This window comes from Bombina bombina, chromosome 2, assembly GCF_027579735.1.
Source record: "Bombina bombina isolate aBomBom1 chromosome 2, aBomBom1.pri, whole genome shotgun sequence".
In the NCBI taxonomy this organism is placed as follows: Eukaryota; Metazoa; Chordata; class Amphibia; order Anura; family Bombinatoridae; genus Bombina; species Bombina bombina.
This window is the reverse complement of record NC_069500.1, coordinates 553,269,478-553,341,566: the sequence shown is the minus strand read 5'-3', so window position 1 is coordinate 553,341,566 and position 72,089 is coordinate 553,269,478. Positions and strand designations below refer to the sequence as shown.

The following is a 72,089-nucleotide window of genomic DNA, read 5'->3' as shown; positions in this document are numbered from 1 at the left end:
GTAACATAACTTTTATGTCTGTAGATTCAAATTCATAAGGGGATGGATGTAGCTTTCTAAAATATGTATTTTATTATTAGGTCAATAGAAACAAGTAATGAGCAAAACCATTTTGCGTACTTTACCCAAAAGCCTCTTAAAAATTAGTCAGTTTTCTAGCAGTGAAAAATCCGTTATTCAGTAGCATAGATTAAGTGTAATCCAGTGAAGCATCTATGATAATATCTGCCTTTGAGCACAGTTTAATTCTACAATGATATAGCTACAGAGTTATTTACTGCTCAAGCAGCTATTTACATATGGTGGGGGTGGGGGACAACATTGATAAAAATACACACAATTTTCCTGTGTGTCTCATCCAAAAGAGGCTTTTTTCAAGGGAAAAAACAAGCAATTTATGAGGGATCTTATGCAGCTGTATATTTGTCTGTATGTATTCTAATGTTTATAAAAGATAATGAAGCTATGATAAACATTTGGATCTGTAACCGAGTACTGTATATAAACACAGGGTGGGTAGAACTGTCTAAAATTAAACTGCAACAAATATTTTCAAACATTTCTGCTAAAGTAAGCACATGAAACCTGGTAAATGTGACCATACAGGTTTCTAACACAACTATGTCTTATTTTTCAGTTTCCTATATAGGTCTGAAATGAGCCCAAGTTCTATGATACAATTCTCCTTCATAAATTGTATTCCAAAAAATGTTTTTCAGTATATACATCTTGAGGTCCACTCATGGAGAGACAGCTTGGCCTAGATGACAACCAAATGCTATTTTATATGTCTAGCCTATTCTGGCTACACTGTACCAGGAAGCTGCATAAGCAGTGTAAGGATGACATTTCCATGTGCAATTATACATGTTTGCTAACAATTTTTAATTTAGGACCCTTATTCAATTTCTGGAAGTTTGGTTGCAATGATAGACCTAGATTACAAGTTTTGCGGTATGGTGCAGTACGGCTAAAAGATTAACCTTTGTGCACGGAATATGCAGGTCATCCGTATTACAAGTCGCTGCGTTACAGCTATACTGCAAGCGCTTTAGCCTTTACGCAACTCTCCATTCCGCACTCAAAAAGTGGCTTTTGAGTGCAGGATTTTCATAGCGCCCCTATTACAGGTTGTGCGGTCCGGCTAAAATGCTTGCATTATAGTCTATAACGCCGCAATCGATTCCGCTATCCGAGACCAGTAGTTATGGATTTTGCGAAACATAAATTTTTCACAAAACTCATAACTAAAATGTTACAAAGTACACTAACACCCATAAACTACCTATTAACCCCTAAACTGCCGCCCCCTCCACATCGCAAAGACTAAACTAAACCTATTAACCCCTAAACTGCCCCCCCCACATTGCAACACATTAAACTATTAACCCCTAAACATAACTATCCCCTATACTTTAAATTAAATTTACAATAAAACTATCTTAAAATAAATAAAAACTTACCTGTGAAATAATAAAAACCTAAGATTAAACTATAAATTAACCTAATATAACTATTTTAATAAAATAAACGAAAAAAAAAAAATTTTTTTTTACAAGATTAAAAAACAGAATTTATGCTTACCTGATAAATTACTTTCTCTTGCGGTGTATCCAGTGTATCCACGGATTCATCCTTTACTTGTGGGATATTCTCATTCCTTACAGGAAGTAGCAAAGAGAGCACACAGCAAAGCTGTCCATATAGCTCCCCCTCTAGCTCCACCCCCCAGTCATTCGACCAAAGGTTAGGAAGAAAAAGGAGAAACCATAGGGTGCAGTGGTGACTGTAGTTTAAACAAAATTTTTTTTACCTGACTTAAATGCCAGGGCGGGCCGTGGACTAGATACACCGCAAGAGAAAGTAATTTATCAGGTAAGCATAAATTCTGTTTTCTCTTGCAAGGTGTATCCAGTCCACGTATTCATCCTTTACTTGTGGGATACCAATACCAAAGCTTTAGGACACGGATGAAGGGAGGGAACAAGACAGGTACCTTAAACGGAAGGCACCACTGCTTGCAAAACCTTTCTCCCAAAAATAGCCTCCGAAGAAGCAAAAGTATCGAATTTGTAAAATTTGGCAAAAGTATGCAGTGAAGACCAAGTCGCTGCCTTACAAATCTGTTCAACAGAAGCCTCATTTTTGAAAGCCCATGTGGAAGCCACTGCTCTGGTAGAATGAGCAGTAATTCTTTCAGGAGGCTGCTGGCCAGTAGTCTCATAGGCCAAACGGATGATCCTTTTCAGCCAAAAGGAAAGAGAGGTAGCAGTCGCTTTCTGACCTCTCCTCTTACCAGAATAGATAACAAACAAGGAAGATGTTTGTCTGAAATCCTTAGTTGCTTGTAAATAGAACTTTAAAGCACGAACTACATCAAGATTGTGTAATAGATGTTCCTTCTTCGAAGATGGATTAGGACACAGAGAAGGAACAACTATTTCCTGGTTAATATTGTTAGAAACAACTTTAGGAAGAAAACCAGGCTTGGTACGCAAAACTACCTTATCTGCGTGGAACACCAGGTAAGGTGAATCACACTGTAAGGCAGATAATTCTGAAACTCTTCGAGCAGAAGAGATAGCTATCAAAAACAAAACTTTCCAAGATAACAACTTAATGTCTATGGAATGTAAAGGTTCAAACGGAAGCCCTTGAAGAACTGAAAGAACTAGATTCAAACTCCATGGCGGAGCCACAGGTTTATAGACAGGCTTGATTCTGACTAAAGCCTGAGCAAATGCTTGAACGTCTGGTACCTCTGCCAGACGCTTGTGTAAAAGGATAGACAAAGCAGATATTTGTCCATTTAAGGAACTAGCTGACAATCCTTTCTCCAGTCCTTCTTGGAGAAAGGACAATATCCTGGGAATCCTAATCTTACTCCATGAGTAACCCTTGGATTCACACCAACAAAGATATTTCCGCCATATCTTATGGTAGATTTTCCTGGTGACAGGCTTTCTAGCCTGAATCAGAGTATCTATAACTGACTAAGAGAACCCACGCTTTAATAGAATTAAGCGTTCAATCTCCAAGCAGTCAGACGTAGGGAAACTAAATTTGGATGCTTGTATTAGAAGATCCTGCTTCATTGGCAGTGTCCATGGTGGGACAGATGACATGTCCACTAGTCATGTACTGAGAGGAGAAGGTTGGAACCTATATGATAATAGAATGTGTAATATTACTACTTGAGTGTTATACAATGTTGTAAATATAATATATCAATTTTTATTATTCAACACCCAAGGAGCAGTGCGTAAGCATGTCACATACAATAAGTACAGTTTGTGACTACACCTTGCTGGGTAAGCAGGTTAGTCACCCAAGAGGAAAGATGCTTATATGCACTGAGATAATATTAAGTAAGTTATGAATTATAGATTACTTATGACGTCAAGAATACGAATGTAATATTGTTTAAAATATAACTTTTATTAGTATCTTATATTAAAAAAGACAGCTTATGTGGATGATGATGCTGCCCTCAAAAATTAAAAGCACACTCACTGTGTTAGTGCAATTAACAGCTTATGCTTTTGTCTAGGAAAATTGTAACAGAACTTAGTATAGCTAATCGCGGTAAATTTCAAAGGATCAGTATACTAAAGAGTATTACTGAGTGATCAAATCTTCTTTGGGATTTATTGGCTCTTTAGTAATTCCTTAATTATTGTACCCAACTATATAGAAATCATCTTACGCTAAGTGAGCACCTGCTTGACAGATAATAGTCTAAAACTACTGAATTATCTTAGGTTATAGGGATAGTGCTAGTAATATTTAATAAGTGATTGCTTGGTAGGTATTTTGAATACTACTCGGTATACATAGAATTGCCTTGGATATATTGAAGTTACAAATCTCAATCTATTATGTTACAAGCTTACTAAATTATTGTTGCCCCCTGGATTATATTGTTCCATCAAGTAAAGGGCTAGTAAATTGTAGCATATAACATATGATTCGTGAGAGAATGTGAAAATATGTCGAGCGCTATTTGGCTTAGTTCAATCTAAGCTCAAGTTAGAGGCAAATCCTTTATTACATATGTATTAGCTTGTGCTAATTGTTGATATTCTAATACCCCCTAAAGTTGTAACACACAACCACTACGAGATACACAGAGCCTTTGTCTGTATTTAACACTAACCACCACCGGACTATAGCTAGTTGGTATTACTATGTCTGGCTAGATTCGGTTTAAGTATTTATAGTAGTTAGGTATTTGGCGTAAGTACATGTATCTAGGCATAAGAGCCTTAAGCAACTGAGTCTATATAGTTGTTAATATTCTAATACCAACTACAATTGTAACACACAATTACTTCGAGATAAACAGAGCCTTGCTCTATATTAAACATTAACAACCACCGTACTGAAGCTAGATTGTATTACTGTGTCTGGCTAGACTCGGTTTGAGTATTTTTAGTGGTTTAGGTATTTAGCGTAAATAAATGTATCTAGGCATAAGAGCCTTTAGCGGCTAAGTCCATATACTTGTTAATATTCTAATACCACTTGAAATTGTAACACACAATCACTTCGAGATAAACAAAGTCTAGCTCTGTATAAACACTAACAACCACCGTACTGAAGCTAGATTGTATTGCCGTGACCGGCTAGACTCGGTTTTAGTATTTTTGTAGTTTAGGTATTTAGCTTAAGTACTTATATCTAAGCATAAGAGCCTGTAGCGACTAAGTCTAGATTTTTTTCTATTAATTCAGCATGCTGTTATTTCTAATAGTTATTCCACAAGTGAGGCTAATTTAAAAAAAGAAGACCCCTGACGCGGCGTTTCACTAACGCTTCCTCAGAGGGGTTACGCGGGCCGACTAACATCCGGTCTTATATACCCGTATGTTGTGCATGAGTCATGATTGGGCTATTGATCCAATTGCCTATTGGTTGGAGTACATGTCAATCCACCTTAGTGACGTGAAATGTCTTGAGCAGTTGTCTGACGATAAGGAAACGTAGTTGCAAATGGTAAACTTTGTGATATTTTGTATCAGTTTATATAAGTTTATATTGTTTATGAATTGTGTTAAACGATCGTGCTTAGAAATTAAAGGTATGCCCGATTAGATTGATTAGGTTGATTTGGTTGAAAAGTTGTATTACCTACGATCCAAGTTTACCTAAGATGCGACAGGAGGAGAAGAAGAAGGAGGAAAGAAGAGAAAAAGATATACCGAAGGATGTTAATACCGGACGAGTATATACTGTCCGGCTATTGAGAATTTTGGGTACAGAATTACTTTGAGTTAGAATTATATTAATGGACTAATGGTGATACATGACAGTGCAATAAAACAATGAAATCGTGTGTGTTTATTAAATAGATTTATAAATAATAATAAAATATTGTATGAATTGTTTTTTTGTGAAAAATAAAACTTACTCATGTGTGGTGCCACTTGGTGTTAGTGTTTTTAATTACAATGAATTGTGTGTTAGAAAATATATTTAAAAAGGGGAGTGAAATACACATAACGTGTAAAAATAAGCATATTTTTTATGGCAATGTGAACAATACCTATGTGCCCTATATACCTACAGATATATAGCTATCTTAGTATATCTTTAAGGGTTCAGTTAACTTAAGCTCAAACATTAAAAAATATGTGCCATGTGCATTCCTAAAAATAATATAAGTGACTTACAGTCTGTTTGAGTGACTTACAGTCTGAGTGATTTAATATAAATTTAACCCCAGAAATAAAGGATGATATATTGAATGTGGGAAATATGTTATATCTCCCTTGATGGTTGAAAAGAATTTATGTATTATTTTTATTGAGTCTTATTGTGTTTTATTCTAATCTGTTAGGGTAATTTTAATGTGTAGGATACTAGGACTGATTTACAAATATACATGATAGTTGTTATGATCATTAAGTCCATATGGTTTTACACTATTAAGTAAGTGTATCCACCTACACTCCATTTTCAACAGTGTTTGCTCTAAGTTTCCTCCTCTTATTCCAAGAGTGGCCTTTTGTAATACTGAGAATTTGAGTAGGGAATCATTACTATTATGTTTGTGATAAAAATGTTTGGCAACACTGGTTATCTGTCTGTTTTTTTCCAGGTCCTTTTTAGCATTTTTTATGTTTCTGCTGTGTTCCATTATTCTAGTTCTGGCCTGGCGTGTCGTCATCCCAACATAGAATAGTTTACATGGACACTGGAGGACATACACAACTCCTGCTGTGGTGCAGGAGAAATGTGCCAATAGTGCATGTTGGATTCCATATTTATCAGTTATTTCCTTTATTTTCCACACTTTTGGACATGTACTGCATGTTCCACATGGGAACATGCCTTTGGATTGACATGCTCTCTTTGGCATGTGAGTGTAGTGGCTTGAAACTAGAGTATCTTTCAGATTTCTGGGTCTTTTATAACCTATGGATACTCTGTCCCCAATCTGACTTGAAAGTAGCGGATCATTTTGTAGTATATGCCAATGTTCATTTATAATTTTGGTTATTTGTTTGATTTGTGGATTATATGATGTTATCAGTCTGGGTTTATTATCTGTCTTTTTCTGCCTCGGTTGTAATAGCGCTTGACGATCTGTACACATAGCTAACGTTTTTGCTTTTTTGATGGAGCGTTTACTATAGCCCCGATCCTGGAGTCTAGTTGATAATTTTGTTGCTTCTAGCCTGAATGTACCTAGGTCAGAACAGTTTCTACGTAACCTAATAAATTCCCCTTTGGGAATGGCTTTCAGGGTGCAGGGTGCATGGGCACTTGTGTGATGTAATAAAGTGTTGGTGGCAGTTTTTTTCCTGAATATGGTCGTGCTTACTGTTCCTTGTGGGTCTACAAATATTTGTAAATCTAGGAAGTTTACACTGTGCTGACTGTACTCATAAGTGAGTTTTATATTCAGCTTGTTGTTGTTCAAAGTGTTCATGAATTCCTTCAATTCACTTTCTGGTCCTTCCCAGATGAACAGGATGTCATCTATGTAGCGCATCCAACAGGGAATGTACTGCATGTATTTGTCATTGTCACTTGTAAAGACTGTTAAATTCTCCCACCATCCTAAAAACAAATTAGCATATGTGGGTGCACATGCTGTGCCCATGGCAGTGCCCTGTGTTTGCAGATAGAATCTGTCTTTGAATGTGAAATAATTATGGTGTAGCACAAAATGTAGCAGATCTTTAATGAATTGATTATGGTCATGATTGTCTGTAACATTAGTACCTAGAAAGTGGGAGATAGCTTTTTCTCCTAGGTGGTGTTTAATATTTGTATACAGTGACTCAACGTCAGCTGTAACAATAAAAGAATTTGGTGTTAATATCATGTTGTTTAATTTTTGAAGCACTTCCATCGTATCTTTTACATATGAAGGTAAGGTATATAGATATTCCCTGAGTCTCTGATCAATGTATTGACTGGGTTTTTCAGTGAGACTCCCATTGCCTGACACAATGGGGCGGCCTGGAGGTTTATGAATGTCTTTGTGTATTTTAGGAATTAAATAGAATGTTGCAGTAGTGGGATGTGATTGGGATAGAAACTGTTTTTCTGTAGCATTGATAATTTGATCCTTATAGGCCTTTTCTATGATTTTGTTGTATTTCTCACTGTACATATAAGTTGGATTTCCTAGTAGTTTTTTGTAACATTGATCATTATCAAGTTGTTTGGTGGCTTCTTCAAGATACATATTTCTGTCCCAAAGGACTATATTCCCACCTTTATCCGATGATTTTATTATGGTATCATGCCATGTATTAATTTCTTGTAGTGCTAATTGTTCTTGTTTTGACAGATTAGAATTGGTTTTGTACACTGGTAATTTTTCAATTTCTGTTCTCTTATGCCTAGATACATTTATTTACGCTAAATACCTAAACCACTAAAAATACTCAAACCGAGTCTAGCCAGACACAGTAATACAATCTAGCTTCAGTACGGTGGTTGTTAATGTTTAATATAGAGCAAGGCTCTGTTTATCTCGAAGTAATTGTGTGTTACAATTGTAGTTGGTATTAGAATATTAACAACTATATAGACTCAGTTGCTTAAGGCTCTTATGCCTAGATACATGTACTTACGCCAAATACCTAACTACTATAAATACTTAAACCGAATCTAGCCAGACATAGTAATACCAACTAGCTATAGTCCGGTGGTGGTTAGTGTTAAATACAGACAAAGGCTCTGTGTATCTCGTAGTGGTTGTGTGTTACAACTTTAGGGGGTATTAGAATATCAACAATTAGCACAAGCTAATACATATGTAATAAAGGATTTGCCTCTAACTTGAGCTTAGATTGAACTAAGCCAAATAGCGCTCGACATATTTTCACATTCTCTCACGAATCATATGTTATATGCTACAATTTACTAGCCCTTTACTTGATGGAACAATATAATCCAGGGGGCAACAATAATTTAGTAAGCTTGTAACATAATAGATTGAGATTTGTAACTTCAATATATCCAAGGCAATTCTATGTATACCGAGTAGTATTCAAAATACCTACCAAGCAATCACTTATTAAATATTACTAGCACTATCCCTATAACCTAAGATAATTCAGTAGTTTTAGACTATTATCTGTCAAGCAGGTGCTCACTTAGCGTAAGATGATTTCTATATAGTTGGGTACAATAATTAAGGAATTACTAAAGAGCCAATAAATCCCAAAGAAGATTTGATCACTCAGTAATACTCTTTAGTATACTGATCCTTTGAAATTTACCGCGATTAGCTATACTAAGTTCTGTTACAATTTTCCTAGACAAAAGCATAAGCTGTTAATTGCACTAACACAGTGAGTGTGCTTTTAATTTTTGAGGGCAGCATCATCATCCACATAAGCTGTCTTTTTTAATATAAGATACTAATAAAAGTTATATTTTAAACACTATTACATTCGTATTCTTGACGTCATAAGTAATCTATAATTCATAACTTACTTAATATTATCTCAGTGCATATAAGCATCTTTCCTCTTGGGTGACTAACCTGCTTACCCAGCAAGGTGTAGTCACAAACTGTACTTATTGACATGTCCACTAGGTCTGCATACCAAGTCCTGCGTGGCCACGCAGGCGCTATCAGAATCACCAAAGCCTTCTCCTGCTTGATTCTGGCAACCAGACGCGGGAGGAGAGGAAACGGTGGAAAAACATAAGCCAGATTGAAGGACCAAGGCGCTGCTAGAGCATCTATCAATACCGCCTTGGGATCCCGGGACCTGGACCCGTAGAGAGGAAGTTTGGTGTTCTGACGGGATGCCATCAGATCCAACTCTGGGGTGCCCCATAGCTGAGTCAGCTGGGCAAATACCTCCGGGTGGAGTTCCCACTCCCCCGGGTGAAATGTCTGACGACTTAGAAAATCTGCCTCCCAGTTGTCTACTCCTGGGATGTGAATTGCTGAGAGATGGCAGGAGTGATCCTCCGCCCACCTGATTATTTTGGTTACTTCCGTCATCGCTAGGGAACTCTTTGTTCCCCCCTGATGATTGACGTAAGCTACAGTCATGAGGTTGTCCGACTGAAATCTGATGAATTTGGCCGCCGCTAGTTGAGGCCATGCCTGAAGAGCTTTGAATATCGCCCTCAGTTCCAGAATGTTTATCAGGAGAAGAGTTTCTTCCCGAGACCATAAGCCCTGAGCTTTCAGGGAGTCCCAGACCGCACCCCAGCCTAACAGACTGGCGTCGGTCGTTACGATGATCCACTCTGGCCTGCGGAAACATATTCCTTGAGACAGGTGATCCTGAGACAACCACCAGAGAAGAGAATCTCTGGTCTCCTGGTCCAACTGAATTTGAGGAGACAAATCTGCATAATCCCCATTCCACTGTTTGAGCATGCATAGTTGCAGTGGTCTGAGGGACTATGTCCATTGCCGCAACCATTAGTCCGATTGTCTCCATGCACTGAGCCACAGATGGCCGAGGAATGGAATAAAGAGCTCAGCAAGTAGTTAAGAGTTTTAGCTTTCTGACCTCCGTCAGAAATATTTTAATTTCTACCGAGTCTATCAGGGTTCCTAGGAATGGAACTCTTGTGAGGGGGGAGAGAGAACTCTTTTTGATGTTCACCTTCCACCCGTGAGACCTCAGAAAGGCCAATACAATCTCTGTGTGAGACTTGGTTCTTTGGAAAGTTGACGCCTGAATTAAGATGTTGTCTAGGTAAGGCGCCACTACTATGCCCCGCGGTCTTAGAACCGCCAGGAGGGACCCTAGCACCTTTGTGAAAATTCTGGGAGCAGTTGCCAACCCAAAAGGAAGAGCCACAAACTGAAAATGCTTGTCCAGAAAGGCGAACCTGAGAAACTGGTGATGATCTTTGTGGATAGGAATGTGCAGATACGCATCCTTTAGATCCACGGTAGTCATATATTGACCCTCCTGGTCATAGGTAAGATTGTCCGAATGGTCTCCATCTTGAATGATGGGACTCTGAGGAATTTGTTTAGAATTTTGAGATCCAGGATTGGTCTGAAAGTTCCTTCTTTTTTTGGGAACCACAAACAGGTTTGAGTAAAACCCCAGTCCTTGTTCTGCAATTGGAACTGGGTGGATCACTCCCATTGTATGTAGATCTTCTACACACCTTAAAAACGCCTCTTTCTTTGTCTGATCTGTAGACAGACGAGAAATATGGAACCTTCCCCTTGGAGGAGAGTCCTTGAATTCTAGAAGGTATCCCTGGGCTACAATCTCTAATGCCCAAGGATCGTGTACATCTCTTGCCCAGGCCTGAGCGAAGAGAGAGAGTCTGCCCCCTACTAGATCCGGTCCCGGATCGGGGGCTACCCCTTCATGCTGTCTTGGTGGCAGCTGCAGGATTTTTGGCCTGTTTACCCTTATTCCAGCCCTGGTAAGGTTTCCAGTTTGCCTTGGGCTGTGAAGCGTTACCCTCTTGCTTTGCAGCCGGAGAGGATGAAGCGGGGCCGTTCCTGAAATTGTGAAAGGAATGAAAAACAGAATTTATGCTTACCTGATAAATTACTTTCTCCAACATTGGTGTGTCCGGTCCACGGCGTCATCCTTACTTTGTTCTTTGTTTTAAAGGCTTTGTCCTGAGGGAGAGCATGGCCTTTTCCCCCGGTGATATCTGAAATAATCTCTTTCAATTCAGGCCCGAATAGGGTCTTCCCTTTGAAAGGAATGTTCAAAAGCTTGGATTTAGACGACACATCGGCCGACCAGGACTTTAGCCATAGTGCCCTGCGCGCCAAAATGGCGAAACCTGAATTTTTCGCCGCTAACTTAGCTCTTTGGAAAGCGGCGTCAGTGATAAAAGAATTAGCTAGCTTTAGAGCCTTAATTCTATCCATAATTTCCTCATATGAGGTCTCCGTCTGGAGCGAGTCTTCCAGCGCCTCAAACCAGAAAGCAGCTGCAGTAGTTACAGGAATAATGCAGGCAATAGGTTGGAGAAGAAAGCCTTGTTGAACAAAAATTTTCTTAAGTAAACCCTCTAATTTTTTATCCATAGGGTCTTTAAAAGCACAACTGTCTTCAATTGGTATGGTTGTGCGTTTAGCTAGTGTAGAAACAGCCCCCTCCACCTTAGGGACCGTCTGCCACGAGTACCGCATGGGGTCAGATATGGGGAACATTTTCTTAAAAACAGGAGGGGGGGACAAAAGGGACACCTGGCCTATCCCTCTCCCTAGTAACGATATCCGCAATCCTCTTAGGGACCGGAAACGCATCCGTGTAAACAGGGACCTCTAGGTACTTGTCCATTTTACACAATTTCTCTGGGATCACCAAAGGGTCACAGTCATCCAGAGTAGCTAATACCTCCCTAAGTAAAACACGGAGGTGTTCTAGTTTAAATTTAAAAGCCAATGTATCTGAATCTGTCTGGGGAGGAACCCTTCCTGAATCAGAGACTTCTCCCTCAGACATCAAATCCCTCGTTCCCACTTCAGAGCGTTGTGAGGGTATATCGGATATGGCTACCAAAGCGTCAGAATGCTCATAATCTGTTCTTAAAACGGAGCTATCACACTTTGCAGGTAACACGGGCAGTTTAGATAAGAAGGTTGTAAGAGAATTATCCATGACTGCCGCTAAGTCTTGTAATGTAAAAGGGTTAGACGCACTAGAGGTACTAGGCGTCGCTTGCGCGGGCGTAACTGGTTGTGACACTTGGGGAGAGGCAGACGGGCTACCCTCGTTACCTTCAGTCTGAGAATCATCTTGGGCCACATTCTTAAATGCAACAATATGATCTTTAAAGTGTATAGACATATCAGTACAAGTGGGACACATTCTGAGAGGGGGTTCCACCTAGGCTTCTAAACACATTGAACAAGGATCTTCCTTAGTGTCAGACATGTTTAACAGACTAGTAGAGTACACAAACAGGCTTGGAATCACTTTAATCAATTAAAAAACACAATTTGAAAAAAACGTTACTGTGCCTTTAAGAGATAAAAAGGGCACACAATTTTACAAAACGGTGAACAATGCAGCAATCTTTCAGTATGTAATCTACAGTATGTAGCTAAAGCCTTAATAAGATTGCACCCCAAGTTTCAAAACGATTAACCCCTTAATTCCCAAACCGGAGCAGCCTAAAGCCAACACCTGGTTAAATCACTAAAGCACCTTGTCACAGCCTTGCTGTGGCCCTACCTTCCCTTAGGGATCAGATTTGGGGGAATATAGCTTCTTTTAGGCCCTCAAACATCAGCAGGACCCTCCATGTGAAACAGCATGAACTTATCTGCAATTCTAAGTGCGCATCTGAGGCGCGAAATTAGGCCCCTCCCACTCTACTCTGGAGCTGTGAGGCCTAGTAAATCACTCCTAAGTGACTAAAAAACAGCCATGTGGTAATAACCCCAGAAAAAACCCAAAAGGGCTTTCAAAGTGTCTTGCAAAACGATTTTTCCTTAGCCAAACAATCGATTGCCCTGAATAAGTGTCAACCAGTATATTAGCCCTATTATGTAAGCATTCAATTCCTTACTAAGTCTTTGAACAAAGCTTACCCTCCCCTCATGGGGATATTGTCAGTCTCTTCTAGCATTATCTCAGTCTTGTCTAGAAATAAATGACTGAACATACCTTATTGCAGATCACCCTGCAAACTGTTCCCCCCAACTGAAGTTTTCTGTAACTCCTCAGTCCTGTGTGGGAACAGCAGTGGATTTTAGTTACAACATGCTAAAATCATATTCCTCTCAGCAGAAATCTTCATCACTTTTCTGCTAGAGAGTAAATAGTACAAACCGGTATCATTTAAAATAACAAACTTTTGATTGAAGATAGTAAAACTACAATTCTAACACCACATTCACTTTACACTCCCGAGAGAGACCCTAGTGCTTAGAGCCAGCAAAGAGAATGACTGGGGGGTGGAGCTAGAGGGGGAGCTATATGGACAGCTTTGCTGTGTGCTCTCTTTGCTACTTCCTGTAGGGAATGAGAATATCCCACAAGTAAAGGATGAATCCGTGGACTGGATACACCTTGCAAGAGAAAAATCTAACATTACTAAAAAAAAAAACTAACATTACGAAAAATAAAAAAAATCTAAGATTACAAAAAATAAACGAAATTATCCAAAATAATAAAAATTAAACCTAATCTAATAGCCCAATAAAAACAAAAAAGCCAACCCAAAATAAAAACACCCCCTAACCTATGAATAAACTACCAATAGCCCTTTAAAAGGGCATTTTGTAGGGTATTGCCCTAATTTATAAACAGCTCTTTTACCTAAAATAATTACAAAGTCCCCCCTAAAAGTAAACCCCCCACCCAACTAACCCCCCAAAATAAAAAACCTAAGTCTAAAACAAAAAAACCTAAGCTACCCATAAAGGGGTATTTATATGGGCATTGCCCTTAAAAGGGCATTCAGCCCTTTTTTCGCCCATAAAAATCAAAAAACCCTAATTAAAAAAATACACCCAAAAAACCCCCCAAAAAAACATAATTTATGCTTACCTGATAAATTTATTTCTCTTGTAGTGTATTCAGTCCACGGATCATCCATTACTTATGGGATATATTCCCTTCCCAACAGGAAGTTGCAAAAGGATCACCCAAAGCAGAGCTGCTATATAGCTCCTCCCCTCACATGTCATATCCAGTCATTCGACCGAAACAAAACAAGAAAGGAGAAACCATAGGGTGCAGTGGTGACTGGAGTTTTTCTCTTGTTAAGTGTATTCAGTCCACGGATCATCCATTACTTATGGGATACCAATACCAAAGCTAAAGTACACGGATGATGGGAGGGACAAGGCAGGAACTTAAATGGAAGGAACCACTGCCTGTAGAACCTTTCTCCCAAAAACAGCCTCCAAAGAAGCAAAAGTGTCAAATTTGTAAAATTTTGAAAAGGTGTGAAGCGAAGACCAAGTCGCAGCCTTGCAAATCTGTTCAACAGAGGCCTCATTCTTAAAGGCCCAGGTGGAAGCCACAGCTCTAGTGGAATGAGCTGTAATTCTTTCAGGGGGCTGCTGTCCAGCAATCTCATAGGCTAAACGTATTATGCTACGAAGCCAAAAGGAGAGAGAGGTTGCCGAAGCTTTTTGACCTCTCCTCTGTCCAGAGTAAACGACAAACAGGGAAGAAGTTTGACGAAAATCTTTAGTTGCCTGTAAATAGAACTTCAGGGCACGGACTACGTCCAGATTATGCAAAAGTCGTTCCTTCTTTGAAGAAGGATTAGGACATAATGATGGAACAACAATCTCCTGATTGATATTCCTGTTAGAAACTACCTTAGGTAAAAACCCAGGTTTAGTACGCAGAACTACCTTGTCTGAATGGAAAATCAGATAAGGAGAATCACAATGTAAGGCAGATAACTCAGAGACTCTTCAAGCCGAGGAAATAGCCATCAAAAACAGAACTTTCCAAGATAAAAGCTTAATATCAATGGAATGAAGGGGTTCAAACGGAACACCTTGAAGAACTTTAAGAACCAAGTTTAAGCTCCACGGAGGAGCAACAGTCTTAAACACAGGCTTAATCCTAGCCAAAGCCTGACAAAAAGCCTGGACGTCTGGAACTTCTGCCAGACGTTTGTGTAAAAGAATAGACAGAGCAGAAATCTGTCCCTTTAACGAACTAGCAGATAAGCCCTTTTCTAAACCCTCTTGTAGAAAGGACAATATCCTAGGAATCCTAACCTTACTCCATGAGTAACTCTTGGATTCGCACCAATATAAATATTTACGCCATATCTTATGGTAAATTTTTTCTGGTAACAGGCTTCCGTGCCTGTATTAAGGTATCAATAACTGACTCAGAGAAGCCACGCTTTGATAGGATCAAGCGTTCAATCTCCATGCAGTCAGCCTCAGAGAAATTAGATTTGGATGGTTGAAAGGACCTTGTATTAGAAGGTCCTGCCTCAGAGGCAGAGACCATGGTGGACAGGACGACATGTCCACTAGGTCTGCATACCAGGTCCTGCGTGGCCACGCAGGCGCTATCAGAATCACTGATGCTCTCTCCTGTTTGATCTTGGCAATCAGTCGAGGCAGCAGCGGAAACGGTGGAAACACATAAGCCATGTTGAAAACCCAAGGGGCTGCTAGAGCATCTATCAGCGCCGCTCCCGGGTCCCTGGACCTGGATCCGTAACGAGGAAGCTTGGCGTTCTGGCGAGACGCCATGAGATCCAGTTCTGGTTTGCCCCAACGATGAACCAGCTGAACGAACACCTCCGGATGAAGTTCCCACTCCCCCGGATGAAAAGTCTGGCGACTTAGAAAGTCCGCCTCCCAGTTCTCCACGCCTGGGATGTAAATCGCTGACAGGTGGCAAGAGTGAGACTCTGCCCAGCGAATTATCTTTGAGACTTCTAACATCGCTAGGGAACTCCTGGTTCCCCCTTGATGGTTGATGTAAGCCACAGTCGTGATGTTGTCCGACTGAAATCTGATGAACCTCAGTGTTGCTAACTGAGGCCAAGCTAGAAGAGCATTGAATATTGCTCTTAACTCCAGAATATTTATTGGGAGGAGTTTCTCCTCCTGAGTCCACGATCCCTGAGCCTTCAGGGAGTTCCAGACTGCGCCCCAACCTAGAAGGCTGGCATCTGTTGTTACAATCGTCCAATCTGGCCTGCGAAAGGTCATACCCTTGGACAGATGGACCCGAGAAAGCCACCAGAGAAGAGAATCTCTGGTCTCTTGATCCAGATTTAGTAGAGGGGACAAATCTGAGTAATCCCCATTCCACTGACTTAGCATGCATAATTGCAGCGGTCTGAGATGCAGGCGCGCAAAAGGCACTATGTCCATTGCCGCTACCATTAAGCCAATTACTTCCATGCACTGAGCCACTGACGGGCGTGGAATGGAATGAAGGACACGGCAAGCATTTAGAAGTTTTGATAACCTGGACTCCGTCAGGTAAATTTTCATCTCTACAGAATCTATAAGAGTCCCTAGGAAGGAGACTCTTGTGAGTGGTAATAGAGAACTCTTTTCCACGTTCACCTTCCACCCATGCGACCTCAGAAATGCCAGAACCATCTCTGTATGAGACTTGGCAATTTGAAAACTTGACGCTTGTATCAGAATGTCGTCTAGATACGGAGCCACCGCTATGCCTCGCGGTCTTAGAACCGCCAGAAGTGAGCCCAGAACCTTTGTAAAAATTCTCGGGGCCGTAGCTATCCCGAAGGGAAGAGCTACAAACTGGTAATGCCTATCTATAAAGGCAAATCTTAGGTACCGATAATGATCTTTGTGAATCGGTATGTGAAGGTAGGCATCCTTTAAGTCCACTGTGGTCATGTACTGACCCTCTTGGATCATGGGTAGGATGGTTCGAATAGTTTCCATTTTGAATGATGGAACTCTTAGGAATTTGTTTAAGATCTTTAGGTCCAAGATTGGTCTGAAGGTTCACTCTTTCTTGGGAACCACAAACAGATTTGAGTAAAATCCTTGCCCTTGTTCCGTCCGCGGAACAGGGTGGATCACCCCCATTACTAGGAGGTCTTGTACACAGCGTAGAAATGCCTCTTTCTTTATTTGGTTTGCTGATAACCTTGAAAGATGAAATCTCCCTTGTGGAGGAGAAGCTTTGAAGTCCAGAAGATATCCCTGAGATATGATTTCCAACGCCCAGGGATCCTGGACATCTCTTGCCCACGCCTGGGCGAAGAGAGAAAGTCTGCCCCCCACTAGATCCGTTTCTGGATAGGGGGCCATCCCTTCATGCTGTCTTAGGGGCAGTAGTAGGTTTTCTGGCCTGCTTGCCCTTGTTCCAGGACTGGTTAGTTTTCCAGGCCTGTCTGTAACAAGCAACAGTTCCTTCCTGTTTTGGAGCGGAGGAAGTTGATGCTGCTCCTGCCTTGAAGTTTCGAAAGGCACGAAAATTAGACTGTTTGGCCTTTGATTTGGCCCTGTCCCCCCTCCCACTCATTATTACAACAATGGGAAGCCTCAGTTAACTGTTTCTATGCAGAAATATAAGTCAGCCATGTGGAAAAAATCATGCCCCAATAAGTTTTATCACCAATGTACCTCAAAAAACGATTAAACATGCCAGCAAACGTTTTAAACATCCTTTTTTAAAGAGTATGTATCTCTATTGATAAGCCTGATACCAGTCGCTTCTACTGCATTTAAGGCTTATTACATTACTTCAGTATTAGCAGCATTTTCTTAGTCAAATTCCATTCCTTAGAAAATTACTTTACTGCACATACATTAATCAGCCTGATACCAGTCGCTTTCACTGCATTTAAGGCTTTACTTACATTACGTCGGTATCAGCAGTATTTTCTTAGTCAATTCCATTCCTTAGAAAAATATTTGACTGCACATACCTTATTTGCAGGAGACCCCGCACGCTATTCCCTTTCTGAAGTTACCCCACTCCTCAGAATGTGCGAGAACAGCCAGTGGATCTTAGTTACTTCTGCTAAGATCATAGAAAACGCAGGCAGATTCTTCTTCCAAATACTGCCTGAGAAAAAAACAGCACACTCCGGTGCCATTTAAAAATAACAAACTTTTGATTGAAGAAATAATTAAGTATAAAACACCACACTCCTCTCACGACCTCCATCTATCTTGAGGGTTGCAAGAGAATGACTGGATATGACATGTGAGGGGAGGAGCTATATAGCAGCTCTGCTTTGGGTGATCCTCTTGCAACTTCCTGTTGGGAAGGGAATATATCCCATAAGTAATGGATGATCCGTGGACTGAATACACTTAACAAGAGAAAACCTAAGTCTAACCCCCAAATATGTACTCACCGTTCCTGAAGTCCAGCGGCGACATCTTCATCCAGCACAGGGACCTCTTCTATTTTCATCCAGGGCGAAGAAGCAGCGGAGGTGACCGCGGAACAGGACCGGTGACCACAGAGCCACCCAGTGTGGAGGATCCTCTTCATACAATTGTCACCGCACACTGAGGATTGAATGCAAGGTACCCCTTTTATATTGGAGTACTGTTGCATTCCTATTGGATGAGAGCTGCTTAAATCATATTGGCTGTTCAAATCAGGATAGGATTTAAGCAGCTCTCATCCTATTGGCTGATTTAAGAACTGTGTCTTTGGAGCTTAAAGCTAGTCAAAGCAGAAACATGTTGAAAATGCAGGAAAGTGAAACTTTCTGAGGTACATGTAATGGTGTCATTAAATCAGACTATATAGACACACCCCACAATTGTTATGACTTACCCTCCTCACTTGCATAAAATAAGAAAAAAATTAAGTTTAAAAAAAAATACATTAAGTAGAGAAGCTAAGACTTCTATGTACAGCAAGCTAACATTCTGACTCCTGCTCTCTCGAATCATGGGGTTGCTGATCCCTGCCTGTCATTTTTTTTTTTTTTTATTGGCTGTTTGGGAGCTTGCCATATTGTATTTGGTCCCTCAGGAAAGTGCACTCCTAAAGTATTATGGGGTCGTTTTTATCAACCCCTTCGCCTGCCTACGACTGCAGGTTCTCACAAGAGAACCTGCAGTCCGTATTTATGAAGCAGCGGCCATCAGATGTTTCCCTAACCTTTTTCCAAGTATGTGCGCCCCTGTATGACACAGCTTCATAAATCGACCCTTATGTCCCGGTTAGTTTCTCTTAACAAGGATCCATCATTAGATTTGCATAAGTCATCTGTAGACTACTGTTTTACTAGAGGTTAGAGGTGGCAAGACATTGCAGATATGTGTGATACTGTGGTAAACCATTCATGCAGAAAATAGGTATTAACAGAAACATTATCTAATCAAACATCTTTGAAATGTTGGTATAGGTCTCCTTGAAATCTAGGTAAGCATCAAGTTTTCAGTGTTTTAATATAATGTGTTAGTTCTTGTATGTATTTTTAATGGTATTACTTGAACCTCCATTTTCAGTGCATTGCTGTTCACCAAAACTCTGCAGGACCAACCAACTCATTTCTTAGAGGCTGGTGCATCAAACCCTTTTGACGAATTATGTAAATACTTTATTTTGTGCTATTTCTGTGTTAAGCTACATGGATAGTTGGAACTACACATGGTAACATATCTGCTGACAATACTACGTCAACAAAACCAGCCTTTATAAAATTAAAGTCAGATAACAACCAAAAGGCTGATCAAGTCTTTTTTATGAAGTATTAGCATAATTTATGCTTAACGTAGCTTTATGCATATCTCAGGCATTTCTGAATTTCCTCTGTCTTTGTCCTTACCATATCTAATGAAAGTATACTCAATGATTAAATCCCCCTTAGAAAACAACATTGTGGTTAAAGGGGGTCAAAGCTCCCCACTCTGGAGAGATTTTCTAACATGTCTCTACAGTAATGTGAGCTCCCTAAAATAATTTTAGAAAGGTAAATTTAAGCTTGAAAACTGTTTATCTCGCTATGTAGAGTTCTGGTGGTGAAAGCGTGACACATGCATCGCAATATCATGCTCAAAAAACCCAAAAACTAAGATTTTCTGAGATTTCTCTCCATGCCAACAAGTTTTTAAATATCAGAACCCAAGAGAGAAGTTAGCTGAGATCACTGGAAGTTAGGGAATGGAATTTACATGTATTGCTACATTAACAGATTTGCATCTGGAGTTTGATTCTGTTCTGTCATAGAATGCCACAGCTGTTAACAGAATATGTCACGGAAAACGGAGACTAAAAAAGAAAATTGCCAACTTACTCATGGCATCTATGAGCAATAATTATGTTATTTGTTAAAGGTTTTTAGTGACAAACTTTGAATAATTGTGCATGCATAGAATAATTAAAGGGACAGTATACACCAATTTTAATTTAACTGCATGTAATAGACACTATAAAGAATAATATGCACAGCTACTGATCTAAAAATCCAGTATAAAACCGTTTAAAAACATAATTAGAAGTTTACCAGTTTAGCACTGTTAAAAAGATTGTCTGGAACACCCACTGCAAGTGGTTCTATAGCAAAAAACAAATTATGCTTACCTGATAATTTTCTTTTCTTCAGATGGAAAGAGTCCACAGCTGCATTCATTACTTTTGGGAATTCAGAACCTGGCCACCAGGAGGAGGCAAAGACACCCCAGCCAAAGGCTTAAATACTCCTGCCACTCCCCTCATCACCCAGTCATTCTGCAGAGGAACAAGAAACAGTAGAAGAAATATCAGGGTGAAAAGGTGCCAGAAGAACAAAAATTACAGCCGCTCTGCATAAAACACGGACGGGGAGCTGTGGACTCTTTCCATCTGAAGAAAAGAAAATTATCAGGTAAGCATAATTTATGTTTTTCTTCATAAATGGAAAGAGTCCACAGCTGCATTAATTACTTTCGGGAAAACAATACCCAAGCTATAGAGGACACTGAATGAAAAAACTGGAGGGTACAAGAGGCGGCCCATTCCGAGGGCACCAGGCCTGAAAACCTCTACCCAACAAAATCCCGCTTTGTCCGAAGCTAAGAACAACTTTGAAAAAGAGGAAAAGGCCCAAGGACACTGACCCGCAGATAGTCCACAGCCTTGCTAGAGACTGCAGAAACTAGACTCCAGGAGACACCGTCGCCCAGCAGTCTCCAAACAACACACCCCTTACTAAAGAAAGGGAAGAAGCTACCGTATTCTTCCACAGAGAAGAAAAAACACGGAGAAAACATGAATGTACTCGTAGAGTGCGACTAATCCCTCTTAAGGAACTCAAGACGCTGCTCATCTTATCAATCCTGAAAGGAGGAAGGTTGAGTAGACCTCGTCTGGGATCAACTTGCAACCCTTGGTTTGCTACAGTGCAGAGTAGCCACAGTGCATTAGGATGCTGAGCTAGCTGTCCAACTAGCATAAGGAACTCCAGACCAACAGAGACCCACCAGTCTCATAGAAACAAGGGGAGGCAACGCCCAGTCCCCAGAAATACAGAAACCACTGGATAGGGCCGGGAGTCTGAAACGGAGAGGATCTTCCCCTAACACAGTGCAACCGCACTCTAAAAAGCAACTGAAGACGAAGGTCCCCAAGTTGTAAAAAGGTAGCACAGAATACCGAAATATTCAGAAACGAAACCTCGTGCAGCAAGCTCAGATAGGTCTAACGAACAACACCTTGTTGTTGTTTTCTCTGACACAAATATCCACAGTCAAGGAACACACAGGTTCTTTGTTGAGATTTTGTTTATTGATCACGTACCAAGTTGATCAACATGGGAGAATTGCGCAGACAGCAAATTCTGAAGCCGGGCAGTCCAACATTCAGTTTTAACAGAGTACAACAGGTTACGTAATCATCATGTATCCACCAGTTATATTCTATTTAAAGATCCCTTCATCTGGTTGCTGGGCAAAATACCTATTCTAATACATCTGTTTTTGTTTTCCTATACTTGTTACAGTTTACAAGAATAAGGAACAATTCAACAAGTTAGTTTCCATTTGAACCATCTGTCAGCAAAATAGCATACACTCTGTTTGACCTAGCCTAGTTTCCTGTGCACTGGCCTAGTGCACAGAAAACCATTCATGTGACTTTTCTAATTTTGGACAGGGAGAGAAATACAGCAATTAAGGGCGCGATCCGATATACGGCGCAGGTTTCGGCGCAAGCGTGAAAATCTGTGTCGCCCGTAGTTTCAGCTCGCACAGAGAGCTATCTCATATACGGCGCCGGCAGTTGCTAAAGTGCCGTAAGTCTGACAAACCAGCGATGTCCAGAAATCAGCGTAAGTAAAACTTACTAAAATACTAAATCTCCCGTTACTGTCTAACACGCCTCCCAAACATAGCCCGACACGTATACCCCTCTATCTGCAATCCTCCCTCTCACTCCTAATAATAAATGTATGTAGATAATTGTAGGTATTGTATTTAATTAATTTATTGATAGTGTAGTGTTAGGTCTAATTGTAACTTAGGTTAGGATTTATTTTACAGGTAATTCTTTTAATTATTTTAACTAGGTAACTATTAAATAGTTATTAACTATTTAATAGCTATTGTACCTGGTTAATATAAATACAAAGTTGCCTGTAAAATAAATATTAATCCTAAAATAGCTACAATATAATTATAATTTATATTGTAGCTATATTAGGGTTTATTTTACAGGTAAGTATTTAGCTTTAAATAGGAATAATTTATTTAATAATAGTTAATTTATTTAGTTAGATTTAAATTATATTTAAGTTAGGGGGGTGTTAGGGTTAGAGTTAGACTTAGCTTTAGGGGTTAATACATTTATTATAGTAGCGGTGTGGTCCGGTCAGCAGATTAGGGGTTAATAATTGTAGGTAGGTGGAGGCGACGCTGGGGGCGGCAGATTAGGGGTTAATAAATATAATATAGGGGGCGGCTGTGTTAGGGGAAGCAGATTAGGGGTACATAGGGATAATGTAGGTTGCGGCGGTGTACGGAGCGGCAGATTAGGGATTAAAAATTTTTAATAGAGTGGTGGCGATGTGGGGGGACCTTGGTTTAGGGGTACATAGGTAGTTTATGGGTGTTAGTGTACTTTAGAGCACAGTAGTTAAGAGCTTTATGAACCGGCGTTAGCCCAGAAAGCTCTTAACTCCTGGCTTTTTTCTGCGGCTGGAGTTTTGTCGGTAGAGTTCTAATGCTCACTTCAGCCAAGACTCTAAATACCAGCGTTAGAAAGATCCCATTGAAAAGATAGGATACGCAAATGGCGTAGGGGGATCTGCGGTATGGAAAAGTCGCGGCTGCAAAGTGAGCGTTAGACCCTTTCCTGACTGACTCCAAATACCAGCGGGCGGTAAAAACCAGCGTTAGGAGCCTCTAACGCTGGTTTTGACGGCTAACGCCCAACTCTAAATCTAGGCCTAAGATAGCTACAATATAATTAATAATTACATTGTAGCTATTTTAGGGTTTATATTTATTTTACAGGTAACTTGGTATTTATTTTAACTAGGCACAATAGCTATTAAATAGTTAATAACTATTTAATAGCTACCTAATTAAAATAATTACCAAATTACCTGTAAAATAAATCCTAACCTAAGTTACAAATACACCTACACACTTAATTAAATAAACTACAATTATCTTAACTAAAATATAATTAAATACACTAAACTATATTACAAAAACAAACACTAAATTACTAAATTACAAAAAATAAAAAAAGATTACAAGAATTTTAAGCTAATTACACCTAATCTAAGCCCCCTAATAAAATAACAAAGCCCCCCAAAATAAAAAAAAGTCCCTACCCTAAACTACAAAAGTAATCAGCTCTATTACCAGCCCTTAAAAGGGCCTTTTGTGGGGCATTGCCCCAAAGTAATCAGCTCTTTTACCTGTTAAAAAAAAAATTCTATTGGCTGTAATTCTATTGGCTGATTAGAATAGCCAATAGAATTACAGTAGCTCTTATTCTATTGGCTATTCAAATCAGCCAAAAGAATTAAAGTAGCTCTCATCCGATTGGCTGATTTGAATTTGAAGGCTCAAATCAGCCAATAGGAATTCAAGGGACGCCATTTTTAATCGCGTACCTTGAATTCCTATTCAGTGTACGGCGGCGATCGTATGAAGAGGATCCTCCACGCTCCATTGCTCCGCGGTCTTCAGTTCCAGCGTCGCCGATCTTCAGTTCCTGCATCGCCGGTCTTCAGTTCCAGAGAGGACGGTCTTCAACTCCTCCGCTCCGCACCGGCTGGTTCCTGGAAGAAGAAGAGGTTGCCACCTGGAAGAAGACTTCTCTGCCTGGAACAGGACCTTCTCCGCCAGTTTTCAGGACAGGTAAGGACCACTTGGGGGTTAAACTTAGGTTATTTAAGGGGGTATAGGGTGGGTTTTAGAGTAGGGGTGTGTGGGTTGTAATGGGGGGGTTGTTCTTTTTTTTTACAGGTAAAAGAGCTGATTACCTTGGGGCAATGCCCCACAAAAGGCCCTTTTAAGGGCTGGTAAAGGAGCTGATTACTTTTGTAATTTAGTTTAGGGTAGGGACATTTTTTTTATTTTGGGGGGCTTTGTTATTTTATTAGGGGGCTTAGATTAGGTGTAATTACCTTAAACTTCTTGTAATCTTTTTTTATTTTTTGTAATTTAGTGTTTTTTTTTGTAATATAGTTTAGTGTAATTAATTATATTTTAGTTTAGATAATTGTAGTTTATTTAATTAATGTATTGATAGTGTAAGTGTATTTGTAACTTAGGTTAGTTTATTTTACAGGTAATTTTGTAATTATTTTAACTAGGTAGCTATTAAATAGTTATTAACTATTTAATAGCTATTGTACCTAGTTAAAATAAATACCAAGTTACCTGTAAAATAAATATAAACCCTAAAATAGCTATAATGTAATTATTAATTATATTGTAGCTATCTTAGGGTTTATTTTATAGGTAAGTATTTAGATTTAAATAGGAATAAATTAGTTAATATTATTGATATTATTTAGATTTATTTTAATAATAATTACGTTAGGGGGTCTTCGGGTTAGACTTAGGTTTAGTGGTTAATATATTTAATATAGGTGGCGGCGGTGTAGGGGGATTAGATTAGGGGTTAATAAATTTAATATAGGTGGCGGCGGTGTAGGGGGATTAGATTAGGGGTTAATAATTTTAATATAGGTGGCGGCGGGGTAGGGGGCTCACATTAGGGGGTTATCACTTTAATGTAGGTGGCGGCGGTGTAGGGGGCTCACATTAGGGGGTTATCACTTTAATATAGGTGGCAGCGGTCTAGGGGGGTCACATTAGGAGGTTATCACTTTAATGTAGGTGGCGGCGGGGTAGGGGCTCACATTAGGGGTTATCACTTTAATATAGGTGGCGGTGGTGTAGGGGGCTCACATTAGGGGGTTATCACTTTAATGTAGGTGGCGGTGGTGTAGGGGATCACATTAGGGGGTTATCAGTTTAATGTAGGTGGCGGCGGGGTAGGGGCTCACATTAGGGGGTAATAATTTTAATATAGGTGGCGGCGGTGTAGGGGGATTAGATTAGGGGTTAATAATTTTAATATAGGTGGCGGCGGTGTAGGGGGATCACATTAGGGGGTTAGACATTTAATGTAGGTGGCGGCGGGGTCCGGGAGCGGCGGTTTAGGGGTTAAACACTTTATTAGGGATTGCCGCGGGGGATTGCGGTTGACAGGTAGATAGACATTGCGCATGCGTTAGGTGTGGTAGGTGTTTTATTTTGCAGGCAGTTTAGGGAGTTACGGGCTCCAATACTCAGCGTAAGGCTTACTACGCCTGCAATTTGTGGCGAGGTGAAAATGGAGTAAGATTTCTCCATTTTCGCCACGTAAGTCCTTACGCTGTATATTGGATACCAAACTGCGCGGGTTTGGTATACCTGTCTATGGGCCAAAAAACTAAAAAACTAAAAGGACACTTACAAAGAGACCATGAAAGGCAAATCCATACGAACGGTGGTATGAAGGACCTAAATCCTCCAACCCACAACGGGAAGGAACACTCTAGTTCCCGGAAAAAATCGGAAATGACTGAGCATGTCGCTGTGGATCTCAATGGAGTCCCGGCCAACTAGATTGAAAGGCGAATGAGGACTGAATCAATCCCCCATGACCCTAAGCAACCACGGACCCTCAAGTCCGCTCAGGATGCAAGTGTAAGCTTGTAAAATAAAACAAGAAAACAACACAAATCACATTGTGATCACTAGGTGCCCTCAGCGGACCAACCAGACATAAAAAGGCGCCACGTGTCTGAACTAGGCCTCAAAGACAGAATAATTTGTACCCAGTCTGGACCAGTCGGAAACCAAGGGCCCCAGCACTGTCAAGGCCACATAGAGTCTCCCCCGATGGAGGAAAAAAGAACAGTCAGACAGACTCTTATAAACAGGGTGACAACAAAATTGTGAGTATCAATTCAAGAGTAGAAATTTCCCGAAGGAAACATCACACCACAACATGAGCTTTAGGCTAAATAAAAATCATCCTCACCGGATGAAAATAAAAGATAAGGCAACCCGTAGGTTATCGCCCAGGAAGAACGGACAGACCCGCAGGACCAGCCCAACAGGGGTCCGAGATTTCCAAGCTCAGAACTGGAAAAGGATACATAAATAACAAAGACTATAAGATTACTTCATCCCCTTATGTCTATGCATGCAAGCCAGTCGAAGATTAAGACTGAGAATCCCCAGACCCATTAAGAGTGGGATCCTCCAGCAATGCCAAAAACCTGCCTTAGTAGAACACGAAGGCGCACCAGTCTATAATGAAAGGCGCAACATACCTCCGCCGGAACAAAAGAAAACACCGGCCCCGAAGGTTGACCCCCTGAGGCCTCAGGGGCAGTCACTCCCCCGGAGGGCTAAACTGGACCAGGCGATCCCTCCCCTGACGAGCCCCGGTTAACTGAACATGGACAATATCGTAAGCACACTCCCGGGAGGGGCAGATGCTCTAGCGCCAAAGATATGGCCATGTGGAATAATGTCGTAACCTCCGGTGGGAACAGGCCACACTCCATAGAAGGATAAGTAGTGTTTGGGTTACCTGCATGCGTAGTAAGAGTTGGTGGTAGGGAACTCAACTTGTGTGAAATAGAATCCCCAGAGGCGGATGGCTCAATGGGCACCTGATTCCCTGATCCCGAGGTACAGAGCACTCTAAAATGGCATTCGGAACATAACTTATGGGCATGTATCACCCGGGCCAATTCATATTCTTCGCAAGAAGTAGAGTCTGAATCAGAGACATCAATCTCAAAAAAAAAAATCAGAATCCTCCATAACTGGAACACTTAATAAAAATCTAAATGGCACCTTACACCCCCAATGACTGGGGCACTCGCCACCTCCATAGAACCAGACACCAGCGGACCAGGATTTCTCCATCACCACATGGTCAGGAATGTGGAAATGGAGTCACAAGGTAAATTGCGCAGTCCATGCAAAAGCGTGCCTGACCGTAAAGGCAGCGTCACTAGACATAGGCCGTTATGTTCCAAAATAACCATGAGCCGAAGCAGCACTACACAGTAGCAGACAGAATCACATAACAAACATGATTATAAACCCCCCTGTTCAATAACCCCCATCAGGAGATATTAACCCTTGATTCCTAGATACAAAAAGCCTCACTGAGACCCTATGTTAAAGTTATCCCCGAAAAGGTTGCAGCCCCTCTCAGATAAACAGTTGTAATTACAATGCATCCATGATGAAAGTAAAATGAAACTATCTTACCGGAATCTACGCCATGGAACAGGAACACGGCCCTTTAAGTGTGACAGATAGTAGCGTTGCTTCTGCCATGGACTTGAGAGAAAAAAGCAGGCAGCGAAACTCGTCAACGCTGAATGCTTGTGGAGCTGTTAATATGAGTTGGGATGGTTTCGCAGAGAGACTCTTCTTGCATCTCCGGACTCTAACTTAAACCCATGCTCTCACTGAGAGGCTAACAGGACTACTTAAAACTCCAGTCCCATGCCGAAAAGTACTACCCTCCATAAGAGACTATCGAAAACTACTGACACTTCTCTGCCAACCTCCTGAGACGAAAGGCAAAGATTGACTGGGGGATGAGGGGAGTGGGAGGAGTATTTAAGCCTTTGGCTGAGGTGTCTGCCTCCTCCTGGTGGCCAGGTTCTGAATTCCCAAAAGTAATGAATGCAGCTGTGGACTCTTTCCATTTATAAAGAAAAACAGACCCTCCCCCTCCCCTCTGCATATGAAAAAACTCTTTACACAAACAGGAGCAAGCTGGGTAGACATCAGTATACTCCTAAAACTTTGGGGCTTGGTTAAGAGTCTTAAAATCAGCGCAATGTTATTTAAAATAAAAAATTAAAAGCTGTATAGGCTATATAAATGGATCATCTACAAAACATTTATGCAAAGAAAAATCTAGTGTATAATGTCCCTTTAACATAAAGAGAGAATGAAAGAGGCAAGGGCGAGAACATCAGAATATTATTTGGCTGAAGAGTTGCTGTGTGCAATTATAATAAACATAATGGTCACTTCCAGTGATAAACCTAAATATTTATAGTAAGAAAAGACACATGTAAAGTAAAATAAAGTGCCCACTGTATAATGCTGCTTTAAACAGTGGATATGTATTTGTCTTGAGAATTGCAAGTAAGAAGACACTGTATATTTTTTAAACTTTGCAGTCATGGTGTTTAAGAATAAAAATAATAAATAAAAAATAAGTAAAGACTCAGCAGAATAATAAAGGACAGCTTTTTCATTCATTCCTTTGGGACTCATTTGCTTGCTGCTCATAGTATGCACAAATAAAACCAGAACTGCTGCCATTATATTTTTTTTGTTAAAATATTTTTATACACAGGCATAAAAAGTTTCATACAATTATGGATTGCATTCAAGATCAGTACTATAATGGTCTGTAGAAAAAAGGTAAATATATATATATATATATATATATTAAAAAAAAAAATAGAAATGGATTTCTAGAAATATATAAATTCAGGCTTTTTTTGCATTCAGTGACATAACATGAACTAGCTACAAAAATATGAATTCTTTATACTTCTAATATTTTAGGCTTAGAACCAAAATGAACTGGTTGCACTCCTGCGTGTTGTAGAAGAGAAGTGATTGACGCTTGATCAAGTCTGTTCATGTCGCGGTGCAAAAAGTGGACTTTGTTACCTGAAATGAGAGATTTAAAGAGAAATTAAACTTAAAATTGAAATGTCCTTAACATGTTTAATCTAAGTAAAACAATACTTTTATGCACGTTCATTATCTTTGCCTGCTTCTGCTCTAAAATACTTCTGACAATTGTGCTTGCACTGCTCCCAAAGAAAGGCAATATGGTGAAATCTTATGTTACCCAGGTCAGAGTACCGGTTACATCTGTTCATAATTAATATGAAATGCTAATGCAAAAGGTACAAATCTCTAATTAATTAAATAATGTAATTTTTGCTACACTGACCAAAGATCACTGTGTTTAACTCTTTCAAAGTGGTTAAACACAATGGTAAAGTCCTGCTTGGAGTAGTTAACTAGATGTGTTCTGCTCAGTAGCTGCAATGTTTGAGACTTCCAAGCAAGACTTTGCCTGTGTGTTTAATCACTGAATTCTACCAAGCTTTTCAAGAGTTGTATCCCTGAACTGTTTTTGAGTTGAAAAACCTTGTAAATTGTACAATGAAAATGACTGTTAAATGTTTTATAAGCAATTCTCGTGTATGCAGATTATTTTACTTATTTGCTGAAATATGCCATGTATAAAAATACTTTATACCCCACTAAGAGACCAAATGCACTGAAGTAACAGCCTAAGAAGAAATCAGTACACAACACAAATATTGTTGATTACATTGTCAAACCCCATTGTTAAAGGAATAGTAAAGTCCAAATTAAACTTTCATGATTTAGATAGGACATGTAATTTTAAGCAACTTTCTAATTTTCTTTTATCATCAAATTTGCTTTGTTCTCTTGTTATTCTTAGTTAAAAGCTAAACCTAGGTAGGATCATATGCTAATTTCTATGCCGTTGAAGGCTGTCACTTAGCTGAATGCATCTGACAGTTTTTCACAGCTAGAGGCTGTTAGTTCATGTGTTCCATATAGATAATATTGTGCTCACGCACGTGAAATTTAAGAGTCTGCACTAATTGCCAGAAATGTAAGTCTGTCAAATGATCTGAAATAAGTGGGAAGTCAGCAGAAGCTTACAGGTGAAACGCGAAAAATTAGAATATCGTGCAAAAGTTAATTCATTTCACTAATGCAACTTAAAAGGTGAAACTAATATATGAGATAGACTCATTACATGCAAAGCAAGATAGTTCAAGCCGTGATTTGTCATAATTGTGATGATTATGGCTTACAGCTCATGAAAACCCCAAATCCACAATCTCAGAAAATTAGAATATTACATGCAATCAATAAAACAAGGATTGTACAAAGAACAATATCGGACCTCTGAAAAGTATAAGCATGCATACTGTATGTACTCAGTACTTGGTTTGGGCCCCTTTTGCAGCAATTACTGCCTCAATGCGGTGTGGCATGGAAGCTATCAGCCTGTAACACTGCTGAGGTGTTATGGAAGGCCAGGATGCTTCAATAGCAGCCTTCAGCTCTTCTGCATTGTTCGGTCTCATGTCTCTCATCTTTCTCTTGGCAATGCCCTAAAGATTCTCTATTGGGTTCAGGTCAGGCAAGTTTGCTGGCCAATCAAGCACAGTAATCCCACGGTCATTTAACCAAGTTTTGGTGCTTTTAACAGTGTGGGCAGGAGCCAAGTCCTGCTGGAAAATGAAGTCAGCATCCCCATAGAGCTCGTCTGTGGAAGGAAGCATGAGGTGCTCCAAAATCTCCTGTTAGACGGCTGCGTTGACCAGGTGTTACGGTTGCCTCCAAGCTGGCTGGAAGTTGGACCGTAGAAAAGGATGCTCCTAGCGCTCACCAAAGGATCATCAGCACCGCAGACACCATAACTACTGCGTAGCCACCATAAGTAATGCAGACTCTACGAACCACCGCTGCTGGGCTGGTATCTCGCCGTCTGCTCTGCGCCCTGGACCTACGACCAGGCTCCAGTAGGTGAACCTCTTCCTTCTGTAGAGCGAAGCAGGATCAGGAACAAGAGCTCTTACAAGAGCTCAGTAGCTAAGGGAGTATGAAGAGCATAGCAATCCCTGTAGTGATTATAGCTGTCCCCTACAAACATGAGTCAAGGCTGCAAGTTAGAGGGTCAGAAGAGGTCTGAGGTGCTGAAACACCCAGCCTGGTTTTTATTGAGGTTACATGCAAAAAGGACACTCTCAGGGGGAGGCATAAAATCCCCAATCACACATTTGGTACATTTAGATAGAGAGACAACGCCCTTTGACAGGCCACAATAGAATTACATTACTTCAGCAGATAACAAGTTACACACAAGAAAACAATGCAGTCCATCTTATCAACTAGCAGTCTGACTCTGGAGGTGATTAGACAATGGGAATGTTTATCACTAACTTTAATTAGAGCTGATGCCAACAAACTTGTATTTAGAAAATAGCTTCTTGAAGCCGAACAAAGTTAACTCCTTCAGTTCTGACCGAAGGGTCTGTCACATAGCACTTAATGGTACACAATGAAAACTAATGCTTTTGTAACAACACTTTAACTTCTGGGTGGTCTGCCTGTGTGGTACTTGGTTCAGTAAGCCCTATTTACTGAACCAAGTGGGAGAAAGCCAGGGACAAGTTATTTTACAGGTCTGGGGACATAGTCTTAAAGGGGCATTGTTCACCAAAGTCACAATATGTCCCCAGACGGTTCTTAAAGGGCCATACACACCCAATAAAAGTTAATACGTTTTCAGGGGCACAATCTTCCAGGGGCCATAGTCATGAGGAAGGAGGCTGGCAAATAGGCTTCTCCACAATCCAGGGAAGCAGGGCAATTTTCCATTTAAAGGGCCAGTTACAAATAGCAGTTTGTAACACCAGGGACTTAATGAAGCACAGTGGACCAACACCAGCAGATGACATGGCTCCCCATATAAACACAGACTGTGGAAACTTCACACTGGACTTCAAGCATCTTGCAGTGTCTGCCTCTCCATACTCTTCCTCCATACTCTGGGTCCTTGGTTTCCAAATGAGATGCAAAATTTGCTCTCATCAGAAAAGAGGACTTTGGACCACTGAGCAACAGACCATGTCTGTTTTTCTTTAGCCCAGGTAAGACGCTTCTGACGTTGTTTGTTGTTCAGGAGTGGCTTGACAAGAGGAATACGACATTTGAAGCCCAGGATCTGTCTGTGTATGGTGGCTCTTGATGCAACAGACCATGTCTGTTTTTCTTTAGCCCAGGTAAGACGCTTCTGACGTTGTTTGTTGTTCAGGAGTGGCTTGACAAGAGGAATACGACATTTGAAGCCCAGGATCTGTCTGTGTATGGTAGCTCTTGATGCACAGACTTCAGCCTCAGTCCACTCCTTGTGAAAGTCCCCAACACTTTCGAATGGCCTTTTCCGGACAATCCTCTCCAGGCTGCGGTCATCCCTGCTGCTTGTGCACCTTTTTCTTCCACACTTTTCCCTTCCACATAACTTTCTATTAATGTGCTTTGATACAGAACTTTGGGAACATACAACTTCTTTTGCAATGACCTTTTGAGGCTTTCCCTCCTTATGGAGGGTGTCAATGATGGTTTTCTGTACAACTGTCAGGTCAGCAGTCTTTCCCATGATTGTGTTTCCTACTAAACCAGACTGAGAGACCATTTAAAGGCTCAGGAACCCTTTGCAGGTGTTATGGCTTAATTAGCTGATTAGAGTGGGACACTTTGAGCCTAGAATATTGCACCTTTTCACAATATTCTAATTTTCTGAGATTGTGGATTTGGGGTTTTCATGAGCTGTAAACCATAATCATCACAATTATGACAAATCACGGCTTGAACTATCTTGCATTGCATGTAATTAGTCTCATATATTAGTTTCACCTTTTAAGTTGCATTAGTGAAATAAATTAACTTTTGCACGATATTCTAATTTTTCGAGTTTCACCTGTAGATACAAGGTAATTACAGAGGTAAAAAGTATATTTCTATAACAGTGTTAGTTATGCAAAACTGGGGAATGGGTACTAAAAAGATTATCTATCTTTTAAAATAATAACATTTTTGGTGTTTACTATCCCTTAAACTGTTTCCTACCAATATAAGCATGCCCCATAATAGATACGGGGTTAAATATAACATAACCCCATTAGGCATCATTTAGCATGTCACTGAAATAATAGTGACATTCTATATACTGTGATATTTTGATTGTGACACTCCAGAAAGGTATGATCTTGCTTCAAGTATGATAAACATTTATGACAGTAGGTTATGATAGAGTATAGCTCTGTAATAAACATGAGATGAATTGACAAAACTATAGTTTCATGATTCAGATAGAACATGCAATAAATTTAAAATCCATTTCACTTCCATTAGGAATTTTGATTTGCTTTGTTCTTTTAATATCCTTTGTTGAAAACCATTCCTAGGTAGGCTCAGACGCAACAATGCATGCTACTCCTTCAACAAAGGATACCAAGAGAATGAAGCAAATTTGATAATAGATCTAAACTGGAAAGTTGTTTAAAATTGTATTCTCTACAATACAACGTACTTTATTCCTGATTGTAGTCAGAACTGAAAGTTTTGTAAAAGGTAATAACATACACACACTCTCTCATACAACACACACACCAAATACACTCTCATTCAACACACAGGGACCGATGTATTAAGCCCGGTATTCACCCGTTTTCACGCAAGCCTTAACTCGATTGCCACCTCTGAGGCGGCGGACAGCAATCCGCCCGATCGCATGCGATCCATTGATTAACACCACCTGCTAGCGGCCGATTGGCTGCGAATGTGCAGGGGGCGGCATTGCACAAGCATTTCTAGTGAAATGCTTGTGCAATGATAAATGCCGACAGCGTATGCTGTCGGCATTTATCGATGTGTGGCGGACATTGATAATTCGGCCCCACACACTCTCATACAACACACACACACCATACACAATCATATAACACACACCATACACAATCATATAACACACAATCTCATATAACAGACACACACAAGTCGCGACCCAGTAAACATAGCGTTGCGACCCAGTAATAGGTCCCGACCCGTGGTTTGAAGAACCCTGCTCTATATGAATCATGAAAGAAACATTTTGGGTTTCATATACCTTTAAGCTGCTGTCTAGAAAGTAAGGTAACTACCAACGAGAATAAATAAACAACTAGCTATGTATTACTCAAAATTATAAAGGGTAATGATAATTATTTAATAGTAAAGAATACACAGTAAATTACAAAACTTTTTTAGGTTTTGTATATCTATTAAAATGATGTATTACTGTTTGAATGCATATGGTCAATATATCAAACTGAATGTAACAAAATTGCAAAATTATACCACAGAAAGCCAGGCAGAGGTTCTCATTTATCTAAATGAGTGTCCAGATTGGAACAATGATTTATGTAATGAGATAGATCTTGATACAATATAAGAAGAAAGGAGTTGTTGCCAATAATCTATGATAAAGATATATGGTACAAAATAAATTGTGCTTTGAGTAAATTAAAAAATAATGTCTAATAAACTTAATTAGATTATGCTGTCCCAGCAGCATCCTACTGTAGGATACCTCCACCCACAGTGATTTATTGATGTGTTTATTCATATGAGTTATTTTCAAAAGTTCTTCACATGAGAGCTATCTCTTCTGTAATGCAGGCAGCACATTTCTACTGAAACTGAATGTCCCTAAGAGGAGAAGAAACGCTGCAGAGTAGCAAATTCATTTGGTTTGAGACCTGCTATACCATTTGCTAATTGGCCTATAAAAACACAGACGTAGAAAAGAAAAAGAAAATGCTTCTATTATAAAATTTGCATCAATGTCTTGTTTTTTTTTTGTTAAAGAGTAAACCTAGGTATACTCAGGAGCATGCATGTGTCTTTAGCACTCTTAAAGGGACATTCCAGCCAAAATTGGAATCTACATGGATGCATTTCAGTTTTTAATAAAAACATTCTTGAATATACATGTATTATCGAAAATCTTTCTAATTAAAACAATAGCTGTTGCAAATGTGTATTTAAGTATGCACCGTGCACCAGCATTTTAAACACAGCACTTGCTCAGAGAGCCTAAGGTGCTTGTACCATCTGGTAATGACTCAATTTGTTAATTGCTGACATGTGACAAGCCCCACTGACTGAGCAGCTGCAGTATTTAAAATGCTGCAGTACTGAAAATATCTAGCTATGCTTCACATGCACGTGCAGAGAAAAAATGCTAACACTAAAACAGAGATTACTTTTTTACTAGAAGCATTTTTGCCAATATATGTATATAGCATATCTATATAGTCTGTATCCAAAAGGTGCATTTCAGTTATGACCAGAATGTCGCTTAAAAGGGACAATCAAGTCCAATCACAAAAGACTCACTAGTTGGATTCAACAGACTGTCAATGCTATTAAGCAGAGTGCCTAGATCCTGGTTTCTCAACAGCCTGGCCATGGCCCAGTACTGGGCTTTGATAGCCCTCCTGGTGGGCCACAACCTAAAAGCCCCCACTGCGAGCTGTGACAGCACAGTAGTGGCAGTTCAGAGGGGGAACAGCGTGGGAAAGGACCTCGACACTGCAGTTAAGTGATAGCAGCCCACTGACATAAATGAATGTATATATTTTCTTCCCCCACTTACACTAATGCATTATAATATATATATATATACATAGACATACATATATAAATATATATATACGGTATATATATATATATATATATATATATATATATATATATATACACACACACACATATATATATATACATATACTACAGGCCCCTGGACATTTCCGGCTAAAATTACCCGGTGCTTGAGGTCACTTAGTTTAAGAACCACTGGCCTAGATGCAGCCCAGATCGTGATGTCATCAGTGAGCGGAGCTTGGCAGACATTTCAAAGTGGCCAGAAACAATATTAATTTTAAAATAACATTTTTAGCATTCCTACTGCATGATATAGAAAAGGTGCAGGAGGCTATTTGCAGTTTAATCTAAGGTAAAACTTTAAGATGACTAAGGTGTAGACTGAAAGGAGTATAGTTTAAATTCTAAATAGGGACTGTACTGGAACAGATTCACAAGCCTTCTATGTATATATGTGTATATTTATCTATGTGTGCTGCACATACCTGGGCCCACAATTACAGCCCCACCTTGCTGAGCAGGATCTCCTTGAAAATCAAAAGCTGGACTCATCATTGCCCTCCACATACTTTTGATGCTTCCAGTAATGAGGTTTGATTTCACATGTGGGTTTCCAGCTGAAAAGTACATACATTTAAATCACAAAGAGACCGTGTACCAATATTAAAAAACACAAACATAGGAGAGAGAAAAACCAACAGCTCTTACTAACCTTAGCTAAGTGTTTTGTTTGTTTTGTTACTACTAATTGCTAAATTGATGTTGTGATGCCTATGAAACAGAAGCAATTAGATGCGTTTTACATTAAAAATAAAACATTTTAAAATACAAATTTAAACTAAAAGGAAATGTATGTTAGTCAACAACTGATATTCCCTTTTCAATAGCAGATAGGGATATTTCCTAAAGTTCTACTGGTGGAGAATGGCAGCTTGTGAATACATCTGGCAAGAAAATATGAAATAGTAAAATGGTTCACAAAGTCAAAATTAAAATATCATGATTCAGATAGAACTTGCTTTCGATTGGCTGATGGCAGTCACATGATACAATGGCAGGGGAAAAGGAAGTAGCTTTGCTAATATAAATAAAATGTAATAAAAAAAAAGGACTACTCATTTGAAATTCGCATTAAAGGAACAGTACACTCAATGAAAAAGCACTCATTATCAGTAATAGTGCAGTATCAAGTAAATGATAAACGAACAGTGAATAATATTTTGTTTTAAAATATGTAATATTTTTACCTTTTTAATGTGTTTCTTTGCTTTGCAGCTAGACGACCCTGGGACATTCAAATAAAAGGGCTGTACTTCCAAGCTCTCTTACCCCACCTCAAATTCTTTAAGTTAATTTTATTCTAAGTAGTTTCTTTTTGCAAAAGGCATGCGCAATTGTCAGAGGTGCGCGCCCTCTAAGTCAATGGTGCCTGTGCACGCTTGTCAGATATAGTGAGGGGCCTCCATCACATTTATACAGATTTATCTAATCCACCAACCTCCAAGTAGCCACCACCCTCCTCATGAAGTGCTGGATGTCCTTCTGGACACACTTAAAGTAAGAGCACGGGGTAAATAGCGCTCCTCCAAGGTAAGCAGATTTTAAAGGACTCGGTCATCAAAGAGCAGAGCTGGGTCAGTCTGAGCCCAGCGGACAGTGTCCACCTCGTAACACAGCAGCTCCATGCTGCCCCTGTTGCCCGCTGAGGCTACTCTTTTTATCCCCCACTAGTAGCGGTTCGTCATCATCTGACCTGTAGTAGCGGTTCGCCATCATCTGACCGGCCATAATAATATCTTGAAGGCAGGTCAGATGATGACGAACCGCTACTACAAGCGTGCATCAGCAGTGAAAATAAAACAAGATCTACCTGCTGAACACGGACAAGCTTTTTATTAAGAGCATGTCCGTATTCACACAAGCGGTGACGTCACCATGGGGGCTGGAGCATGTGCCCTGTACAGAAAGGATTGTGCTTGTGTGGCCACACTGCAAAAAAATATCCAAAATGGGTATTGTTATTAGCCCATAAAAATGGAATTTTACAAAAAATTTATATGTATATATATATATATATATATATATATATATATATATATATATATATATATATATATATATATATATATATATAGCCAAGAACAAGAGGGGGTATATGCACTCTCACCAAATACCATCAGCTGCCAGGGTGCTCTGTAGGGAAATTCATCAGCAAAATCAAAGAAAGCACTCACTGGTCTTCAGATAACTTATCCAAATAGAATTTATTAGTGACGTTTCGGGACAAATAGCGTCCCTTCCTCTGACCAACAGAAACTACAAACAAACAAACTAATAAAGGCCTGTTAAACCCTCCCCTAGAGAGGCCACCAATGAATGGAGGCCGTGTGCAAACACCTCAGGACTGTACCAATCGACAGAAAAATGTGCTATAGAATAAATATCTAATATCAAATCTAAAACTCGTGTGGCAAGTGTATATCAATCATAAATATATGACTAAGTGAACAATAGTGTATCAAACTATAAGTGTACAAAAATTACATATGTATCCCTCACATATAGTCCATAAAAATATATCCCTGGCAAAGTGGGAGCCCACAAATGGAACGTTCCAAATTCAGGAGACACACGCCCTCATGGGAGTAAATAATACAAAACAAAACCGGTATTGGATCTGAGCGATCAAATTAATAAATCAATCACCTAAATAAATATAACTAAAACAAATGTGGAGCAAATACATCCCTAGTCTGCGGCGCAAAACTGTCTCTATCACGGCCAAGACCTATCTATACTTGCATGATCTGACAGTTCACAGAGCCTTTCACAGTGAAGTTCAGCCACTCCTACCTAACTCCCATTGATTGGGTGCCGAAACAACAACAAACCCCTGATAGGCTCACAGCGGTAGTGGGAGTGCGCTGATAAACTCACCATGCTAATCGCAATGACAGATAACCTATAGCACACAAATACTGTGCGGGCATACTAGTGTCCCCTCCATACCCTCGATAACGGAAATATGCCAACCGTTTCAGCCACAACAAAAGAGATAAAAGTCTACACCTAACCCAAAAAAATACTTAAAGAAAGAGACCGCTATCTGCATAATCGGGCCGATCGCAATGACCCTCAGTCACATCCGGATTTTCCAGCGAAGTAACCACAGGCATTAGAATGTCTCAATCGCCGTGACAACCTACCTGCGCTTGTATGATCTGACAATATGCAGAGCCGGTCACAGTGAAGTTCAGCCCCACCCACCGACATCTCATTGGTTGGGGACCAAACAACAACAAATCACTGATAGGCTCACAGCGGTAATGGGAGTGCACTAGTGTGCTCTCCATACATATTGCAATAACACACAACCTCCTCACGCTATGAAGACCCATCAGATCCGTATGTGATCATGTATATTCACCCAAGTCAGCTATGTATATCATACATCTTTTTATTATAGCACACAAAGTATGGGCGGGCATCAAAAACTAATGTCATCTCAATACAAAAACACAAAATTATCCAGTTCAATGTGCCAACTGTTTCTGCCACAACAGCCACCCCTGCAAAGATAAATATAATAATAATAAACATAAAGATTATCAAAGATTATATAAAAATAAAAATGTGAAAACATAAATGAAAAGGAGCTGCATAACCACTATTTACATATTAATATCATAGGGTATTCATGACATGCTTAGAATGACACCCAGTCACACCTACTCCTATCTGAAACCAACTACCGATAGGCTTAAGCAATCATAAAAAAAAAATCATAAAAAAATTAAACAACCAATGCCCATCTATCTCTGAAAAACCATAGGGCGACATGTGTGCAATATTGTTCCCAAAATCATTAATCTAATAGTTAAATCATCAAATCTATAGTCAAACTCTAAGTAGCATCGTGTCTCCATTCACGCGTTGCTGTAGGCATCACAGACCTACATACCACTAACCTACATATCACTGTCGTTGGACGCATCTATAAATACACAATCAATTATATCCTTCATTCACAATGTGAGAAACCAAACAAAGTGAAATATAAATAAAAATTTAACTATTGTTGTGCTATAGCATAACATACACCAATCGAACAGGAGGTACCCACCCCAATCCACAGGATCACAACAACATATTTTCTATCAATACCGTGTCAGTACCGAACATAGAGGGCATAATATCCATCGTAAACAATTTGGATAGCCCCCAATTATAAAAACTCACCAACACACCATAGGGGCTCAACCACCGCCAGGCGAAAATAGAGTCAGGACAAAATAAGCAAATAGTTATTGTGAAATAGTGATGTGTGCACACAAAACAACAATATAACAATAAACATAGATAATCATATAAAATGACCCCAAAGTAGAGCCAAAAATTAAAAACAATTGGTCCTATACAAATCAATATAATGTAAAACACATTTCAACAGTTCTTATGGACAAACAGTCCAAGGTCAATGTTAGACTGATGTAAGAAGATGAATAAAAAGGAAAAAAATAATAAAGAAATGAAAAAAAGGGGGAAAGAAAAGAAAGGAAAAAAGGAAGAAGAAGAAAGAAGTTTTTGATGCCCGCCCATACTTTGTGTGCTATAATAAAAAGATGTATGATATACATAGCTGACTTGGGTGAATATACATGATCACATACGGATCTGATGGGTCTTCATAGCGTGAGGAGGTTGTGTGTTATTGCGATATGTATGGAGAGCAAACTAGTGCACTCCCATTACCGCTGTGAGCCTATCAGTGATTTGTTGTTGTTTGGTCCCCAACCAATGAGATGTCGTGGGTGGGGCTGAACTTCACTGTGACCGGCTCTGCATATTGTCAGATCATACAAGCGCAGGTAGGTTGTCACGGCGATTGAGACATTCTAATGCCTGTGGTTACTTCGCTGGAAAATCTGGATGTGACTGAGGGTCATTGCGATCGGCCCGATTATGCAGATAGCGGTCTCTTTCTTTAAGTATTTTTTTGGGTTAGGTGTAGACTTTTATCTCTTTTGTTGTGGCTGAAACGGTTGGCATATTTCCGTTATCGAGGGTATGGAGGGGACACTAGTATGCCCGCACAGTATTTGTGTGCTATAGGTTATCTGTCATTGCGATTAGCATGGTGAGTTTATCAGCGCACTCCCACTACCGCTGTGAGCCTATCAGGGGTTTGTTGTTGTTTTGGCACCCAATCAATGGGAGTTAGGTAGGAGTGGCTGAACTTCACTGCGAACGGCTCTGTGAACTGTCAGATCATGCAAGTATAGATAGGTCTTGGCCGTGATAGAGACAGTTTTGCGCCGCAGACTAGGGATGTACAGGGAGTGCAGAATTATTAGGCAAGTTGTATTTTTGAGGATTAATTTTATTATTGAACAACAACCATGTTCTCAATGAACCCAAAAAACTCATGAATATCAAAGCTGAATAGTTTTGGAAGTAGTTTTTAGTTTGTTTTTAGTTATAGCTATTTTAGGGGGATATCTGTGTGTGCAGGTGACTATTACTGTGCATAATTATTAGGCAACTTAACAAAAAACAAATATATACCCATTTCAATTATTTATTTTTACCAGTGAAACCAATATAACATCTCAACATTCACAAATATACATTTCTGACATTCAAAAACAAAACAAAAACAAATCAGTGACCAATATAGCCACCTTTCTTTGCAAGGACACTCAAAAGCCTGCCATCCATGGATTCTGTCAGTGTTTTGATCTGTTCACCATCAACATTGCGTGCAGCAGCAACCACAGCCTCCCAGACACTGTTCAGAGAGGTGTACTGTTTTCCCTCCTTGTAAATCTCACATTTGATGATGGACCACAGGCTCTCAATGGGGTTCAGATCAGGTGAACAAGGAGGCCATGTCATTAGATTTTCTTCTTTTATACCCTTTCTTGCCAGCCACGCTGTGGAGTACTTGGACGCGTGTGATGGAGCATTGTCCTGCATGAAAATCATGTTTTTCTTGAAGGATGCAGACTTCTTCCTGTACCACTGCTTGAAGAAGGTGTCTTCCAGAAACTGGCAGTAGGACTGGGAGTTGAGCTTGACTCCATCCTCAACCCGAAAAGGCCCCACAAGCTCATCTTTGATGATACCAGCCCAAACCAGTACTCCACCTCCACCTTGCTGGCGTCTGAGTCGGACTGGAGCTCTCTGCCCTTTACCAATCCAGCCACGGGCCCATCCATCTGGCCCATCAAGACTCACTCTCATTTCATCAGTCCATAAAACCTTAGAAAAATCAGTCTTGAGATATTTCTTGGCCCAGTCTTGACGTTTCAGCTTGTGTGTCTTGTTCAGTGGTGGTCGTCTTTCAACCTTTCTTACCTTGGCCATGTCTCTGAGTATTGCACACCTTGTGCTTTTGGGCACTCCAGTGATGTTGCAGCTCTGAAATATGGCCAAACTGGTGGCAAGTGGCATCTTGGCAGCTGCAAGCTTGACTTTTCTCAGTTCATGGGCAGTTATTTTGCGCCTTGGTTTTTCCACACGCTTCTTGCGACCCTGTTGACTATTTTGAATGAAACGCTTGATTGTTCGATGATCACGCTTCAGAAGCTTTGCAATTTTAAGAGTGCTGCATCCCTCTGCAAGATATCTCACTATTTTTGACTTTTCTGAGCCTGTCAAGTCCTTCTTTTGACCCATTTTGCCAAAGGAAAGGAAGTTGCCTAATAATTATGCACACCTGATATAGGGTGTTGATGTCATTAGACCACATCCCTTCTCATTACAGAGATGCACATCACCTAATATGCTTAATTGGTAGTAGACTTTCGAGCCTATACAGCTTGGAGTAAGACAACATGCATAAAGAGGATGATGTGGTCAAAATACTCATTTGCCTAATAATTCTGCACTCCCTGTATTTGCTCCACATTTGTTTTAGTTATATTTATTTAGGTGATTGATTTATTAATTTGATCGCTCAGATCCAATACCGGTTTTGTTTTGTATTATTTACTCCCATGAGGGCGTGTGTCTCCTGAATTTGGAACGTTCCATTTGTGGGCTCCCACTTTGCCAGGGATATATTTTTATGGACTATATGTGAGGGATACATATGTAATTTTTGTACACTTATAGTTTGATACACTATTGTTCACTTAGTCATATATTTATGATTGATATACACTTGCCACACGAGTTTTAGATTTGATATTAGATATTTATTCTATAGCACATTTTTCTGTCGATTGGTACAGTCCTGAGGTGTTTGCACACGGCCTCCATTCATTGGTGGCCTCTCTAGGGGAGGGTTTAACAGGCCTTTATTAGTTTGTTTGTTTGTAGTTTCTGTTGGTCAGAGGAAGGGACGCTATTTGTCCCGAAACGTCACTAATAAATTCTATTTGGATAAGTTATCTGAAGACCAGTGAGTGCTTTCTTTGATTTTGCTGATATATATATATATATATATATATATATATATAGTTACAAAAAACATATTATTAAAAAAGCCACACGTACATGTTTAATTTTGATTGATAAGTAAATTAAAAAAAGGTCTTGATTTTGCAGTGTCTTTTAATTATGCATTTGTTGCTTATGTAGTTCTACTGTATTTAACGGTCCTTTAAATAGTATGCTGGTACTGTACATTTCACTTCAATAACTGATAGCACCAAAAAAAATCAGACACGTTAAAGGGACAGTCTACAATAGAATGTTTATTGTTTTAAAAAAGATAGATAATCCCTTTATTACTCATTCCCCAGTTTTGCACAACCCACACAGTTATACTTTTTACCTCTGTCATTACCTTGTATCTAAGCATCTTCTGATCACATGACTTTTTATTTATTATCTAGTGACTTGCATTTAGTACTGTGTTGTGCTAAATCTTAAATCACTCCTCGGGGTGAGCACAATGTTATCTATATGGCCCACATGAACTATCAGTCTCCTGTTGTGAAAAGCAAATACAAAAGCATGCGATTAAGAGGCAGATATTTAGAGGTTTAAATGTTATAAAGTATATTAATCTAACAATTTTGGTTGTGCAAAGTTGGGGAATGGGTAGTAAAGGCTTTATCTATCCTTTCTGTGTAGACTGTCCCTATAACAGAGACATTTGATATTACTACAAATTAAAACTACAACCAGAATGTGATTTAGCCCACTGTGCTTAAAGGTATTTGTTAGAGCATTTCATTTTTGCACTCACTCGCCTAGATTACGAGTTTTGCGTTAACAGGGGTGCGGTGCTAACGAGCAGTTTATGCTCACCGCTCACTTACAGACAGCGCTGGTATTACGGGTTTTTACAAACCCGGCGTTAGCCGCAAAAAAGTGAAAGAGCAAAATTTTGCTCCACATCTCACCTCAATACCAGCGCTGCTTACGTTAGCGGTGAGCTGGCTGAACGTGCTTGTGCACGATTTCCCCATAGGAATCAATGGGGGAGAGCCGGCTGAAAAAACCCTAACACCTGCAAAAAAGCAGCGTAAAGCTCCTAACGAAGCCTCATTGATTCCTATGAGGAAATACATTTATGTCTACACCTAACACCCTAACATGAACCCCGAGTCTAAACACCCCTAATCTTACACTTATTAACCCCTAATCTGCCGCCCCGACATCGCCGACACCATCATTATATTATTAACCACTAATCTGCCGCCCCGGACACCGCCGCCACCTACATTATACTTATGAACCCCTTATCTGCCGCCCCCAACATCGCAGCCACCTACATTTTATTTATTAACCCCTACTCTGCCGCCCCCAATGTCGCCGCAACCTACCTACATTTATTAACCCCTAATCTGCCGCCCCCAACGTCGCCGCCACTATATTAAAGTTATTAACCCCTAAACCTAAGTCTAACCCTTACACCCCCTAACTTAAATATAATGTAAATAAATCTAAATAAAATTACTACAATTAACTAAATTATTCCTATTTATAACTAAATACTTACCTATAAAATAAACCCTAAGATAGCTACAATATAACTAATAGTTACATTGGATCTATCTTAGGGTTTATTTTTATTTTACAGGCAACTTTGTATTTATTTTAACTAGGTACAATAGTTATTAAATAATTATTAACTATTTAATAACTACCTAGTTAAAATAAATACAAATTTACCTGTAAAATAAAACCTAACCTAAGTTACAATTACACCTAACACTACACTATAATTAAATAAATTAAATACAATTACAAAAAAGTTTTTAAGTACAAAAACAAACATACACTAAATTACAGAAAATAATAAAATAATTACAAGATTTTTAAACTAATTACACCTAATCTAATCCCCCTAACAAAATAATAAAGCCCCCCCAAAATAAAAAAGCCCTACTCTACACTAAATTACAAATAGCCCTTAAAAGGGCCTTTTGCGGGGCATTGACCCAAAGTAATCAGCTCTTTTACCTGTAAAAAAAGTACAAATCCCCCCCCAACATTAAAACCCACCACCCACACAACCAACCCTACTCTAAAACCCACCCAATTCACCCTTAAAAAAAACTAACACTAACCCCCTGAAGATCACCCTACCGTGAGACGTCTTCACCCAACCGGGCCAAAGTCCTCAACGAAGCCGGGAGAAGTCTTCATCCAACCGGGCAGAAGTCTTCATCCAGACAGCATCTTCTATCTTCATCCATCCGGCACGGAGCGGGTCCATCTTCAAGACATCCGACGCAGAGCATCCTTCTCGGCCGACGACTACCTGACGAATGAAGGTTCCTTTAAGTGACGTCATCCAAGATGGTGTCCCTTCAATTCCGATTGGCTGATAGAATTCAGCCAATAGGATTTTTCCTACCTTAATTCCGATTGGCTGATAGAATTCTATCAGCCAATCGGAATTGAAGGGACGCCATCTTGGAACCTACATTCGTCGGGTAGTCATCGGCCGAGAAGGATGCTCCGCGTCGGATGTCTTGAAGATGGATACGCTCTGCACCGGATGGATGAAGATAGAAGATGCCGTCTGGATGAAGACTTCTGCCCGGTTGTATGAAGACTTCTCCCAGCTTCGTTGAGGACTTCGGCCCGGTTGGGTGAAGACGTCTCACGGTAGGGTGATCTTCAGGGGGTTAGTGTTAGTTTTTTTTAAGGGGGGATTGTGTGGGTTTTAGAGTAGGGTTGGTTGTGTGGGTTTCAATGTTGGGGGGGGGGATTTGTACTTTTTTTTTTACAGGTAAAAGAGCTGATTACTTTGGGGCAATGCCCAGCAAAAGGCCCTTTTAAGGGCTATTTTTAATTTAGTGTAGGGTAGGGCTTTATTATTTGTTAGGGGGATTAGATTAGGAGTAATTAGTTTAAAAATCTTGTAATTATTTTATTATTTTCTATAATTTAGTGTGTTTTTTTTGTACTTTAGATAATTTTATTTAATTGTAATTAATTGTATTTAATTATAGTGTAGTGTTAGGTGTAATTGTAATTTAGGTTAGGTTTTATTTTACAGGTAAATTTGTATTTATTTTAACTAGGTAGTTATTAAATAGTTAATAACTATTTAATAACTATTGTACCTAGTTAAAATACATACAAAGTTGCCTGTGAAATAAAAATAAACCCTAAGATAGATACAATGTAACTATTAGTTATATTGCAGCTATCTTAGGGTTTATTTTACAGGTAAGTATTTAGTTTTAAATAGGAATAATTTAGTTAATTGTAGTAATTTTATTTAGATTTATTTAAATTATATTTAAGTTAGGGGGTGTTAGGGTTAGGGTTAGACTTAGGTTTACGGGTTAATAAATTTATTATAGTGGCGTCGATGTTAGGGCCGGCAGATTAGGGATTAATAATATTTAACTAATGTTTGCGATGCGGGAGTGCTGCGGTTTAGGGGTTAATATATTTATTATAGTGGCGGCGATGTCCGGTTCGACAGATTAGGGGTTAAAAAATGTATTTTAGTGTTTGCGATGTGGGGGGGGCCTCGGTTTAGGGGTTAATAGGTAGTTTATGGGTGTTAGTGTACTTTTTAGCACTTTAGTTAAGAGTTTTATTCTACGGCATTGTAGTGTAAAACTCTTAACTACTGACTTTTAAATACGGTACCAGGCTTGACAGGAGAGGGTGTACCGCTCACTTTTGGTCAGACTCGTAATACCGGCGCTATGCAAGTCCCATTGAAAAAAAGAGGATACGCAATTGACGTAAGTGGATTTGCGGTATTTCCGAGTCTGGCCAAAAAAGTGAGCGGTACACCTGTAACTGCAAGGCTCGTAATACCAGCGGGCGTTAAAAAGCAGCGTTAAGACCTCTTAACGCTGCTTTTTAAGGCTAACGCCAAACTCGTAATCTAGTTGACTGTTTCTGTGGAACTCCTGTAAAAGGGTTAACACAAAGGTAAAGTCTCACTCAGAAGCCGCAAGCTTAGCAGCTTGAGTTGAACACAAGTGATTGGCAGGGTCAAGCGATCGCCTCTGCCAAATAGATCACCAGTTTCTTCCTGCTGAGGACCAGAAGTTCTCTGCATCTCACCAGTGGGACTTCTATCTATGTGTTTAACCCATTTGCTGGGGATAAACACAGAGAGTTCAACGGTGAATACTGGAAAAATTACATCCTCTAACAAATTAAGAGCATGTAATTGTTCTACTAATACTGTCATTTTGTTTCATATCATATAATGATTGCAGTCTTAACTTGTAGTAAGATGAGAATGTAAAATTTCTGTTAATGTCTAGGAATTTTGTTTGTTACTACTAGTTGTTAAATTATAATATTCCATATGACTGAACTATAAAAATATATTTAAAAGTTGTGCAAAAAAGTTCATACCTGAAGAAGTAGAATTTTCCCCTTTCTTCAAACCTAGCTTACTATAGATAGCTCTATCTGGATCAACGTATATTTCATGGGGATACCCAGTTAAGGAGCAAAATGCCTAGAAAACAAACAGAAAACCACATTTGTTATTCATATAGTGGATACAGATAATGTATGTGGTCATTATATCATTTTTATAAAATAGTGTCGTTAAAGTGAGGGAACAGAAAAAATATCTAAAGCAAAACAATATTTCATGTGACCACCCTTTGCCTTCAAAACAGGTTAAATTCTTCTAGGTACACTTGCGCAAAGTCATGGATATTGTAGGTATATATAGTCAGGTGCATGACTGAACAATTATACCAAAACAGGTATAATTAATTTGTAGATTGAAACACAATAATAAACTGAAACATAAACAGCTGTGTAGGATGATACAACTGGGCGAGGAGCATCCAAATTCTGCTAACAAGGTGAGATTGCTGAACGCAGTTTAATGTCAAAAGTTATACACCTTGGCAAAACTGAGTACAGTAACAAGACACAAGTAGTTATACTGTATCAGCAAGGTATCTCCCAGGCAGAAATTTCAAAGTAGATAGGGTATTCCAGATGAGCTGCCCAAGCTCTTTTTATGAAGCACAAAGAACCAGGCAATGTTGTAGACCATAGATGCAGTGGTCGGCCAAGGAAACAGTGCAGCAGATGAAAGACACATCATGCTTACTTCCCTTCACAATTGAAAAATGTTAAGAAGTGCCATCAGTTCAATATTGGTAGAAACCAGAGGGAACCTGGTACACCCATCTACTTTCTGAAGAAGTCTGGTCAGAAGACTTGTGGCCTAAAAACAAATCTTCAATGGGGAAACAAGGCCATGCAACTCAACTATGCATTAAAAAAGAACAAAAATGGCAGCAGGTACCCTGGACTGATGAGTCAAATTTTGAAATATTTGGCTATAGCAGAAAGCAATTTGTTTGCTGAAGGGTTGGCAGCAGTACAATAATAAGTGTCTGCAGGCAACAGTGAAGCATGATGGAGGTTCCTTGCAAATTAGGGGCTGCACTTGCAATGCTGAGAAGTATAGGCAGATACTTATCCATCATGAAATACTATTAGGGAGACATTTGATTGGCCCCAAATCACATGCCCCATACACACAACATCTCCCATATGAAAGAGAACCTTATGCTCTTTCAAATTAGGTCTTGTGCCCATGCAGATGATTGCTATAAGAATGCCAATCACTTGTCTACAATGTGACCAGGGTTCTCAAGGTTCTAAGCAACAGTGGAAAGTCTTTTGAAATAAGATAGTCCCCTCTTGCAACTGGGTCACATACAATTATTACCATGGCAACAACAATCTAACCCCCAACAAATACACAGAGGGATATGAGACTTCTTATTTAAGAGCTAAACCTCTTAAATGGGTAGTCTTGTGGCCATCCAGCTGTCAAATTATTTTCACAATAATGGCAAAATGCCTATATTTTTAGGGGTTAAGCAACACAAAACAAGTCTATTCCAACCACATAAATATATTACAAGTCCTCTTATTTGAAAGAGAGGGTTCCGCCTTTCAAATACCGGTTTTGCCCTCCCTTAAAAGGGACATTATACACTAGATTTTTCTTTGCATAAATAGTTTTGCTTATTTTTTTTCCAGAAAAGTTTTTTTATTGAGGTGTGCAACAAATACAAGAATAAACAACAGAGCATTACAGGCATTAAGGTACTATAGACACGTTACTCTTAGGCAGCTATATGGGATGATACTTCCACATCTATAAGGGCTGACGACCTGTGCTAGGTTAGTTATGTACCCAAAACTATCTAGGTCCTGCTTTGAAACATAATAACATCAGTTAATAGGGTGGAAGATACAAAATAGATTATGTGGTAATACAGTAGATAACAGTGTATAATAATGTGGAGCCTGTGTGTGTAGGACCTCATTTTTTTTTATAATTTGTGTTGCGTTGGGATAACTACTATGTAGGTCACACATGGACCAGTTGAGTGTAAGCAGTGATGTTGAATATTAGTTACATAAGCAAAGTGGGGGTACCCTGGGGTGAGTACAGCGGGCAACAGCCGCTCTAGTGTAAATTTCTGGTATCTAGGTTTAGAAGAAAATAAAAAAATAAAAGAATAAATAAGTAGAGGATTGGGGGCGAGAAGGTAGATTGTGATATGTTAAAGGGACACTGTACCCAACATTTTTCTTTTGTGATTCAGATTGAGCATGAAATTTTAAGCAACTTTCTAATTTACTCCTATTATCAAATTTTCTTCATTCTCTTGGTATCTTTATTTGAAATGCAAGAATGTAAGTTTAGATGCCGGCCCATTTTTGGTGAACAACCTGGTTTGTCCTTGCTGATTGGTGGATAAATTCATCCACCAATAAAAAAGTGCTGTCCAGAGTACTGAAACCAAAAAAAAGCTTAGATGCCTTCTTTTTCAAATAATGATAGCAAGAGAAAAATTGATAATAGGAGAAAATTAGAAAGTTGCTTAAAATTGCATGCTCTTTCTGAATTACAAAAGAAAAAATTTGGGTTCAGTGTCCCTTTAATTAGAGCTATATGTGAGCTAGACCCCTATATGGACTTTCAACCTTCGGTAGAAAACATTCTATGGCTGTTCTAAGATAAAATGGTCTCAGAGTAAATCAGTGCTGGTTAGTAACCAGATATTTAAACCAATAAAATTGTAGGCATGGATGTAAATTGTAGGAGGAGATAAATAGAAGATTAGAACTTATGTAACACAGATGAAGGAAGCTCTGAAGAAGTCAATAATCTTTAGGGTGATAGATGGTGCCCCAATATTTACTGATCTAGACTTTATGGCTTAGTGTTTGTATGGTGCCCGTTAACTAACCCATCTCTCAAAGCCCCCATTACATATAGCGCTACCTCGGCCCCCGGCAGCACCCATACATGAAAGCATTGTAGAGATATGATGGTACGGGGTTAAAGCGACTCTTGTCCCTCATAGATACTAAGGGTTCCATAGGATTTAGAAAGTCAAGTCATAAACCTTTAGGGTCCATTTCTAGAGGAAAGTGGGGGCTTTAACTATCGCTGTTATTTCAGCTGGCACTCTGGGTTCTCTTCATTTAATATGCAATTTCTTAATGTAAAAGTATGGTGTTACTAATGCTAAAAGAGCTCTATGGATCCTACTTATAGAACTTAAACATCCCCCTCCAATATTAACAAGGAACATGTAAAGGAAACAGTGATAGAACATTCTGTCAGAACTACAGCATGTTGAATAAGACATAACCACATGGTATAACTTGACTAGTCTTCTGTCCTCAAAAGACTAGGAGTGTAACAGTTAAAGGGAAAAGGATCATGCAAACTAAGGAGGAGTCATTAGTGTCCAGGACAACACCTAAAGGCATATGTGGATATGATTTTGAGCGGACAAAACAAAATAGGACAAGAATATAAATGTGGCTCAATGGCTGTCTTAAGTCCCGTATCTGTACTGACAGAAGGGCGGTAAAGTCTCAAATGACATAGCAATGTGACCTGCATTCCTCCCCAGGTAAAGTTAAGTCCTGCACAGGTATTTTCTCCCACCCGCAGCTGGAGACCACTTGAGGGAAGGAAGTATGTGGCCTAGCGTTAGTTGCGTCTGTGAAGAGCATGTTTTCAGACCGGTAGTGAGAAAATGTCCCAGTGCCTAAGATCTTAGTGTGGAGCGGTATACATACCACCCCTAAGGTGTTTTGATCAATAGGTGCTTCATCGTCTATTGTAGCTCGCATTCTAGCCATCACGGAGGGGGGATCTCCATACTTCCATGTTGCAGCGTTGTCTGTGAGGCTTGAGGTAACTGTTTAGTTAGTTCCATTACTGCTAGCAAGCTTTGCTTAAGATCGGCAAAATGTTCCTCTAAATTATGTAGTATCATGTCCTCCCCCTTGTCCGCACGCTCCATATCCTTGTTAGGTTAGTATAATTGTATATAAACAGCCACTAGAGAGTGTTGCAGGGACAGTTATCTATTATTTCTATGAATAAGGCTTCGGCCTAGATACCAGTAGAGAAGGGGGGGGGGGGTTCAGCAGCTCTGAACGTGAAGTGTACGATTTTCTTATTGAGCAAGGCAGGTATGGTAAAAATAGAAAAAGGAGAAGTCCGGTTGCAGGTCCAGATCTTTTCCCACTAGCTTGTCAATCTGCAGCTTGCTATGTGGCGTTATGATGGAATATTCCACTTTACTAGGCTGGAAGAAGAGGCCTATAATGGCGGCTTAGTCTTTCAGTAATTCAGAGCTGCTTCATGCAGGAGCGTTGTGTCGGAGCTTCCTCTCTTTAGTCTCCATCAAATGAGCTGGCATAGGTACCAAATAATGAGACGTTAAGATAGAACAAAAGTTGGTTATTTTCCCAGAAAAAAAACAAAACTTTTAATAGCTTAGTATGTAATTAGTTCACGGAGCTCTGTGTGAAAGAGTCTGCTCCGCTTGGCAGTTGGCTCCTCCCCGTTTAGCTTATTTTTAAATAACATTGCTCTGATTTTCAGACTACTAACCAAGCCACAAAGTTTTAGGAGAATACTGATGTATACCTACTCCAGCTTGCTCCTGTTTGTGTACAGAGAGTCTTTTCATATGTAAAGGGGGACGGGTGCCTGCTATCTCCCACTTGCAGTGGGTGTTCCAGCTACCTTTTTAACAGAGCTAAACTGGGAGCTTCTAAGTAAGTTTTTAAACAGTTCTGTGCATATTATTCTTTATTGTAGAGTCTATTACATGCAGTTATATAAAAATGTGTGTATACTGTCCCTTTAAGTAATGACAATCACCTGGAAACAACCGTTAGCCTAATGTTGTTGTATTTCAAAATATCCAACCACTTAAGAGTCTGGTTACCATTAATACACACAAAATTGTGATTTAATCCATTGGTTATCAGTAACACACACCAATGAAACAATGATGATTTGTGGCTGAGAGGGGATCAACATTAGAGCTCTGAATCTTAATAAACACTTGCTCCTTTCCCCAGGGCAGACCGATAACCAGGACTTTTTTTTTAGATGTCACCAAGTCCAGTATTTGCTAAGCACATACTTTAGGTTTTAGGGTGTACAGTAATGAACTGGAGTAAATACCAGTCTACAAAGACCTGCTGACGGTGTTTATATCTAACCACTGGAAATGGCTCAAAATATACAGGTTGAAAAATGGTATCACATTAATAAAGGGTAAGGTTTAGTGGAATTATTAATAAAATATATATTATTTTTTTTTACAGTGCATCAGTGAGAATAATGTGCTTGTTTCAATGCTGCTGTTACCATTAATCACAAAATAAACTATTAGCATCTCCAGAACAGAATCAAGCTTTTAAAGCAGGCGCACATAACTGTAATCTGCTATTTTTAAATGATAGAATACATAAAAAAAGAATAGCTCATCACTTATGTTATGACATCATCATGACAATGAAGGCAATACTGAACTGAAAAGTAGTAAATGTCTGAAGGGCAGCATATGGTCATTAAAACGTTAGGCCATATTGCTAAATTTTAGGTAGAAATTTGATGTAAATATAAAGCACATTATTTTATAATACAGCAAAATACAGCTGCCTTAGCCTTAAATGTTCTAAAATAATTTCTTAACACCAATAAATTATTGTAAAAGGTAAATGCTTTATTAATTTAAGTAAAAGTATTATTACCTGAATATGAAGATATGATGACTGTCCAATAACAATGAGTCTGGCATCTGCTTTCTACACAAAAAGAAATAAGAAATCTATATTAAAAACCGAACATATTTTGTTTTCACAAGTCAATCTGAATCATGTGCCATTTCAATTATTTCTCCAGGAAAAAAAAAAAATGAAATCTATATTTTCAGTAAGAAACTTAGATAATGCAGCAAGATTTGTCAGTCATAAAATGGGCAATTATTAAATAATGCTTCCAAATGAAATGTAAAAGTTTTACTTGTCATACCTCTAGAAAACTTTTAGGTATCTTGGCAAGATCTTCCACATACTCTTTGCAGGTATAACACAGGAAATTCTGTAATATATAAAGTGAAAGCATTCAGTATCTTAGCAACAAGAAGGAACATAAGTGAATTGTGTGACACAACTAAAACATTCCAACTGTAAGCGCCAGGTGGTGTCAGGAATAGGTATTAGATTATGAGAAAGCAGTATTTTTTTTTTTGGGTAATGCATTTCCCATGAAATATAATATTATTCGAAACCAGCATAAATATAAGATCCTGGAAAACAAGTCACCAAATACAATTATTTGTAAAGTTGCCACTAAACGTGTTAAACTATTTAGAGCCCATGGGCTCTGATTATATAATTTATACTACTACATAATACTTTACAATATACATATTTTTAGTTTCTTACCCGCACAAACACTACTATCGCTTTCTTATTTCGGTAAAGTTCCTTAAACTCTAGACTCTTCCCGTGCTTGTCCCACACCAGACAGTCTGCAGCCTGCTCTAAGTCCGGGTGGTACAGGGGGCAGCCGGGTAGATCTGTTAAATTCCTACCGATTTGTATAGTGACCGGGGCGCCGAGTGTGTCCATGAGGAGTGAAATAGTTGTAGCGGTTGAAGAGCTCTTGCTGCACGAGCCCTGATCAGGCCCATAAAGTTAGCCAAATCCTGGGTAACTGACGACCAGGCTCAGTTCCAGCGTGGGAGGAGCAATCTGTGTACTGTATCCTCCCTAATGACGATTATATTTCCAACTCCCATACAAATACTGGTCCAAGTCGTCAGGATTCCTCCTCATTGCTATTTTTTCTGATTAAAAATGCAGGTACGTTAACAAATATATATATATATATATATATATATATATATATATATATATATATATATATATATATATATATATATATATATATATATATGCTTTATATATATATATATATATATATATATATATATATATATATATATATATATATATATATATATATATGTTATATATATCTATATCTATATATATATATATGTCTTATATATATGTCTTATATCTATAGCTATATCTATATATATATATATATATATATATATATATATATATGTCTTATATATATATATGTTTTTTATATATATATATAGATATAGATCTCTCTCTCTCTCTCTCTCTCTCTCTCTCTCTCTCTCTCTCTCTCTCTCTCTCTCTCTCTCTCTCTCTATATATATATATATATATATATATATATAAATTAGAGATATGTATATAAATAAATATATATATATATATATATATATATATATATATATATATATATATATATGTATATATATATACCGTTATATTTTTTCTTCATCACCTACTTTTTTTTGTACTTCAACTTTCTGTCAGCTCCTTTTTTCTACCCTTCCTTTTATCCGCTTTTTTTAAAAAAAATTCTTCCCCTCCCTTCCCTTATTTTCTATTTCTTGCTCCAATACTAACAATTACTGTCTGGAGCTCTGTTCTCTTTCTATAAACCCAGAAAAAATTTAAAATGTGGAAGGCACCGCAACTTCACTGGAGTCAAGCTATCAGACACTTATTTGTTAGTAAAGGCTGTGCCATACATATATGCTAATAAGAAATGTTTTAATTAATACAATAAGCATTATTGTTATAAATGTCACTCAAATTTAAAAAAAATGCCATTTCCCAGCATATCTCTAAGCGTTAAAAACAAAATTCCCCATTGTGCCACTAAATGTTCACTGCAGTTATCTCACACAATGACCCCTCTATGATATCGCAAAGTATTGAGACTTTTTACTGTGCAATTTTAAAAATATTGGGCCCCAAATGTCCCTCAAATTGCAAAAATCGGCACTTTCCAGAAATTTCACTTAGGGATAAAAGCAAAATCTCCCATTGTGCCACTACATTTTCACCACAGCTATCTCACACAATGACCCCTCGACGATATCACATAGTTTGGATACTTTTTGCTGTGGAATTTTAAAAATATTGGGCCCCAAATGTCTGTCAAATTGCAAAAATAGGCACTTTTCAGCAATTTCACTTAGGGATAAAAACAAAATCTCCCATTGTGCCACTACATTTTCACCACAGCTATCTCACACAATGACCCCTCTACAGTATAACAAAGTATGGGGACTTTTTACTGTGGAATTTTAAAAATATTGGGCCCCAAATGTCCCTCAAATTGCAAAAATATGAACTTTCCAGCAATTTCACTTAGGGATAATAACAAAATTCCCCATTGTGCCACAAAATTTTCAACGCAGCTATCTCACACAATGACCCCTCTACGATATCTCAAAGTATGGGGACTTTTTACTGTGGAATTTTAAAAATAACGGGCCCCAAATAGCCATCTAATTGCAAAATAGGCACTTGCCAGCAATTTCACTTAGGGATAAAAACAAAATCTCCCATTGTGCCACTAAAAATTCCCCTCAGCTATCTTACACAATGACGCCTCTGCAATATCACAAAGTATGGGGACTTTTTACTTTGGAATTTTAAAAATATTGGGCCCCAAATATCCCTCAAATTGCAAAAATAGACATATTCAAACAATTTCACTTGGGGATAAAAACAAAATCTCCCATTGTGCCACTAAATTTTCACCAGTGCTATCTCACACAATGACCCCACTACGGTATCACAAAGTATGGGGACTTTTTACTGTGGGATTTTAAAAATAACGGGTCCCAAATATCCATCTAATTGCAAAAATAGGCACTTGCCAGAAATTTCACTAAGTGATAAAAACAAAATCTCCCATTGTGCCACTAAATATTCACTGCAGCTATCTTACACAATGACCCCTCTACAATATCACAAAGTATGGGTAATTTTTACTGTAGAATTTTAAAAATATTGGGCCCCAAATGTCACTCAATTTGCAAAATAGGCACTTCCAGCAATTTCACTAAGTGATAAAAACAAAATCTCCAATTGTGCCACTAAATATTCACTGCAGCTATCTTACACAATGACCCCTCTACGATATCACAAAGTATGGGTAATTTTAACTTTGGAATTACATTTTTGGAAAGTGCCTATTTACATCTTAATATGAATAGAGTCCACGGCTTCATTCCTTAGCTGTGGGAAATACAGAACCTGGCCACCAGGAGGAGGCAAAGACACCCCATCCAAAGGCTTAAATACCTCCCTCACGTCCCCAGTCATTCTTTGCCTTTCGTCACAGGAGGATGGCAGAGAAGTGTCGTAAGATTCGGAGTAGTCTCTTATGGAGGGTAGTACTCTTCGCTATGGGACTGGATATATAAGTAGTCTTGTCAGCCTCTCAGTGAGAGCATTGACGAAAGTTAGGGTCTGGAGATGCAGCGAGAGTCTTTCTGCGAAACCAATCAGACTCGTATTAACAACTCCTAAGCAATCAGTGTAGACAAGTTTCACTGTCTGCTTTTATCACTCAAGTTCATGTCCGGTGCAATGCAACAGACTGTCAAACTTGAGAGGCTGTGTTCTGTTCCACAGCGATGATTCTGGTAAGATCGTTTTATTTTATCTCATATGATAATGTAGGAAGACAGCGTCACAGTGTGACTCCTTTATCTGTATAGAATCAAGGGTGAATATTTCCAGAAGGAGATTATTGAACAGGGGGATGTATGCATGATTGCTTTATTATGTTTTATGCTGCGACATGTGTGAGATGAGGCTCTGGCAGATGTGGGAACATTCAGGTTTTACTTTAATTTTGGGAGAACTGCGCAGCCTGTTAATTTGGAGCGCTTCTCTTCCTGCAGCAGGGGCGGTCCTGCATGGCACTCCATGTGACTGGGTGTGGCTTCATTATCTTCCTCTTTCCTGACCGTGTGGTTTACAGGAGACAAAGCGGTTTCTCTGTGGGGCCTGGGTCATAGGAGGTGGTGAGTGCCCTAGCCATTGGGGGTATAAAGGTGCCATTTCTCTTTTTCTATTGTCCGTATTAAAAGTGCAAGCTATGGAGGACTCTGATGCGTTAGAGGGTACTCCCTCTTTACCTAATACCTGTTTTTATTGTGAGGAGGCTACGGTATACCCACCTGCTCAATTATGTTCCACATGCCTCGATAAGGTAGTTATATCTAAAAAGACAAAGATGTTTAGTACCACTGAGCAATCCACCTGCTAAGCGCAAGCGAAAGGTTAAAGGGACACTGTACCCAAACATTTTCTTTTGTGATTCAGATAGAGCATGAAATTTTAAGCAACTTTCTAATTTACTCCTATTATCAAATTTTCTTCATTCTCTTGGTATCTTTATTTGAAATGCAAGAATGTAAGTTTAGATGCCGGCCCATTTTTTGTGAACAACCTGGGTTGTCCTTGCTGATTGGTGGATAAATTCATCCACCAATAAAAAAAGTGCTGTCCAGAGTACTGAAACAAAAAAAAAGCTTAGATGCCTTCTTTTTCAAATAATGATAACAAGAGAACGAAGAAAAATTGATAATAGGAGTAAATTAGAAAGTTGCTTAAAATTGCATGCTCTTTCTGAATTACAAAAGAAAAAATTTGGGTCCAGTGTCCCTTTAAATATTGCTATCCTTCCCAGGGGTCATCTATCAACTTGTTGGATTTATCTGATACTAGATTATCCACGGATGAAGACGTTGGAATCGACTGCCTCTAGGTCTCCGGCTGCGGAGGAACCAGACTTTAGATTTAGGATTGAGCACTTACGCTTTCTGTTAAAGGAAGTTGTTACGGTATAGCCCGGATGTGCAGTTGCTCTTCTGGGCGATGAGGATAATCTCGTCGCTTGCCACCAGTTGTTATGGTATAACCCTGATATCGAGGGTTAATACCAGATGAAAGATGCCCTGAATACGGGATCAGCAACACACAAACCCAGTTAATTCCCCCCAAACACGAGACCAAGCTCCGTCTTGAGAGTAAAACAGAATCTACTTTATTGAGGGCTAGATGCCTGGTATTTATGCAGGTCTCCCACCTGGTGGACACTCCCCTAGGGGACCAGATGGGGGATTGGAAGAGTATAGTACATTAGATAGAGGGAAGACGCCCTTTTTACAGGATTCAATAGAATTACATTACTTAACCAAATAAATGGATTTGCACCCGAATCCATAATCCATAATGAGGTTGACAGAGGGGTCTGTCACAGAAGTGTTGGCTACGTTAGAGGATCCGGAACCAAAATTACCAGAGGAACCTTCTATTCCTAAGCTTGATAAGGTTTATGAGGAGAGGGTGGTGCCACAGACTTTTCCGGTTCCCGTAAAGATGGCAAATATTATTAAGAATGAATGGGAGAAACTTGGATTTTCTTTTTCCCCTTCTTCCTTTAAGAAAATGTTCCCAGTTCCTGTCTTGTGGGGGTCTGTCCCTAAGGTGGATGGAGCTATCTCCACGCTGGCTAAAGCGCACCACTATCCGCTTGAGGATAGTTCGTCGGTTCTTTAATAAAAAACTGGAAACTCTGTTAAGAAAGATGTTTCAGCACACAGGCTATTTATTTCAGCCTGCAGCGGCGAGGGTGCGGTGGCTGGAGCCGCTACCTATTGGTGTGACTCTTTGTTTGAGATGATTGAGGTGGAAACTCCCCTCGATGAAATCCAGGAAAGCATTAAGGCCTTGAGGGTAGCTAATTCATTTATCTGTAATGGAAACATGCAGATTATTTGCTTGAATGCTAAGACATCAGGCTTTTCTGTTCTAGCCCATAGGGCTCTGTGGCTGAAGTCTTGGTCTGCTGACATGACGTCAAAATCTATATTGCTTTCCATTCCGTTCAAGGGGAAGATTCTCTTCTGTCCAGCCCTGGACTCTATCATATCCACGGTCACTGGGGGCAAGGGTGCCTTTCTACCGCAGGGTAAGAAGAATAAACCTAAAGGACAGGGTCCAAATTTTCGTCCCTTTCGTTCGGATAAATCCCAATGTCAGCAGCCCTCCACGAAGCCTGATCAGTCCAAGGAAACTTGAAACCATCTCAATCTTGGAATAAATCCAAGGAGAACAAGAAGCCCGCCGAGACAAAATCGGCATGAAGGGGCGGCCCCCGATCCGTCATTGGATCGTATTGGGGTCAGGCTATCTCTTTTTGCGGAGGCTTGGCTGAGAGACATGCAAGACCCTTGGGTTCTGGAGATCATTGCTCAGGGTTACAGGATAGGTTTCAAATCTCATCCACCCAGGGGCAGATTCCTCTTATCAAACCTGTCTTCAAGGCCAGAAAAATGAGATGCTTTTCTAGGGTGCGTGAGGGATCTCTCCTCCCTAGGAGTAATTGTGCCAGTACCTCTAGCAGAGAGAGGTCTGGGTACTACTCAAACCTTTTTGTGGTCCCAAAGAAGGAGGGTACGTTTCGCCCGATTCTAGACCTAAAGTGCCTAAACAAGTTTCTGTCGGTCCCATCGTTCAAGATGGAGACGATAAGGTCTATCCTGCCCTTAGTTCAAGAGGGAAAGTTCATGACTACGATAGACTTGAAGGATGCTTACCTTCATGTGCCAATACACAAGGAGCACTTAAAGTTCTTAAGATTCACTTATCTAGATCAACACTTCCAGTTTGTTGCTCTTCCTTTTGGTCTAGCTACTGCCCCAAGAGTCTTTACGAAAGTTCTGTGGGCCCTACTTGCGGTGGCGAGATCCAGAGGTTTTGCAGTAGCACCATATTTGGACGACATCCTGATCCAGGCTCCGTCCTGCCGGCTGGCAGAAGACCATTCAAGAGCTCTTCTACTTCTTCTTCAATCTCATGGATGGAAGATAAACTTAGGAAAGAGTTCTCTGGTTCCCAGTACTAGAGTGGAGTTCCTGGGCACGATAATAGATTCCATATCTATGAAGATATTCTTTACAGACCAGAGACGTTGCAAAATTACTTCCAATTGTCTTGCCCTCCAGACATCCTTAAGGCCATCTGTGGCCCGGTGTATGGAGATGATTGGGCTCATGGTGTCCAGCATAGATATTCCATTCGCCAGGTTCCATCTCAGACCTCTTCAGTTGTGCATACTGAGGCAATGGAACGGAGATCACTCGGATCTATCCTAATAGATTTCTCTGGACAACCGGCCGAGAGAATCGCTCTCTTGGTGGCTCTGTCTAGATCGCCTGTCCCAGGGGACATCCTTCTTGAGACCATCCTGGGAGATTGTGACTACGGACGCAAGTCTATCAGGATGGAGAGCTGTTTGGGGTGCCAGGAAGGCACAGGGCCGGTGGTCTCGAGAGGAATCTCTCCTCCCAATCAACATTTTGGAGCTTCAAGCAATCTTCAACGCTCTGAGGAAATGGTCTCTTCTGTGTTTGTCCCAGTTTATCAGATTGCAATCGGACAACATTACCTTGGTGGCTTACATCAAACATCAGGGAGGAACGAGAAGCTCCCTAGCCATGAGGGAAGTATCTTGGATCCTGGAATGGGCGGAGGCCCACAACTGCTTGCTGTCAGCGATCCACATTCCGGGTGTGGACAACTGGGAAGTGGACTTTCTCAGCAGACAATTGTTTCATCCGGGGGAATGGTCTCTCCATCCCATGGTGTTTGCAGAGATTTGCAACAGATGGGGGACAACGGAGATAGATCTCATGACGTCCAGACTCAATTCCAAGCTACCCAGATATGGGTCGCGGTCCAGGAATCCACAGGCAGAACTAATAGATGCCTTAGCAGTGCCCTGGGGGTTCAACCTAGTTTACATATTTCCACCGTTACCACTCCTACCTCGGGTAGTGGGCCGCATTAAGCAGGAGCAAGCTTTGACTATTCTAATTGCTCCGTCGTGGCTGCGAAGTATGTGGTTTGCGGACCTGGTGGGGATGTCATCATCTCCTCCATGGAGGTTACCTTATCGCAGAGATCTGCTGGAACAGGGTCCCTTTGTTCATCAAAATCTAGATTCTCTGAGGCTGACTGCGTGGAGATTGAACGCTTAGTCCTAGCCAAGAGAGGTTTTTCTGACAGAGTGATTGAGACTCTCATTTAAGCCAGAAAGCTGGTCACCCGTCGCATCTATCATAGAGTGTAGAGGACCTATTTAGTCTGGTGTGAAGAACGTGGATTCCCCTGGCATAAGGTCAAGGTATCTAGGATTCTTTCCTTTCTCCAAGAGAGTTTGGAGAAGGGACTTGCCGCTAGTTCCTTAAAAGGATAGATTTCGGCTCTATCTGTGTTACTTCACAAGAGGCTCGCTGAGCTTCCTGATATTCAGTCTTTTGTTCAGGGCCTGTCCAGAATCAGGCCTGTGTTTAGACATTCCGCTCCTCCTTGGAGTTTACATTTGGTTCTTAAGGTTTTGCAGAGGGCTCCGTTTGAGCCCATGCACTTGGTTGACATTAAATTATTGTCTTGGAAGGTTCTTTTTCTACTGGCTATTGCTTCGGCATGCAAAGTCTCTGAAATGACGGCCTTGCAATGTGAGCCTCCTTACCTAGTTTTTCACGCTGATAAGGCTGTTCTTCGCACTGGTTTGGGTTTTCTCCCTAAGGTTGTGTCTGATCGCAACATCAATCAGGAGATCGTGGTTCCTTCTTAGTGTCCTAATCCTTCTTCTTTGAAGGAATGATTACTTCATAATCTGAATGTGGTTCGGCTTTGAAGTTTTATCTTCAGGCCACAAAGGATTTTAGGCAGACTTCTGCATTGTTTGTTGTCTATTCTGGGAAGCTTAGAGGGCAGAAGGCTTCTTCCCCTTCCCTATCTTTTAGTTGAGGAGCATTATCCGTTTCGCATATGAGACTGCGGGACATAAGCCTCCTCAGAGGATTACGGCTCATTCAACTAGAGCTGTGGTTTCTTGGGCCTTCAAGAATGAGGCCTCTATGGAGCAGATTTGTAGGGCGGCTACCTGGTCCTCCTTACATAATTTTTCAAAGTTTTACAAATTTGATGTTTTTGCTTCGGCTGTAGCAGCTTTTGGTAAAAAGGTTTTGCAGGCTGTGGTGCCCTCAGAATAGGGTCCGCCTCTCTTTAACCTCCCGTTTTCATTCGGTGTCCTCTTTGAATGTGCCTTTTTTTGCAATTGAGGTACATTTGAGGCCCAATATTTTTAAAATTCAACAGTACAAAGGCCCCATACTTTGTAATATCTTAGAGGGGTCATTGTGTGAGATAGCTCTGGTGAAAATGTAGTCGCACAATAGGAGATTTTATTTTTATCCCTACGTGAAATTATTTGAATGTGCCTATTTTTGCAATTTGAGGGACATTTGGGGCCCAATATTTTTAAAATTCCACAGTAAAAAGTCCCCATACTTTGTGATATTGTAGAGGGTTCATTGTGTGAAATAGCTGTGGGGAATATTTAGTGGCACAATGGGAGATTTTGTTTTAATTCCTAAGTGAAATTGCTGGCAAGTGCCTATTTTTCCATTAGATGGATATTTGGGGCCTGTTATTTTTAAAATTCCACAGTAAAAAGTCCCCATACTTTGTGATATCGTAGAGGGGTCATTGTGTTAGATAGCTCTGGTGAAAATGTAGTGGCACAATGGGAGATTTTGTTTTTATCCCTAAGTGAAATTGCTGAAAAGTGCCTATTTTTGCAATTTGAGAGATATTTGGGGCCCGTTATTTTTAAAATTCCACAGTAAAAAGTCCCCATACTTTGTGATACCGTAGAGCGGTCATTGTGTGAGATAGCTCTGATGAAAAGTTAGTGGCACAATGGGAGATTTTGTTTTTATCCCCAAGTGAAATTGTTTGAATGTGCCTATTTTTGCAATTTGAGGGACATTTGGGGCCCAATATTTTTAAAATTCCTCAGTAAAAAGTCCCCATACTTTGTGATATTGTAGAGGGGTCATTGTGTGAGATAGCTGTGGGGAATATTTAGTGGCACAATGGGAGATTTTGTTTTTATTCCTAAGTGAAATTGCTGGCAAGTGCCTATTTTTGCAATTAGATGGATATTTGGGGCCCGTTATTTTTAAATTCCACAGTAAAAAGTCCCCATACTTTGTGATATTGTAGAGGGGTCATTGTGAGAGATAGCTGTGGTGAAAATGTAGTGGCACAATGGGAGATTTTGTTTTTATCCCTAAGTGAAATTGCTGAAAAGTGCCTATTTTGCAATTTGAGAGACATTTGGGGCCCAATATTTTTTAAATTCCACAGTAAAAAGTCTCAATACTTTGTGATATCGTAGAGGGATTATTGTGTGAGATAGCTGTGGTGAACATTTAGTGACACAATGGGGAATTTTGTTTTTAACGCTTAGAGAAATGCTGGGAAATGACAATTTTTTTTAAATTTGAGTGACATTTATAACAAAAATGCTTGTTGTATTCATTAAAACATTTCTTATTAGCATATATGTATGGTACAGCCTTTAATAATCTTAAGAAAGTGCTAACAAATAAGTGTCTGATAGCTTGACTACTGTTTTATAACTGTCTGATAGCTTGACTCCAGTCCCACTTCTGGGGTTTCTGCAGCCCCCCATAAACACATTCCCATGAATTACTGCAGTATAGGTACAGAATCACCTGGAAGTACTCATGCAACCAATCCAACATTGATTCAAAAGTAATGCACATCACAGTGGTATAATTGCACATCCTTTCTGTTATTTTCTATTTCTTGCTCCCATACTATCTATTTTTCTTTGCATAAAATTATCCTCATTTTTTATTTTTATAACATTTGTTCATTCCCTGATCTATTTTTTTATGTATTGGGAGTTATAAAATATATTTACTTTACAAGTGTGTACTATTCTTACAAAATCTCTATATATCAAAATTATTCCACCTTATTAGTAACTAAAATTAACATACATTAACATCATGCTGCCTTGCCCATATGGAATCCCCACAGATATAAAAAAATTTTTAAAATTAATTATTAATGGAATGTTTCTATGATATAAATATCATAAGACTCAAACTTGAATATTGTTATCTTTAATCCCAACTCAATTCCATATTAGACATGAACATATATAATTATGAGCTGCTGGTGCTGGTGCAATGTTAAATGCAGAGAGCATATTGCTCTCCGCATTCAGCGAGGTCTTGCGGACCTGATCCGCACTGTCGGATCAGGTCCGCAAGACCTTTAATAAATAGGCCCCTATGTGTCTAGATAATTGCTTACTATAATCTACTGACTTCCTTTTACTTAAAAACTATCTGAAGTCTACACTGAGCATTTGCCCAACCTACAGTCATAGAGTTTGACTTAGTTATTGTTCACTGTATTCATTGTTATTGTTATTTACTTGTTATTTTTTATTTATATTTTCTCTTGTCTTACACTACACTTATTCCGTATTGTTCTGGTAAGGTATATACCTTTTTATTAACTAGACCTCTTTATGTCCTCCAGTCTCCTCATATAGGTCTACGCCCCACACTCCCTCTGTCCTATCATGACACTAATAGGCGATACTCCCATCTCACCTCTCCCAAATGACGCACGCACATAAATATCTAAATTTCATTACAGCTAATTCTAAGGGGCTGAACTGGCAACATAAACAAAATGTTGTAGTACGTGACATTATTCACTGTTAGGGTGATATTGTTTCCCTACAGGAAACACATTTCCTACACTGTAAAGAACCTAAAACTATTTCTCACAAATTTGGTACTACATACTATGCATCAAACTCTGCGAAAACAAACGGTGTGGGCATCTTAATTAAAAGGGACATCCCTTTCACTCTTATTAAAAAATATCATGATAAAACAGGGCACTATCTCATACTAGTAGGAAAACCTTTTAACACTATAGTAACTCTGATCAATATTTATGCCCCCAACTTAAAGCAGGACATGTTCTTTAAACATCTCACCAATATAACATTAGAAGTAGCTAAAGGAGCTATCATTATGGTTGGAGACTTCAATCTCACCTTGAATCCCAAATTGGACAACTCTAATAACCTGTCCTCTGTTCCACGTAAAGTCATTAATTCAGTAAAAAAAAAATCTTAAAGACCTCACCCTTCATGATACTTGGAGGATATTGCATCAGGAATCTAGGGAATACACCTTTTTCTCTAATTCCCATCACAAACACTCCAGAATTAACTACTTCATGATGGATGTCACCAATCTTGCTAGAGTCACAGAGATAAAAATAAGTCCCAATACATGGTCTGACCATTCGATAGTTAGCTACTTGATAGATTGACCCCATAACCCCCCACACAATTATGTTTGGAAAATGGACGACACCCTATTATCCGACCCGGTTCACTCTCTCCGTGTTGAGAAAGCACTCCAAGAATACTTCCTTTTTAACACTCATCCTGACACGGACATTAGAATAACTTGGGAAGCCCATAAGGCGGTTATCAGAGGGGAAATGATTAGTATTAAAACACATCAAGACAATCCAGGAAGCTCATGGATGACACTCTTAACGAACTCAATAGTTTAGAAACAAAACGTAGAATAGACCCTGGCCGCTTTAAACTATTTCTCAAACTATTACAGACTGCAAAACACGAATTAACACAATGCTCCATAAAGAATGTAAGAAATGTGCCCTTATGCTACAACAACGTTACTTTGAGAGTGAAAATAAAAGCAGTACTCTTTTTGCCAGAAAATTGAAACGGAAAGTAAATTAAAAAATTATTTTCGCCCTTAATACATGCCAAGGTAAATAGCTATATACATCCCAGTAAATAACAAATGCTTTTAGGGAATATTATGAAAAATTATACAACTTGACACCCACATTTAATAAACCTAGCTCAGATGCTGATACTAAATCTACCTTAATAAATCATTATCTAGACAACATATCCTTACCCCATCTTACCAACAAGACTGTGATGACCAGGGTTAACCAACCCCTGCGCCAGTCACTTGTTTGGCACAAAAAGGGTTATCAGACCCTATCTACTGTCACTACTCAGTCACAATCTAGCCACGCCAGGCAAACTTATGACTTAGTTCAGTGGGTGCAAGGGTTAACAACACTCTCTAGTCTGTACTAGACGTAAAAGAAATGCCCAACACTCCCCTTTAATGCCACCCACACTAAACTAAAACCATATAGCTCCAAGCTGCCACCACTTATGATTTATTAAAGGGAAAATCCTAAGGAAAACCCAGACTTACACATTAACTCTCAGAATACAATTTAGCAGAAAATAACCTAAAATATACAGTTTTACTACCACCAGTCTCTTTCAGTAACGTGGTTCAAATATTAGACAAAGGCCAAAGCTTAATAAATGAATTATTTATTATGCCAAAAATATTATGCACAATGCATTATTAATAAAAAATTGTTACAAGTAAAATTACAAACATGCAGTTTTTTTAAAATAAAAAGGAGAAAAAGCAGATTTTATACTTTACTAGTCTTAATTAGGGCTGCGCATCTTCACTGTTCTCACGATTCGATTCGATTACGATTATCATGGTAACGATTCGATTCGGCGATGCGTCGCGATGCATCACGATTACACACATACATACATACAGACACACATACATATACAAAACACATTTCAGAAGTACATGTATTATTTGTGCAAAGAGGGTGTACTTAATTCTAAACAGCCTGCATTTGCAGGTATTCCTGCTTCCTGTCCTCACTTCTATATACAGGACTATAGAATGTGCTGGTCCTGCAGGAGCGAGTTGTTTATATAAGGAACAATGATCTTATGACAATTTCCAGCAGTGCTGACAATAGCACTTCAGTTTCTACGCTCTTCTGCTCTTTAAAAAAGTTGAGTCACTCTTTTTTCACAAAGCGAGTCGCTCCTAACCGGTAGTAAGATTACTAAGGGACATAGAGATAAATATATTCTGGAAGGAGTACATTATTTAATCAGACAAACACAAGGAAACAAGTTTGTATACAACGACCGTGAAAGTGTCTGCTCTCTGGCCCCGGGTAAGAGTAGATTGTAGAAATAAGGGAATTCATTAACCAGAAGTTGAGGAAAAAATATGCAGATATTAAACAGTGACATTAATAAAGGATGAGAAATCCTTTACTAGAGCGAGTTGTTCCTATGAGGAAACGCAGGCTTCAGTGTAGAGAGGGGTGGGCGGTACTTGGCAATTCTGAGCGGGCCACTTTCATTTCAAGCCTCTGTTTAAAGCACGCCTGCTCTGAACATACAACTACTGCTCACCCCTCTCTACAGAAGCCTGTGTTTCTTCATAGGAACAACTTGCTCTAGTAAAGGGTTTGACATCCTTTATTAACGTCACTCTGTTTAATACCTGCATATTTTTTCCTCAGAGAGCAGACACTTTCATGATCGATGTATACAAACTTGTTTCCTTGTCTTTGTCTGATTAAATAATGTACTCCTTCCTGAATATATTTACCTCTATGTCCCTTAGTGATCTTACTACTGGTTAGGAGCGACTCAACTTTTTTAAAGAGCAGAAGAGCGTAGAAACTGAAGTGCTATTGTCAGCACTGCTGAAGTTGTCATAAGATCATTGTCACGGCAGGACCTGCACATTCTATATTATATAATTACCCTGCCTGCTGACTGTCAGAGTTTGACGTAATTCACAGCTGCAAACATTTGCTGTATATGAGGGCTTCTTTTCCCACTCACTCCGCCCTCAAGACACTCAGTTCACTTCTCCCCACTACCGCAACGCCCCCGCTGGCCGCTATTAAAATGACAACAAAAAAAAACTTTATTTCTGGAGGAGGGGTCACGTGACATTGCGTGAATCGATTTGGCTCTTCACTGCATCGATGCAGCATCGTTAAATTCTGCATCGTGATGCATCGTTGTGCCGATTATTTTTGACACCCTATATCTGTGCCAGGAAGATGGCAGGAAGCAATGGGTCCTTACTCTGTAGAACAGCTTTCCTTGTAAGAATGACCATTCAGTGTTAAAAACATAAGACTCTTATACATTTTTTCAATAGATCAGGTTGTCTGACCTCACTCCCTTTGCAGGGGCTGGCTGGGAAACCCCCTATCTTTTACGACAGTCCATAAACTTTAAGTACCTTTGGCTGAAATCAGAGAACACATTATCATTTCTGCTAGATACATTCATTTTCATATAGACGGAAAGGCAATCTCTTATTTACAGAGAATCAGTTTGATACCAAATATGACATGGTTGCCATATTTCCCTTCATCTAAAGTTATAACATGTTTTAAACACATAGCTACCTTGTACCCATGTCTCTTTATTGACCTTATCAGTTTCTGGGAAGAAACACTGCTCTGTGTCTCTAGAGCTGACACTTTTACTGGCTGAATGCACCAATGCCCCCCTCTTCTCCTCTGTGGGTCCTATCTGCTGAGCCTGCTGGGGACTCTGATTCTGCAAACCTATCAGTGTATCTGCTGAATGGCACTGTGGGGCTGTCTAAATACACTTCTCTGTACTCCTCCCCAATGTGTCTGCAGTCTGTGTCAGTCTCTGTCCCCTAGTCTGTGCAGTCTGCTTATAGGTCACAGCTGAGGGTACTGGGGTCTCTGTCACCCACAATCTTTCCCTCTCACTCTGGGGGTCCCTCAAAGAGTATCATGTACCCTCCTCCCCCACACACTCTGGATTCTGGAGGGCTGCTGCTTTTTTTTTATTTATTTTTTATTTAGTAGCCAAAAAATAATTAACAGTATGATTTTGCAAAAAAAAAAAGAGAATAATAAAAAAGATAGCAGTATACAGGTGCGATTGCAACACTAAAAAAAAGACAAAATATATCATTAATTCCGACTTTGGTATCACAATCCGCTAAGTCTTATAATCAGCTTGAAACAGTAGAAAGGACTAACTTTTCCCCTTTAAACATTACAAGTTCTGTATTTGCATTTTTCCTCTAACTAAAACCTGAGACAAGACCAAAACACATAAAATAGTACACCCAACGTCCAGGACAAACAAACAAACAAACAAAAAAATCAGATATATTGCCACTCTCCTCTTAGATTAGCTTCTAATATGAAAAGAGAGTTCTTAAAAGGTTTAAGGACCAGTTTTTGGGTTTCCTGTTCTAATGTCTTGATGAATATCCCCCACTTATTAACAAAAGACTTGAAATTATTATCTATCTGTACTGAGGCTTGTTCTAAGAACATTTGATATAATATCCCATTTTTAAATTCCGAATATTTAGGTTCTTTATTGGACTGCCAGTGTTTTAATATGAGTTTCCTACCAATCAAAACTGCTGTGTTTATTAATAAATAGTTTGGACCTGCTTCCTCCTGAGTCAGCAAGAAAAATACTTCATATTTATCTACGTGAAAAATTTTAGTGGCCCAAAATGAGATTTTTCCCCCCAAAATCTTTGTATTACTGGGCATGACCAGAGGAGGTGGATCATATCTGCTGTGTAATATTTACATTTATTACATACTGTTTTCCTACTAAGTTTATCCCAGCGGGCATGCCATCCAGGTGTGTAATAACATTGGAAGAGGATCTTCATCTGTTGTTCCCTAAAGTATTCTCCTCTCATCGCTTGTGCCACCCTGGTCCCTGAATTCTTCATTAGATCTAGTTCAACTTAGTTTCTACAGAATTGGTGCCATTTTTTGTTCCAAATACCTCATGTTATTTTGTTCTTGAATCGCTAATAAGGCTAGATATTAGTATGATATGGAGAATTTCCCTGCCTGGAAGATACTAATTATCTGTCTGAGTATATCATTATCCCACTCTATTGCCTTTATTTTTTTACACTGTTCAGCATAGTGTCCTAATTGCATATAGGAGAAGAAGAGATAGTTTGGCATATTAAACTCTGATTTACAGTCATCAAAGGTTTTAATAGCGTTGTCTTCTCTTTTAAAAAGCTGCGCAATATAATTTATCCCAATTCTGACATGCCTTTGAATCTAGCAGAGTCAAAACCCCTCCTCAAATTCAGGGTTATCTCTGATCGTTAAAAAGGGTGACCCTCTATAATTTGTCCCTATCTTAAAACAGAATTTGCGCCACGCCCGTATTGGTTGATCTATAATTAACATCCCTTTAATTTCTCTGGGGATTGATTTTGGGGGCATATGTGTCAAAGCTTTAAGAGTATAAGGGGCTGCTAAAGCTCCTTCTATCTCAGGAAAAGAGAAATGACCCCTATCTGAATACCAGTCCCAGACAAATTTTAGATTAGATGCTATGTTATATAATTCAAAATCTGGTACAGCCATACCTACAGCCTCTTTCCTTGCAAACAGTCGCTTAAGCGCTATCCGTGGCTTTTTATTTCCCCAAATAAATTGTGTTATCAGTTTGTTCATTAGCACTTGATCTTTCCTCAATAATAATAATGGTAAAGCCTGGAATAAATAGATACATTTTGGCAGGGAGACCATTTTGATTAAATCAATTCGGCCTGAAAGTGATAGGGGCAGTTTTCTCCACCTCTCTAAATCTTCCTTAAATGATGAGATAGCTGGTGCAAAATTTAAGCTGTACCATCTCTTTGAGTTGGATGAAAATGTTATCCCTAGGTATGTAATATGGTCTTTAGCCTCCTTAAATGGAATTGTTGGTGAGTTTTTCAATTTAATAAGCCACATAAGTTCAGATTTTTCTTTGTTAATTGCAAAGCCGGTAAAGGCTTGGAAAACCAAAAATAAGAAGATCGTCAGCATAGATAGCCTGATTAATTCTATGTCCTTCAATATCAATCCCTGCCAATTTTTGCCTGAAGAATATTGCTAGGGGCTCTAGGGCCAAATTAAACAGAAGAGGAGATAATGGACATCCTTGTCTTGTCCCTTGAAAAAGAATACATTTCTCTGACATTAGAGAATTAACACTTAAGATCGACCCTGGGTTTGAATAAAGCAAAGCGATGGTCTGTGAAAATTTGCCGTAAATACCAAAATTGGTAATAGTCGTAAACATATGATCCCATAATAACGTGTCAAACGTTTTTTGTGTATCTATCGAAATAACCGCGGCGTCTTCTGTTAGCTCTATTCCCCTTTCCTTCTTTAATTCACAATAGTTGATCGCTGTCTCTAATTTCCTAAGATTTTTAATGAGTGTCCTTCCTTTAATAAATCCAGTTTGGTCTGGGTGGATCAGTGTACCTATCACTGTTTGAAGTCTATTCGCTAATATATGAGTGAAGATTTTGTAATCGACGTTTAACAGCGAGATAGGCCTATATGAATCCATTGATTCTCTATTTTTACCTTGTTTATAAATTAATATTATTCTAGATTCCATAAAGTAATTTGAAGGTGTTTTATTTTCCTGGAAAAAATAATTAAAAACCTTATAAAGTATAGGGGTGATCTCATCGGCGAGAATTTTATAAAGTTCACCTGGGAGGTCATCCGGTACTGGAGCTTTATTTAACTTCAATTTGGTTATAGAATTTTTAATTTCCTCTTCCTTTATTGGGAGATTTAAAGAATCGAGATCCTCTTTAGCTATTTGGGGGAGTTTAACCCTATTCCAAAACAAATCTTTCTTTTGCTGGTCTATAGGTTGGTCCTGATATAACCGTTTAAAATACTGCAAGAATTCCTCATGTACATGTTTTGTATTTAGTTTTTTTTTTTTAAATCTTTATTTAATACCAGCTTCAGCATACAGAATTTCATCAAAGAGAAAAAAAAAAAAGTAACAAATTGGGCATTGAATCATTATACAATTTGTTTGAAGATTACATCATGCCAACCAATAAACTAAACAAACTCAGTAATCATTTACCAAAACAAGACATGGTGATATAACTCTTCAAAA

General features: G+C 39.3%; 1 protein-coding gene across 2 annotated transcripts; it reads right to left on the bottom strand.

The window, feature by feature from the left end:
• Positions 1-28,460: 28,460 nt before the first annotated feature.
• Positions 28,461-54,143, bottom strand: PRXL2C (peroxiredoxin like 2C). Of its 2 annotated transcripts, none has more exons than XM_053700595.1 (6): positions 53,852-54,143; positions 53,436-53,504; positions 53,156-53,209; positions 47,453-47,558; positions 36,145-36,276; positions 28,461-29,065 (listed from the first exon to the last, which is right to left on the bottom strand). In XM_053700595.1, the coding sequence occupies exons 1-6, from the start codon at positions 54,035-54,037 to the stop codon at positions 28,938-28,940; spliced, it is 675 nt and encodes a 224-aa protein (XP_053556570.1). In that variant the 5' UTR covers positions 54,038-54,143; the 3' UTR covers positions 28,461-28,937. The 2 variants fall into 2 exon arrangements, with proteins under 2 accessions (XP_053556570.1, XP_053556571.1); XM_053700596.1 differs by having other exon boundaries at positions 36,169-36,276.
• Between the last annotated feature and the right edge of the window lie 17,946 nt (positions 54,144-72,089).

Coding starts and splice junctions, on each gene's coding strand:
- PRXL2C (XM_053700595.1), bottom strand. CDS start 54,037: ATGGACACACTCGGCGCCCCGGTCACTATACAAATCGGTAGGAATTTA. Junction 53,505..53,851: donor CGATAGTAGTGTTTGTGCGG/GTAAGAAACTAA, acceptor TATATATTACAG/AATTTCCTGTGTTATACCTG. Junction 36,277..47,452: donor GGAAAATTCTACTTCTTCAG/GTATGAACTTTT, acceptor TGTACTTTTCAG/CTGGAAACCCACATGTGAAA.